Source organism: Pseudophryne corroboree, chromosome 7 (genome assembly GCF_028390025.1).
Source record: "Pseudophryne corroboree isolate aPseCor3 chromosome 7, aPseCor3.hap2, whole genome shotgun sequence".
Classification (NCBI taxonomy): domain Eukaryota; kingdom Metazoa; phylum Chordata; class Amphibia; order Anura; family Myobatrachidae; genus Pseudophryne; species Pseudophryne corroboree.
The window spans coordinates 142,856,057-142,917,004 of NC_086450.1; the positions used below are offsets into that span (position 1 = coordinate 142,856,057).

Genomic DNA, 60,948 nt, shown 5'->3' on the forward strand with positions numbered 1-60,948 from the left:
TGTGACCGTCCATACCAAGATGGTGGTGGAGGAAGGGAAGGAGGCGTCCGTGTGGCTTGTGATGGCGGATGTGGTGATTCACCAGCGTGTTGATGAGCTGGCTCTGGGAGCTAATCATACATCATCTGCAGTGTGGTTGCGATGATCTGGTTGCTGGATGCCGAAAGTCGTTTGGCTCTCTGACATGTGTCAACGCTGTGTGCCAGGCATGATGTGTTCTCCACCAGCCGGTTGATGGATGTGGCCAGAACGTGAAGGATGTCCATAGTCTCCCTGTGATCTTCTCGTCTGGTCTTTTGCGTTTCTGCCGTGCTGTCGGCATGAGCCTTTTGCATTTCAACCAGACCGTTTGCAATCTTCTCCATTATCTTCTCAATGGCGTCCAGTCTGGTTTCAACGACATTCGTGTAGGTATCCTGGCGGGCAGTCATCTCTGCTGCCAGGGTGTGTACCCTCTGAACATTTGAGGGATCCTGCCCTTCCTGTACGTCTGCCACCAATTGCATTTGTGCAGCTGAAAAGAAAATTAGAAATTAGTTTGCACATTCATACATTTGTTTGAAGGCTCACAATTTGATAATTACTCACACAGGGATGTAGAAACAGCGCGCTGCTTCACTTCCACCTCGTCGTCCGACGAATCCTGTAGGAGTTCCGGCCTGAAGAAGGAACCAATCCCCGACGCAAGTCCGCTGCTGGTCCGTGGCACCTCTGTTTGCAAAATAAAATAAAAAAATAAAGTTAATAAACTATACAAAAATGGCGACCCCCCCACACACACACACAAAAAATAAATAAAAACCTTCTCCATCCGGTGGTGCCGCTGCTCCAGGAGCTTCACTTGTCCTCAATTCTGGAGACTTTCAAGGGTATGGCTGGATACGTCTGCACGGCTGTCTTCAAACCCAAAAAAAGTCTCGTCCGTTAACCCTGTTGACTCAAACAGTTCGGGTCATGGGTCCACAAGGGTAGTGTCTTGTTGAGGCTCTTCGGTCACAGACCCAGAGCTCCTGGAGAGATGACGAGCTGGTGATGGCCTGCGCGCAGGAGATGTAGTTTGGTGCCCAGCTGGTGGTGTGGTCGCCGACGGTGTCTGGCGCGCAGGTGACGTTCTGCGCGCTGATGTCTGGCGCGCAGGTGATAGTCTGCGCGCTGACGATGTCTGGTGCGCAGGTGACTTTCTGTGCGCTGACGATGTCTGGCGCGCAGGTGATGATCTGCGCGCTGCTGATGCTTGCTGCGCAGGTGATGGTCCGCGCGCTGCTGCCGATGCCTGCTGTGCAGGTGATGGTCCGTGCGCTGGCGATGTCCTGCGCGCAGGTGATGTCCTCTGGGCAGGCGTGTCTGGGGAAAAAGAACAAACACATTAGCAAATAAAAAAAAAAAGATTAGTGCAGCTCATCTGAATGTATTCTTACCATCAGGCCTCCTTTTGGACTGCTTGTCTTTCGCCATCTTCCGTCTTCTGGGCAGTTCTTCCTCCTCGGGAAAGCCAGCAGGACGGCTAGAGTCCACACCTCCGCGAACTCCTTGGACCATGACAGGGTTCATGCGCCTTTTAATAATGTTCTCCCAGGGTAGCCACTTCAGATTGAGAGCCGGACCACCTCCCGTAGCTGTCTCATGTCGGCGCTGAATCCCCATATTCTTCTTGGTCTGTCTGCGGCAATCACTGTACCGCTTCATGCAGTTTCTGGTGCTCCGGCGGTTTCCAGATACTGCAGTGACTTGTCTCGCGATGGCATCCCAGATGTTTCGCTTGGTCTTAGCTGCTGTGGTCTGTGCCCTTGGTCCATACAGAACGTCGTAGGACCTGTCGACACCATCCACTAGGGCACAGTTTTCCACCTCAGTGTATCTGGGTCCACGCAGCTTCTTCTGTCCTGCGTCTTCACCAGAGGCTTCCTCCTCCGACTGATCCTTTGGCTGGCTTCTTGCCTTTAGGGATAAAAAAAGAAAAAAACATGCATTTAATAAGATCGGTATGTACCTGTGAATGTGTCAGTATCCCTGGCAGTGCACAAAGATACCTGTAGGTGTGAATGGCAGTGCGCAAACTAGGGTGTGTCAAGTTGGATGCTATTGTGTCTGCAGGTGTTGTCAGTATTTACCTTTGTAGGCCTTTTCTTTTTCTTTTTTGGTTCTGTCTTTGGTCCCTTGATGACCGCGGCTGGTCACTGGATGCCTGTTCGGTCGTATCCTCCTCCTGGGTCGGCTCCCACTCCTCATTGCGGTGCAGGAAAAATTCTTCTGAGGGGTGGGTGGAAGGGGGGGTTCGGGGCCGCTTGTCCTTGGACATCTCTGTTGTAAAAAGAAAAAAAAATATTTTTACAAATTTAACACACATTACATAATTACATGCAACCACACGTCATGCTGCTGGGACCCCAGTGCTCAAGCAGGCCCAAACACAACAAAAAAAATTGAAACATTGAAAAAAACCTCAGCCAAACAAGCCAAAACCCCCGTACAAGCATCCCTGCATATGCTGGAGGTCAACCAAAGTTAAAAAAGGAGCAAAAAAACATGTTTTGGAAACAAACAACAGCACGTCGGCCACATGGCAGATACCGACACGGTGAATGTCAGCCAAACAAGCCAAAAAGTACCTCCAGCATGTGCAGGGATGCACCAGTGCTAAAATAGGAGCAAAAAAACATGTTTTGGGAACAAACAACGACACATGTCGGCCACATGGCAGATACTGACACACTCTAAAATCACCCCAAACAAGCCAAAAAGCATCCCTGCACATGCTGGAGTTCAACCAGTGCTAAAGTAGGAGCAAAAAACATGTTTTGGAAACAAACGACATCACATGTCGACCACATGGCTGATACAAACACGATGAAAATCACCCCAAACAAGCCAAAAAGTACCTCCAGCATGTGCAGGGATGCACCAGTGCTAAAATAGGAGCAAAAAAACATGTTTTGGAAACAAACTACATCACCTGTCGACCACATGGTGGATACCGACACGGTCTAAAATCACCCCAAACAAGCCAAAAAGCATCCCTGCACATGCTGGAGGTAAACCAATCCAAAAGCATGACCCAAAAAATATTTTATGGGGAAAAAAACGTGAAAAACTACCCCCAAACACAAAACTCCAAAAAAAACATGCAGCAATACAAGCAGGAGCTATATACACGTACCTGCACACATATACATACCTCAAACACCCCAAAGCAACGCCACATGTACACCTCATGTCACCCCCCCACTACACAAACACATACATGCAACGCCAGACCACATGTGGTACTTACCTACAAATGTAGAAATCGCTCAAAAAACGACTCTCCTCTGGGGTAACAGGTATCCTCCTGTCCGTCCTGGATTAAAGCCTGCTGGGTGTCCAAATGATACCACAGCAAACAACCAATTTGCTAGCTCTGCAGCACCTCCACTCCACTCTGCAGGTTCACAAAATGGCTGCTGAGCACGCAGCAAACAAGCCCTATAAAGGGCTCCAAACGGCGGGAAGTCGAATCCAGGACGCCCACTACTCGACGATTGATCCGTTATTCGACAAGGGGACTGTCAAATGCGTTTTGTATTGAATATGTCGAATTCATGGTCCCGGGTGGAGGGTTTCGGCTGTCAAGTACAGTCGAATCCTCAAACGGTCGAAAAAAAAGACGCAATTCGGCCAGAATTGCATATACCCCAAAATCCCTACACCAATCATGCATTATGCTTACTCTTTGTGCTCTACAGTAGGTTTTCCTTTTTATGTCTGTGTGGCTTGTCTATTGCTGAATTACTTAAATCTTCTGTATTATGGGGGTAATTCCAAGTTGATCGCAGCAGGATTTTTGATAGCAATTGGGCAAAACCATGTGCACTGCAGGGAACCCAGATATAACATGTGCAGAAAGAGTTAGATTTGGGTGGGTTATTTTGTTTCTGTGCAGGGTAAATACTGACTGCTTTATTTTTACACTGCAAATTACATTGCAGATTGAACATACCACACCCAAATCTAACTCTCTCTGCACATGTTATATCTGCCTCCCCTGCAGTGCACATGGTTTTGCCCAATTGCTAACAAAAATCCTGCTGCGATCAACTTGGAATTACCCCCTATGTGCATTGTTTTTGATGTCTGTAAAGCATCTTGAGACCTGTTGGAGAAAGATCGCTATATAAATAAAATTATTATTATTATTATTATTATATTTTAACAGATTGAACACATTTAAATGGTGAGCTGACAACAGCATTTATTGTGATATTTTTGGCAGTGCAAAGCCCATGTTGGAAGTACAGTATATAGTAATGTTTAATAGCCATTCCCCTTTTTTGTAGCCATCAGTTACTGTATCTATATTTTCAGATCTTCAGCCATCTGCTTACAGAGCCCATGGTTGGCTGCTGAGAGTAGGCACAACATCCCGACAGGTTACAAGGATCATAGTCATTATCTAGAATTGTCTTTCAGGATAATTCAGGAAGGATCTCTGCTGCGATCCTCAGCGCTGTTTCCTGATAATCGGGAAACTGCGCATGAGCATGCCATGTTCACAATATTGCAAATGCCTCTGCCTGATTGACAGGCAGAGGTGTTCGGGGGGAGGGACAGGGGCAGGGGCAGCCAGCGTTTTCAGAAATGGGGATGTAACACTCCCTTTTACAGGAGTGGCGAAGCCAAGGACTGCATCCCAGGATGCAGTTTCCTTCTCTTCGATCGGGATGTTGATCCCAGGCTGTGACGCAGTCGCAGCACTGGGATTGCAAATGCAACAAGGAGGTGTGTAACACCTACTGCATTTGAATTGCTAAGGATCGCATTTGCAAAGCTGCCTGTGAGCAGCTTTACAAATGCAATCCATGCAGCATTAGCCCCTCTGTCTGGGTTTGGAGGCTGTCATGAATTGTGCTCTTAGCCCAACATACCGCACCCTGTGCTATCATATCATTGCTGTTCGCAAATCCCCGGGTCAACAACAGCATCCCCATTCTTTCCCTGTGTGACTCTCTAAACCAATCTCTGCACTGCAGCTAAACTCACATGATTTCAACAGCCTATGGACTTCCACTGCTTCCTATTTAAACCTGCTCCCGTCTGCTGCACATTTCCAGAACAATGCCTTCCTTCTGGGATAGTTCCTAGTCCCCAGGACTCAGTTACTCCTGTACCTGCTACCTGTTCCTGTATACTCGCTGCTGGTATTCTGTAAACCATCTCCTGCTGCTTATCTTCAGATATGCATTCCTGTGTTCCTGTTGGCTTATCCGATTCACCATTCACTAGTGTACCTGTTAACCAGACCAAGTGCCTGCTGTTCATTATATGCTCACTACCAGACTCACAGCATCCATTCAATTGGTGACAATACTCTGCCTTCAGCTGTACCTGCACTCCATCTTCTATTGCAGTTATCTACTGGTGTGCTCACCCGCTGTCTACCATCTACTACAGATAACTGTGACTCCTGCAGCTTACATTGACTACCGCTTTGTTCATCTGGCTAACTCCACTGTATAGTGCTAAGGTTGACTCCCCTTTTTTGAATTCTATACTAAGGGCTGTTCCTGAGTTTTAGGGATATTATTCCAGGGTTGTGGGGGTCTTTGGTTTTTGGGTCTTTCTAGCTGTGTCTGCCAGATATCCTGGCTATCGTATCCCCTCTCTCAGCTCTGAGTCTCTGATTCTGAATATAGTTCTACGCTAGTTGCTGTGGTGTGGGTTTCAGTGCGATACAGCTCCTGTGATTGGTTACCCTGTGATTCTCATTCCTAATGTTTGTTGTGAGTTCTGGGTTCTCTATTCCAGGTAAGATACTATGCATCTCGAAGATGCCTAGCAGCTTTATCTAAAATCCCAGTAGTATGTTCCAGCTTTGAGCACCTAAGGCCTGGAGCTGGAGTTGAGTTGCTTACAATCAGTTCCAACTAATCACACTAGGATTCCAGTCTGGAATCCTGGTTCTGAGTTCACTCTGGGTTGTCACTCGGCATTGCCAGTATTACCTAGGATATACCCAAGCACCTGAACTTCTACCTTATCCACTCATGAGCAGAAAACTCATCAGATCTCCTAGCTTCACTAACACTCCTACTTCAGCTGTCTCCATGGGTCCCGACACGGATCTCTAACATTCCAAACCTGTGAAAATGCCTTATAAGTCTATCAACTTTCAAGGCTTAAAAAAATTAAAATTAATTGATCAAATGAGTATTAATAAACAAAACTTTTATGCATGCATGGAAATGTATTGTTTACATTTGTACAGTGTAGCATTTGTGTTAATTTTTTTCACTAAAAGATTCAGTGAAACATGCAGATTGACCACATGGGCCCAAATTCATGCATACTATGTATGGGTTGGGCACAGGATACCGGCGTTCCGACTGCCATAATCCTGACAGGGGTGAGCAACTAAATTAACCCTAATCCTAACATACCGCTAACCCTCCAAGCCTGACTCTCCACTCCCGCAACCTGACCCTCACTCCAGCAGCCTAACCCTCCCCCAGTGCCTAACCCTACGTACATTCAGGATTCCGGCTGTCGGGATTCCGGCTATCAGGATCTCATGGGCGGCATTCTGACAGATGTCGGGACTCCGGCGCCTGTCTTCTTACCACTGGCATCCAGTCCATCAGGATGCCAACTACATCCCCTATGTATATGTCATATCTGTTTACCTATTGTTAATTTATTTTTTGTTAATTGACTTCATTACACTCTCCGAGTAATCATGTGACTGGTGTAAGGTATATGTTGACACTGATTTTATCATCATGCCCCTACCCATTCAGCATTCACTGAGGACAGTGCAGTTTGATGACGCCATGTGAGTCATCAAGTGGGTGGGATAAACTGTATGAAGCCTCTAATTTTATCATCATGAACCTACCCAGGGTTCTCAGAGGTGGGTGGGGCCCGAAGACAAAACTTTTGTCTATTAAAGAACATCCCCACCTACATCTCCACCCACGAGTAAGCCCTTCTAGAAGAATTACCTATAAGATCTCACCCTTTTCTAGAAGTCTCCTGAACATTCGGTAAAATTAGATAGCTCTTGTTATTAATAATAATAATATTTAGAGATGAGCGGGTTCGGTTTTACTCGGATTTACCCGGATCTCCTTATTGGCTCTCAGACGTCACGTGTTTTGGTTAGCCAATAAGGAAAATCAAGAAAATCTGAACTTGCGTTAATTCTGGCAATAAGAACCAAGTAAATCTGAACCCGCTCATCTCTAATAATATTGTAATGGGGTGGTCTTCAGTTTGCCAGCTGTCGGGATCCTGGCACACAGTATATACCGGCGCCGGAATCCCGACAGCCGGCATACCGACAGTTTATCTCCCACTTGGGGGTCCACAACCCTCCTGGAGGGAGAATAAATAGCGTGGCGCGCCACCGTGCCCGCAGTGTGGCGAGCATAGCGAGCCCACAAGGGGCTCATTTACGCTCGCCACGCTGTCGGTATGCCAACGGTAGGGATTCTGGCGCCGGTATGCTGGTCGCCGGGATCCCGGCCGCCGGCATACAATACTACACCCATTGTAATGTTATATACTTCCCTCATTCCTTATCCACTTCATACTGATCTTTGAAGTTTAACAGAAGTAATGACAGAGACCCAGTGGATTTGTTTTGCATGGAAACCTGTAGCTGCACCATTTCCTGGAAGAGCTGTGTGCTATATACAATACATCATATTGGTAGCGATCACATACCTGTCAAATATGCTACATACTATAAGATTTGTGCAGTAGTTAATGCCTGCCATGCTTAGCTGAAAACATATTACCACATTAAAACATTAGGCAGTTACCATAAGGGAAATAAAAGAAAGAAATTAAACATTTATATCAGCTACTTAAAAAAAACAAAAAACGGATTATTTAAAGGGGGGAAAAAAAGAGAAGTTTGAATGACACTAATTCTCTGTACAAGACACTCTAGAAACTCTGGTTTATCTCATAAAATTGTAACAGACAGGGTTTGTGATGTCCCCTCTGCCGGATTCTTTATTCTTGTCAGATTATAGCATTTGAAATGACGGAAAGAGATGCTTTCCTTTCATATGCCAGCCAGGAGTACAGAACCTGTCACCGACAGTGTAACACGCTATGTATTATCACTTTGACTGATTCACAGGCAAGAAGACTGTCATCTTTTTAGACTGTACAAGTCAACACAAATATAGCTGAGGAGGCAAATGATAATGGCTGAGATAAATCCACGCTCATTCTCACCATAACATTTTTATTCAAACCTTAGGGATGACATGATTTGAAAAATGAGCCCGTGTCTAGTTCAGCGCCCATTAATGTGCAAGCCCATTATCTTCCACTTTACCTATAACGCTGCTTTGTGTACACTGTGGCAGTTATATGCATGAAGAGAACAAGGAGGTATACCTAGTGTTATTAGTATACATATCTGTATATGTTCTTGCGACTAAATGACAGTATTGTCAATTCAATGTTGGCAGTTTAAAGTGATATACAGTTAAGTTCCAAAAATGTAAATAAAATAAAAAGCAAAATAAAATAAAATTAATATATGTTTTACTCTAAAATATAAGATTAGATGTCTTGGAGATTTTTGGACATATAGTTTATACAGGTCACAAAACGTCAGGTGACATCTAATATCCATCCTATTTACAGGTACAGTATTTACCATACGTTTCTTTGTGAAGTAGAGCACAGTGTCATACGGCATTCAGGGGCAGAAGCATAAATAGAAATTCCTACATGGTGGTTTCCCATAGGGAAGGCTATTTAACAAATATCACTATTGTACTTGTAATGCTGCAATACCTGCACTGTTATTGCCATATTCATTTCATTAAAAATTAGTGATGTGCACCGGAAATTTTTCGGGTTTTGTGTTTTGGTTTTGTATTCGGTTCCGCGGCCGTGTTTTGGATTCGGACGCGTTTTGGCAAAACCTCACCGAAAATTTTTTGTCGGATTCGGGTGTGTTTTGGATACGGGTGTTTTTTACAAAAAACCCTCAAAAACAGCTTAAATCATAGAATTTGGGGGTCATTTTAAACCCATAGTATTATTAACCTCAATAACCATACTTTTCACTCATTTTCAGTCTATTCTGAACACCTCACACCTCACAATATTATTTTTAGTCCTAAAATTTGCACCGAGGTCGCTGGATGGCTAAGCTAAGCGACACAAGTGGCCGACACAAACACCTGGCCCATCTAGGAGTGGCACTGCAGTGTCAGGCAGGATGGCACTTCAAAAAAATTGTCCCCAAACAGCACATGATGCAAAGAAAAAAAGAGGCGCACCAAGGTCGCTGTGTGACTAAGCTAAGCGACCCAAGTGGCCGACACAAACACCTGGCCCATCTAGGAGTGGCACTGCACTGTCAGGCAGGATGGCACTTCAAAAAAATAGTCCCCAAACAGCACATGAGGCAAAGAAAAAAAGAGGCGCAATGAGGTAGCTGTGTGACTAAGCTAAGCGACCCAAGTGGCTGACACAAAGACCCAAGTGGCCGACACAAACACCAGGCCCATCTAGGAGTGGCACTGCAGTGTCAGACAGGATGGCACTTCAAAAAAATAGTCCCCAAACAGCACATGATGCAAAGAAAAAAAGAGGCGCACCAAGGTCGCTGTGTGACTAAGCTAAGCGACACAAGTGGCCGACACAAACACCTGGCCCATCTAGGAGTGGCACTGCAGTGTCAGACAGGATGGCACTTAAAAAAAATAGTCCCCAAACTGCACATGATGCAAAGAAAAAAAGAGGCGCACCAAGGTCGCTCTGTGACTAAGCTAAGCGACACAAGTGGCCGACACAAACACCTGGCCCATCTAGGAGTGGCACTGCAGTTTTCTAGCGAGAGGATGAGTGCTTCCATCCTCATGTGAAGCTGTACCACTAGCCATGAACATAGGCCAGGGCCTCAGCCGTTCCTTGCCACTCCGTGTCGTAAATGGCATATTGGCAAGTTTACGCTTCTCCTCAGACGCTTTTAATTTTGATTTTTGGGTCATTTTACTGAACTTTTGTTTTTTGGATTTTACATGCTCTCTACTATGACATTGGGCATCGGCCTTGGCAGACGACCTTGATGGCATTTCATCATCTCGGACATGACTAGTGGCAGCAGCTTCAGCACGAGGTGGAAGTGGGTCTTGATCTTTCCCTATTTTACCCTCCACATTTTTGTTCTCCATTTTTTAATGTGTGGAATTATATGCCAGTATCAATAGCAATGGCCTACTACTATATATACTGAAATGCACCACAGGTATGGATGGATAGTATACTTAATGACGACACAGAGGTAGGTAGAGCAGTGGCCTTCCGTACCGTACTGCTATATATACTGATGGTCACTGTTAGCAAACTGCAAAACTAAAATGCACCACAGGTATAGAATCTAGATGGATAGTATACTTGACGACACAGAGGTAGGTAGAGCAGTGACCTTCCGTACCGTACTGCTATATATACTGGTGGTCACTGTCAGCAAACTGCAAAACTAATATGCACCACAGGTATAGAATCTAGATGGATAGTATACTTGACGACACAGAGGTAGGTTGAGCAGTGGCCTTCCGTACCGTACTGCTATATATACTGGTGGTCACTGGTCAGCAAAACTCTGCACTGTACTCCTCCTATATAATATACTGGTGGTCCCCAGTCCCCACAATAAAGCAGTGTGAGCACAGATATATGCAGCACACTGAGCACAGATATGGAGTGTTTTTCAGGCAGACAACGTATACTGGTGGTCACTGTCAGCAAAACTCTGCACTGTACTCCTCCTATATAATATACTGGTGGTCCCCAGTCCCCACAATAAAGCAGTGTGAGCACAGATATATGCAGCACACTGAGCACAGATATTGAGTGTTTTTCAGGAAGACAACGTATACTGGTGGTCACTGTCAGCAAAACTCTGCACTGTACTCCTCCTATATAATACAGCTGCTCCCCAGTCCCCACAATTAAGCAGTGTGAGCACACATATATGCAGCACACTGAGCACAGATATGGAGTGTTTTTCAGGCAGACAACGTATACTGGTGGTCACTGGTCAGCAAAACTCTGCACTGTACTCCTCCTATATAATACAGCTGCTCTCCAGTCCCCACAATTAAGCAGTGTGAGCACAGATATATGCAGCACACTGAGCACAGATATGGAGTGTTTTTCAGGCAGACAACGTATACTGGTGGTCACTGGTCAGCAAAACTCTGCACTGTACTCCTCCTATATAATACAGCTGCTCCCCAGTCCCCACAATTAAGCAATAAGCAGCACAAATATTATTAATAAACGGAGAGGACGCCAGCCACGTTCTCTCCCTAACATTTCCAATGCACGAGTGAAAATGGCGGCGACGCACGGCTGCTTATATAGAATCCGAATCTCGCGAGAATCCGACAGCGGGATGATGACGTTCGGGCGCGCTCGGATTAACCGAGCCATACGGGAGAATCCGAGTATGCCTCGGACCCCTGTAAAATGGGTGAAGTTCGGGGGGGTTCGGTTTCCGAGGAACCGAACCCTCTCATCACTATTAAAAATATGTTTGTTTTCTTAAAGTATTCTTTTCAAAATATTTTCACATACAGTTTGAGTGTCCCATATCCGAGAACCCGATAAAATATTCCGATGTCCAAAATATTTTGAGCTTGACTGAGAAAGTGACACTTTGGTTTTTTGATGGTTCAATGTACATAAAGTTTATTTCATGCACAGTATTACTAAATACTGTATGTTTATAAAATTACCTTCAGGCTATGTGTTTAAGGTGTATACTGTATGAAACATAAATTAATTTTGTGCTTTGACTTGGGTCCCATCCCAGAGACGGTATGCAAATATTCCAAAATACAGAAAAATACCAAATACTTCTGGTCCCAAATATTTTGTATGTGGGAGGTTCAAAATTAATATAATCTGCGTCTGCACAATTGCTTTTATCAGGAAGGGGTTCTGGGCAACTGGAAGACCCCCACAAGTTTGTGAAAAAGGTCTTATAACTAAGTGCATTTTGTTGACAGTTATATACACCCAGTTATACTTTGCACTGCTGACCATCCATCCTGATCGCCTTTGTCTGAAACAAATGATATTACTAAACTTCAAATATAAATGATTTATTTCAGTTAGGGGTATATTCAGTTGAAGTCGGATCCCCGTCTCTCTGCCTCTCCCCGTCCCTCCTCTCCCCATCCCTGCATCATAGCCACCGCTCACGGCAGCGTCCACCTGGCTCCAGCAAGCAAGGTCTCGCTTGCTGGAGCCGGTTGGACGCTGCTGTGAGCGGCGGCTGTGACATCCTCCGGAGCTGCTCTCCCAGTCCCCAGTGCGGATCTCCCCATCTCCGGCACTGCTCTCCCCATCTCACTTTGACTTTTTTTACAGTCGAATTAAGATGGTAGAAAAGGGGGCCAAAACCGTTTTCAACACAAGCATGCGGATCAGCAGCTATTCCGCCGATCCACGTGCTTTTTGACAAGTCAAATTCCTCGACTTGTCGAAAAATTTGGGGTTAGATTGAATAGGTCAGAACCCTTAAAAAAGTAAAAAACTGCCGTCTTTTCAACAGACGGCAGCTTTTGACTTCAATTGAATATACTCCTTAGAGTTAGATGCCAATCATTACATCCTGAGATATGTCCACTGAACCATACATACATAAGTACACTTTCTGCATATGTCTTTTTTTGTACGTGTTTGGGACACAAATTAAATCCTAGATTTTACATGAGTGACAATGCTAATTTTTACTACTCAAGTCAATATATATACAGCTATATTTTTCTACATATTTTTACACATGTACATTCTTTTCATTTGCATATTATAAAGGATAAATTGCTTTTAGGATACATATGGTTTTTCTACTGAAAATCCAAAATATTTTGAGGCAGATTTCAACAAACATATAGTATTTACCCTGCATGCAAAATAATAAATGTAACTGCATCCCTGGGTTGCAACATGGGGCAGGAGCGGGATGCGGTTAAGATGCCGGCTATCGGGATCCCAGCAGTCGGAGTACTGACGCCGTAATCCCGACATCTGTCAGAATGCTGATGCAGGAATCCCAACAGGGTCAGGAGGCTGAAGCCAGAATCCCGACAGGCGTCATCCCTACCGTAAGTATAGTGGGCGTAGAGTTAGGCTGCAGGGAGGAGGGTTAGGCTCCACGGGGGAAGGGGGTGATAGGATTAGGCACTAAGGGGGAGGGTGAAGCTGCATGGAAGGGGATGGTTAGGTTTAGGCACCACCGGGGGAGGTTAGGGTTAGCCTGCGGGAAGTCAGGGTTAGGGGGTAGGGGAGAGGGAGGAACATGCTTGCCTTGCCCCTGTCGGGATTTCACAAATCGGTATACCAGCGTCGGTATTGTGACCACCTGCATCCTGTTGAGCGGTCAATCATACTGAACCCACAGGAGCAATGTTGCTCATTTTTATTTGCTTTGCTTCCAATTCTAAGTCCCTAAGCTGCTTACCTCTGCAGCATCCTTAATGATCTCCATACAGTCTGAACCACCAACACTGACAGGGCTTTGATCCCCCAGAATGCTGTGCAAGTGAAGTAACAATCTAGACTTCACATGCACATAAATTCAATTCCTCTCAGAAAGGAGTGGAATTCGCATTCCTACAGTACTCTTTCTGAGCAAGAAGCGCAGAACGGGCACAATAACAGATAAAGAAGATATTAGACGTTATAGTAACTGAAGGACTGAGATAAGTTTCCTATAAACCTTCAAGGATACATTAAAATTTTGTTATGAAACACCCTAAACTTCAAGTGAACTGAATGGTTCTATTCCTTCTCGGTCATTTGGCTAAGATCAAGTTTAGATGTCAATGTATGCTGTTGGGACTGGTCACCCCACTGGTACGATATGGTTCGTCCACTTGATCCTATGGCCAAGAGGCCGGCAGCCTGAAGCCTGAGGTGCTACAGTATGTGCCCGCTGCTTCCTACAGAGCCAGGGGTGCCTGAAAATGCAAAGATGATAGTGGAAGGTACATCACCTAAAAGCACTAGCACATGTACTAGATGACACTTTGTACTAATCACTTTATTTTTCAAGATACACTAATTTCTTTTGCCCTGGCCTGCTGGCTATTTACTACTACTAAATTTTCCTGTTTGCTTGTACTTTTTTTGCACAATTCACCTCACCTTTTTATGGTTTTCATGAGTGTGTCACGTTTTTATAGGGGTTAAGGTGAGACCCTTATGGACCACCTGGCCACCTTTTCCCCTGGTTTGTTGAGGCTCTCTCCTTTTGGGGAAAGCTGATGATTCCATTTCCCAGGGGGAAGCTTTGGCCATTGTTGAGGAAAAAGGGGCGACCCCCGAGCCATGAGGTGGAGGGAAGCCTAAAGACCCTTGCCCCCTAAGATGTCCTTTGGCGCTGGGTTTCTGTGATTCAAGGGGTCTCTTTGAGCTCTGGCAAGGGAGGACCTGAAGGTCTTTTGAGGGGATGGGGAGTAACGGGGCCCTTCTGCATTTTGAGAGGGTCCAAAGTTCTATGCCCCCAGCACAGTTTTGACACTGTTCACTGGGTGATGAAGCCATGCACCTCGGGTTTCTTCTTGTGTAACATAACAGAAAGTATGTCTATGAATATAAAAATATTAGTATTCAAGAACATCTGAATGAATATTGAGAGAGCTGGAAAAGATGGTCAATTCTTTCTGCTGTGTGGTTTGGTTGTGGCTGACTGGAGACACTTAACATCAATTTCTGTGGCGAAACCTGTAATATTTTAAAACCGTATGCAGAATGAGGCAAATAATCCATTAAACAATTTATTAAATTTTGCTCATCTTTCTTAAAGGAATCTCACTGTGTAAATGTCAAGTCACATGCCTTCGTAAACCATGCAGGTTATTGCCTCCAGTAATGGCTACTCAACAACTTTTACTTCTAAACCTAATATCTACAAGTCATGATATACAAACCCTGTATCTCAATTTTCTATGGTCACTCGGAATATTCTGTCGGACATAAACTCATGTACTGGAATAGGTTGGGATTGAAATGCCGGCGGTCTGAATACCAACCGCAGCATCCAGATGTTGAGAATCCTGACAGAGGGAAGGTAAGTATACCCAATGGACCCCCAACCCTAACCCTTGCTTGTAGCAGTCTAGCCCTCCCTGGTGATGCCTAGACCTAACCCCCCTCTGTGCAAACTTAAACCTACCCCCTTCCCCATAACCTAAACTTTAGGGTTAGGCTGCGGGGGAAAGGGTTAGGTTTAGGCTGCGGGGAGAGAGGGGTAGGTTTAGGCACTACCAGCGAGAGTTAGGCTGCATTTTAGGATACAGCATCGGATCACTACGACATCATTGGGCAGCTTGCAGAACTCATGTGGATGCGCAAGCTGTCGCAGAGTCCAGAAAATCTCCATGCAACCATTGAGATCCCTGGCCTCTTTCCTCCCCCTAAACGGGAAATGGAGGTCGTCGCCACCCCCTCTCCACCTCCCAAACAGCAGCAGACTATCAATAACTAACAGTTTGCTGCCATCCTGCGATAACCAGTACTTTACGGCACAGGATGCCACTCCAACCACATCGGAATAACCCCCTATATGCACTATATGATTTTTGGCAATGTCAAACACTTCCACCCTAACAGATGTCATCACCTGCCTATCTCTTGAAAAGGTGACATGAGGACAATTTATTGAGAAGAAGATAGCCAGAAAAAAAAATAGTCCATATGAATGAATAATTAATTTAAGAAAACATTTTTCATAGCGTCTAGCTGTCACAATTCACAGTGTGGTGGAATTGAAATTCCAGTTTCTTTTGGCTGTGAGGAAATCAATTAGTTTGTCAGATCACTCTGGAAGTGTGACATTATTTTGTCCATCGACGGCAAAAACAAATAATAAGAATTTACTCACCGGTAATTCTATTTCTCGTAGTCCGTAGAGGATGCTGGGAACTCCGTAAGGACCATGGGGAATAGACGGGCTCCGCAGGAGACTGGGCACTCTAAAAGAAAGATTAGGTACTATCTGGTGTGCACTGGCTCCTCCCTCTATGCCCCTCCTCCAGACCTCAGTTAGGGAAACTGTGCCGAGAAGAGCTGACATAACAAGGAAAGGATTTGGAATCCAGGGTAAGACTCATACCAGCCACACCAATCACACTGTACAACTTGTGATAACCATACCCAGTTAACAGTATGAACAATAACTGAGCCTCATTCAACGGATGGCTCATAACAATAACCCTTTAGTTAAGCAATAACTATTTACATGTATTGCAGAGAGTCCGCACTTGGGACGGGCGCCCAGCATCCACTGCGGACTACGAGAAATAGAATTACCGGTGAGTAAATTCTTATTTTCTCTGACGTCCTAGTGGATGCTGGGAACTCCGTAAGGACCATGGGGATTATACCAAAGCTCCCAAACGGGCGGGAGAGTGCGGATGACTCTGCAGCACCTCATGAGCAAACTCAAGGTCCTCCTCAGCCAGGGTATCAAACTTGTAGAACTTAGCAAACGTGTTTGACCCCGACCAAGCAGCCGCTCGGCAAAGCTGTAAAGCCGAGACCCCTCGGGCAGCCGCCCAAGAAGAGCCCACCTTCCTTGTGGAATGGGCTTTCACCGATTTTTGATGCGGCAATCCAGCCGCAGAGTGAACCAGCTGAATCATGCTATAGATCCAGCGAACAATAGTCTGCTTCGAAGCAGGAGCGCCAACCTTGTTGGCTGCATACAGAATAAACAGCGAGTCAGACTTTCTGACTCCCGCCGTTCTGGAAACATAAATTTTCAAAGCCCGGACTACGTCCAGCAACTTGGAATCCTCCAAGTCCCTAGTAGCCGCAGGCACCACAATAGGCCGGTTCAAATGAAACAATGATACCACCCTAGGAAGAAATTGGGGACGAGTCCTCAATTCTGCCCTGTCCATATGGAAGATCAGATAAGGGTTTTTACATGACAAAACTGCCAATTCTGACACACGCCTAGCCGAAGCTAAGGCCAATAGCATGACCACTTTCCACGTGAGATACTTTAGCTCCACGGTCTTAAGTGGCTCAAACCAGTGGGATTTCAGGAAATCCAACACAACGTTAAGATCCCAAGGTGCCACCGGTGGCACAAAAGTAGGCTGAATATGCAGCACCCCCGGAACAACGTCTGAACTTCAGGCAGTGAAGCCAATTCTTTTTGAGAGAAAATGTATAGGGCCGAAATCTTGACCTTTATGGATCCTAATTTTAGGCCCATAGTCACTCCTGACTGTAGGAAGTGCAGGAATCGACCCCGCTGGAATTCCTCTGTAGGGCCTTCCCGGCCTCACACCAAGCAACCTATTTTCGCCATATACAGTGAAAAAGTATTGCTGTCACGTCTTTCCTAGCCTTTATCAGCGTAGGAATAACTGCCTCCGGAATGCCCTTTTCCGCTAGGATCCGGCGTTCAACCGCCCTGCCGCCAAATGCAGCCGCGGTAAGTCTTGGAACAGACAGGGCCCCTGTTGCAACATGTCCTGTCTGAGAGGCAGAAGCCATGGGTCCTCTGAGAGCATATCTTGCAGCTCCGGGTACCGAGTTCTTCTTGGCCAATTTGGAGCAAAGAATATTGTTCTCACTCCTCCTTTTATTACAATTCTCAGCCCTTGGGTATGAGAGGAAGAGGAGGGAATACATAGACCGACTGGAACACCCACTGTGTTACTAGTGCGACCACAGCTATCACCTGAGGGTCCCTTGACCCGGCGTAAAACCTTTTTTAGCTTTTTATTGAGGTGGGACGCCATCTAGCCCACCTGAGGCAGTTCCCATCAATTTGCAAACTGCGTGAAGACTTCCTGATGAAGTCCCCACTTTCCCGGGTGGAGGTCGTGCCTGCTAAGGAAGTCTGCTTCCCAGATGTCCACTCCCAGAATGAACACTGCTGACAGTGCGCTTACTTGATTCTCCGCCCAGCGAAGAATTCTGGTGGCTTCTACTCTCGCCACCCTGCTTCTTGTGCCGCCTTGGCGGTTTACATGAGCCCCTGCGGTCTGACTGGATCAGAACCGGTTGGTCGCGAAGCAGGATCTCCGCTTGACTTAGGGCGTTGTATATGGCCCTTAGTTCCAGGATATTGATGTGAAGGCAAGTCTGTTGACTTGACCACAGATCTTGGAAATTTCTTCCCTGTGTAACTGCCCCCCACCCTCGGAGGCTTGCATCCGTGGTCACCAGGATCCAGTCCTGAATGCCGAATCTGCGGCCCTCGAGAAGGTGAGCACTCTGCAGCCACCACAGGAGAGACACCCTGGCCCTGGGGGATAGGGTGATTAACCGATGCATCTGAAGAGGTGATCCGGACCACTTGTCCAGTAAGTCCCATTGGAAGGTCCTCGCATGGAACCTGCCTAAGGGGATGGCCTCGTATGATGCCACCATCCTTCCCAGGACTCGAGTGCAGTGATGCACTGACACCTGTTTTGGTTTTAATAGATTCCTGACCAGTGTCATGAGCTCCTGAGCTCTCTCTATCGGGAGATAAACCCTTTTCTGGTCTGTGTCTAGGATCGTGCCTAGGAGAGGCAGATGAGCTGTAGGAACCAACTGCGACTTTGGAATATATAGAATCCAGCCGTGTTGCTGTTACACTTCCAGAGAAAGAGATACGCTGTTCAGCAACTGCTCTCTTGATCTCGCTTTTATGAGGAGATCGTCCAAGTACGTGATAATAGTGACACCTTGCTTCCGCAGGAGCACAATCATATCCGCCATTACCATGGTGAATATTCTCGGGGCCGTGGAGAGACCAAACGGCAACATCTGAAATTGGTAATGACAATCCCGTACCGCAATTCTGAGGTACGCCTAATGAGGTGGATAAATGGGGACATGAAGGTATGCATCCCTTATGTCCCGATTCACAATAAAGTCTCCCCCTTTTTAGGCTTGCACTGACCGCTCTTAGCGATTCCATCTTGAACTTGAACCTTCTCAGGTATATGTTCAGGGATTTTTAATTCAATATGGGTCTGACCGAACCGTCTGGTTTCGGGATTACAACATGGTCGAATAATAACACCCTCTTGTTGAAGGAGGGGACCCTTGACCACCACCTGTTAAAGATACAATTTGTGAATTGCAGTTAACACTGGCTCCCTCTCTTGGGGGGAAGCCCGCAGGGCCGTCGGTGAGGGGGCATCTTCTCACAGTCCAGCTTGTATCCCTGAGACACAATATCTATTGCCCAGGGTTCGAACAGGGAGTGAACCCACTTGTGGCTGAACTTACGAAGGCGTGTCCCCACCGGGCCTAGCTCCGCCTGTGGAGCCCCAGCGACATTGGTGGATTTTTGTAGGGGCCGGGGAGGACTTCTGTTCCTGGGAACTAGCTGCCCGTCTCTGACAAGAAAGGACGCACCTCAGACTTTCTTGTTTCTTTATTCGAAAGGCTGCATTTAATAATGTCGTGCTTTCTTAGGCTGTGCAGGAATATAAGGCAAACTAGCAGAATTACCAGCTATAGCTGTGGAGACCAGGCCCGAGAACCCTTCTCCACACAATCCTCAGCCTTCCATATGCCTCTTAAGTCGGCATTATCTGTCCAATGCATATTCTACAGGACACGTCAAGCAGAGATCAACATAGCTTTGACTCTAGGACCCAGTATACTCATGTCTCTTTGGGCATGCTTTATAACTATATATCTATCACTTAAGACAGCATCTTTAATATATTTATATTGCATACTAGGGTCTCAATCTCTGCTGATAAGGTACCTGTCCACGCTGCCACAGCGCTATAAACCCATGCCGACACAATTGCCGGTCTGTGTAGTATACTAGAATGTGCACGCTATATCTGCAGGATCCCTGAGAATAGCAAGTGCTACCGTCTGTGCAAACAGGACACCCCAGGGGAAGATTCTCAACATATCCTGGCCCTAGTGGGGAAAGGATACAGCCTGAGAATTCTCTTGTGGGAAGCTGCCGTCTCTTGTCTGGAGATTCCCGCTCTTTTTCCTCATGAGAGGAGGGAAATTTACCTCAGCATTCTTTCCCTTAAACATGTGTACTCTTGTGTCAGGGACAGATGAGTCATCAGTGATATGCAAATCATCTTTTATTTCAATAATCATATATTGAATACCTTCTAGCCATCTTGGCTGTAACTTTGCATTATCGTAGTCGACAGTGGAGTTAAACTCCGTGTCGATACCAGTGTTTGTTATTTTGGATAGTGAGCATTGCGAGACTCTGAAGGTCTCTGTGACATAGGGACAGACATGGGTAGATTTCCTGTCTGTTCCCTAACCATTTGTGCAATAAATTCACCTTAGCACTTACACATATCCAAACAGGTGTCGGCGTTGTCGACGGAGACACCCTCTCACACACATATCCGCTCTATCACCTCCTTAGAGGAGCCTTTTACCTCAGACATGTCGACACACGCGTACCGACACACCACACACACGATGGATGCTCTATTTGAGGACAGTTCCCCCACAAGGCCCTTTGGAGAGACAGAGAGAGAGTATGCCAGCACACACCCCAGCGCTATATAACCCAGGGATTACACTACAACTCAGTGTTTACCCAGTAGCTGCTGTATATACAAATTTTGCGCCTAAATTTATGTGCCCCCCCTCTCTTTTCACCCTTTGTGTACCAGAATACTGCAGGGGAGAGCCTGGGGAGCTTCCTTCCAGCGGAGCTGTGAAGAGAAAATGGCGCTGGTGTGCTGAGGAAGAAGGCCCCGCCCCCTCAGCAGCGGGCTTCTGTCCTGTTTCTGACTAAAAATGGTGGGGGTTTTACACATATACAGTCACAGACTGTATTATGTGTATTTTTATGCCAAAGGTATTTTTATTGCTGCCCAGGGCGCCCCCCCCCCCCCAGCGCCCTGCACCCTACAGTGACCGGAGTGTGTGGTGTGCTGTGGGAGCAATGGCGCACAGCTGCGGTGCTGTGCGCTACCTTAATGAAGACAGGAGTCTTCTGCCGCCAATTTCATCGCTTCTCTTCTGGCTCTGCAAGGGGGACGGCGGCGCGGCTCCGGAATGGACGATCGAGGTCAGGCCCTGTGTTCGAACCCTCTGGAGCTAATGGTGTCCAGTAGCCTAAGAAGCACAAGCTAGCTGCACGCAGGTAGGTTTGCTTCTCTCCCCTCAGCTCCACGTAGCAGTGAGTCTGTTGCCAGCAGATCTCACTGAAAATAAAAAACCTAACAAATACTTTCTTTCTAGCAAGCTCAGGAGAGCCCACTAGGAGCACCCAGCTCTGACCGGGCACAGATTCTAACTGAGGTCTGGAGGAGGGGCATAGAGGGAGGAGCCAGTGCACACCAGATATAGTACCTAATCTTTCTTTTAGAGTGCCCAGTCTCCTGCGGAGCCCGTCTATTCCCCATGGTCCTTACGGAGTTCCCAGCATCCACTAGGACGTCAGAGAAATGGTGTTTTTTAACAGGAAGACAGCATACCCAAAGTGACATAATTCACTACTTACAGATGCAGTTTGCCGATGACGGTTTTTAAAGCTTGCTAGAAGAAACATGGCTTGGTTTCCTGAGGAAATTTTAGCACCGTCACTAACACTATTAAATATCCGGGCAGAAAGTATACTACTCTTCTGTATAACATTTAATTACCCCCACCACCCAAAAAATATCCCTCAATTAGCTTAGGGCCAGATTTATTCATACATTTAAAGTCCTCCTGAGGATATAACACTAAGCATTGGGTTATCACGGTTCAGTGCTTCATATTACCATGTTCTTAATTAGAACATAGTAAATGCTTTTTCCTGTACTGCATTACACCAATCGTCTTTTCTGCCCATTATAATCCACATTTAGTTACACGTTGTCTATACTTATACCTAGATCAAGGCTACTGCATATATTTGGACTAGTATCTTAATTCAGCTGCCTGTGGTCAATTATACTGGTGATAATCACATTGAGAAATAAATAAAGACCTATTAAACTTAAGATGATATATGAGTGAAGTTGCAAGGAAATTTCAAACAAATAGAATTTTGGAACAGAAACTTGCATTTTACAGAACTGCAAAGTTCAGGCAATAAAATCTCTGCATTTGCTTTGCCATTGTATTTAATGCCCATTTTGCTTTGTATTTGTGAATGTTGTATTCCACAATTGGGTATGTTAAAGCCTTTTATAATCTATAATACGGATGAGACAACAACAGTGACTATTGATGTATTTATGTGACTATTGATGTATTTATGTGGTGTGGTTGCAGTAGAACTAAGAAATCTTATAACCTATAATAATCTGTAATATTTCTTACTATGCTTGCCACAAGCATACTTTGTGGCTGATTTATCAACGCATTTTATCATATGCAATGAGTTTTAAAACTCGTTGTGTATGATAAATGGTGCTTCAGCCAATCAGCTCTCAAACAGTGGCGGCTCCAGAATAGTTCAAATTTCAAATAGGGGAGCCACACCAACTGTCACCGGGATCAGTATGTAAACCCGACGGCGTCAGTATACCGAAAGCGGGTTTTCGGCCACTGGTATGCCAGCAGGGGGGTGGGTGCTTGCAAGCCCCTTGCGGGCTCGCTGTGCTCGCCACACTGCAGACATGGTGACTTGCTGCGCTCGCCACTGGATTAATTCTCCCTCTATAGGTGTCGTGGACACCCGTAGAGGGAGAAAAGCCTATGGCGCCGGGATTCTGGTGACGGCATTTCACTGCTAGTCAGGATTCCGATGTCGGGATGGTAACATCCGGGATCTCGACTAGCAGTATGGTAACTACTTTCCCTGTCACCAACGGCATTTCAAACTGACTCACTGGCAGTTGGTGTGCGTCCCTTATTTGAATTTTGAACTGACCCGCAGCCCCACCTCTGGAGCTGCCCCCGTTACCAAATGTCATATATCAAACACATATGATAATTGGTGCTCCAGCCAATCAGCTCCCAACTATCATGTGTTTGAAATATGACTGATTGGCTGGAGCACCATTTATCATACGCAACGAGTTTTAAAACTTGTTGACTGTGATAAAACTCATTGATAAATCTGTCCCTTAGTGTACACAAAGATCTTATAAGAAATCACTACAGTTTTTAATAATGGTCACTCTCAACAATACAAACCATAAAAGGCCTAAATTCTGAGTGACACACAACCAACGCGCAATGACGATGTTCACATACTGTAGTTGAGCAATTTTTCCATACTGTACATGAGCAAAACGTTCTGGAAACCACTACAACCCATATTGCATAGAGTGTGCGCACAAAGGTGCTGTTTCAAACAAATCAGACTGTATCAGAAAGGAGGTAGGAAAGTGACAGGTGTTCCTGGGCAGTGAATAACTGGGTAGTGGCTACTAGTGCAGGCCAAAATGACCAGTGGGCGTATTATGGGAGTGTCATGGTTGTGTCAATGCAAGCAGCTGCATTCACAGTCACACAGAAGCAGGCGTAGGTGGTCTTGGTCAGATTACAAACTGCACCTACCATAGGGCAGCTGCAAATTTCAATGTTGAAACCGATGGTTGGTGCATTGGGATGCACCAATCGGTATAGAGTGTGCACGTCCACTAGAAGTGGGTGCCTTAGTCCTTGCACATTTGGCCGCACATGTACATGAGGGAATCAGTTATATGCCATTTAAATAAAGTTACAGATGAGCGACCACTAGTACACTCTGCTGCATTTGCTTTTGTGGGCAACTCAGGATCAGGCCAAGTTATTTACTGTGTGTAAAAGATCCTATTTGTCCAACACGCGCATACACAGCTGACTTTACGATATTCCAGTTATGGAAACTGTCTCTAAAAAAACAGTTAGTGTCTATGACACACAACCCAGTACAGAAGAATATCCCTGGACCCAGCTCATATCAGTAACCTCATCAAATTTGTCGAAGAAACATCTTTAGCTTAAACAGACCCCTATTAGGGGGTGAAATTCACTAAAGAGTGAACTGATACAAGAAGGAGAAACAGTGATCAGTTGCCTATTGTAAGCATTAACTGATACTAAGAAAGTTCTCAGTCCTCTTAAGACAAAGACCCAACTGTATCAAGCCTTAAAAAGTGATAAAGAGTGAAAAAGAGAGATAAAGTGGCAACAAATCAGCTGCTGTCATTTTTCACACATTCTGTAACATGGCAGTTAGGAAGCTGGTTGGCTGGCACTTTATCACTCTTTATCCCTCTCCACTTTATCGCTTTCTAATGCTTAATACATTTGGGTCAAAGTCATGCAGAGACTGACCGCTGAAGTGACAAAACATAACAAACAGCCCATCCTTTCTCATAGTTTCTGAGGTTGAAAAAAATACAATTTGTCCATCAAGTTCAACCTGTTAGCGGTCTCCTACACTGAAATATTATTAAGACTAATTTTAACTGTTGTGAATTTTTAGCAGTAAACTAAAATACTCAGTTTTTTATTACTATAGTACGTGATTTACCCATCATAACCCTGTATATCCTTATCCATTAGGAATTTATCAAGCCCATTCTTAAAAGTAATGACTGAGTCCGCCATTACTACTCTCTCAGGCAGGGAATTCCAAATACATACTGTCCGTACTGTGAAGAAACCTTTCCGTCTCTGTGTGCGAAATCTCCTCTCCTCTAACCTAAGCGGGTGTCCACGTGTACTTTTTGATGATCTTACCAAAAACAGATCCCCCGCTTGCTCTGATTATTGACCCCTTATATATTTGTAAATGTTAATCATGTCCCCTCTTAATCTCCTTTTTTTCCAGTGTAAACATGCCCAGCCTAGCAAGCCTTTTCTCATATTCTAGAGTCTCCATCCCCTTTATCAATTTGGTCGCCCGTCTCTGAACCTTTTCTAGTTCCAGGATATCCTTTTTGTAGTATGGTGCCCATAATTGTGCTCAGTATTTGAGATGTGGCCTCACTAGTTATTTATATAATGGGAGTATAACACTCTCATCTCTTGCATCAATTCCCTGCTTAATGCATGCTAATACCTGGTTTTCCTTTTTTACTGCAATCCTACTTTGGGTACTACTGTTAAGTTTGTTATCTCTGTGAACACCAAAATCTTTTTTCAGTACAGAATCCCCTAGTTTTTCCCCATTTAGTATGTAGGTAGTGTTCTTGTTCTTGATACCGAAGTGCATTACCTTACATTTGTCTATATTGAACCTCATTCTCCATTTTGAAGCCTATGCTTCCAGTTTAAATAAGTCATTCTGAAGTGACTCAACATCCTTATACAATTTGGCATTGTCTGCAAAACTTGACACTATGCTTTCTAGACCTACTTCTAGATCATTTATGAAAATGTTGAACAATAGTGGTCTAAGTACAGACCCCGGTGGCACACCACTGAGTACCTCAGTCCATTTTGAAAAAGTTCCATTTACCACAACTCGCTGCTCCTTTTTATCCAACCAATTACTCACCCAAGTGCATAATGTTTTCCCTAACCCAAGTTCTCTTTACTTGTAGATTAGTCTCATGTGAGGAACTTTATCAAAAGCTTTAGCAAAGTCTAAAAAGATTACATTCACGTTTTTACCCTGATCTAGGTTTGCACTAACTGTTTCATAAACGCCTATTAAGTTAGTTTGACATGATGTATCCTTTACAAATCCATGTTGGTTCCTATTAATAACCTTATTGGTTTCAAGGAACTCCTGTATTCTATCCCTTAAAATACCTTCCAGTACTTTCCCCACTTTAGATGTAAGACTTACTCGGTTCAGATTTACTTCCCTTTTTAAATATTGGCACTACTTCTGCTAAAAGCCAGTCATTGGGAACCATGCCTGATGTAAGTGAGACCATGAAAATCAAACATAGGGGTCTTGCTAATTCGGAGTGTAGCTCCATGAGAACCCTTAAGTGAATTCCATCGGGACCAGGTGATTTATTAATCTTAATTTTTTTTATAATCTGTCACAGACTTCTTCTTCACTTAAATAAGCACTTTGCTGTGGGACATTCTCATTGCTGATCTTATAAATCAATCCCACCATCTGGTCCTCTCTTGTGAATATTGATGAGAAAAACTTGTTTAATTCTTCCGCTACGTCAATGCTGTCTTTGATTAGGATGCCCAACTTGCCTTTTAAGGGACCAATACTCTCTTTCTTTAATCTTTTGCTGTTGTTGTCTTTAAAAAAACGTTTTGGGGTTTCATTTACTTTCCTTTGTTATTAGCTTTTCCGTTTCTATTTTAGACGCTCTGATTTCTTTTTTGCATATTTTGTTACAATCCTTATAGTACTGGAATGACTCTGCCTTTCCGTCTGATTTATACTTTTTGAATGGTAGCATCTTTTGAACACTGATCCTCTTTACTGCAGCTGTGACAATTATGACACTCAAAAAAAGAAAAGAGCGATTGATTTGTGTATCAAGGCAGTAGATAATAGTTATTCAAAGCTCTATAATAAAGTTTTAGGAACTGAGCTGCTAGAGAAAGGGACATTATAGTTTTATGTTATATATTGATCCTCAAATTGGGTCTCAAATTCTCAAATCTTGGATAATAAGCCATTAAACATATTAAGATTTTTATGGACATGGAATCCTGTAACGATCTTTTGATGATCTAGAAAAGTGCACCAACGTATAGTAAAGATAATGTAAAGACAGTAACTCATTAAACTATTTTGTAGATACAGTTGTGCTTAGGAGGAAATGGTGTCTATTGATATATTATCAGTATCATTGTTATGGTAATTAAATAATTTACAGAAGAATTTTATAGGAGATTCAGATACATTTTGCCTTCTTAAAGTTAGTGAATTTATCACATAACCGAGCTGTTGGTAGCCTATATATTGCTTATTACTAATATTGTATGATATGTTCTTTTTGACTATCATTCTAAATCAAGATTTGGAGAAATTATTTACCCTGACCCATGGTGAATGCAACATATTCCTAGCAAACATCAGCAGAAGACTCCGGTGGAGGCTCCAAAAAATTAAGAGATCAAATCTGAAATAAGAATACTCCTGTTTAGAGTGACCCCTCATCTACACCCAAAGCATGCAAGTAGGTGTTACATAAATATATATTTCGGGTTTGTTACTTACCTACAAATAACTTCATTTAAATTGTTGACGTTTTTGGTAAAGTAGTTACATTTTTGGGTCATTAGTATGAAATAACATTTTAATTAGAATACCTATTTTTATTTATTTTTTAATAAAATCACCACCCTTACTGGGTTGTTGTTTTTTTATCCATGTCATTGTGTTTTACTTTATTACTGGAGGTAGGGAAGGGTGAAAGGATCATTAGGGTAATCCCTGCGCTGACCCCTGGTGTTCCCCTTTCAATTGAATTAAGTAGATGGAGACAATGCTAAAAACAGAGTTCTCAAGGTACGCCCATAGTTAGTGTATTGTGACCCTATCACCTGTCATCCAGAGACAAAAGCCAGTGAGCAGGTGTTAACAATGCTTCCTCCTGTTTAACAGGGATACCAGAGAGAAATCACAGATTTTTGGTCCCATAACGCATACCCACCATGTCTCCATAGCCTGCTATCGTCGCCTGTGGTAAAGTTCAATTCAACATCTTCAGATGGCATTAGCTGACAGGTGCATGTGTAATAACACATGTTACTATCACAAATTCAATATGAACCACAGTGGCAGAGATATGTAACTGCACATTAAATATTTATTGCTTCCCTTTCAGAGGACTGTATAGCGATTCTTGTGGTTAGATAATCTGGGTCTGTTACACAGGAAGATAGAAGACAATCAATAAAGACTAGGCCACAGGAAGTCCAGTTAGTAATCCAAAATTAGGCACATATGTCATCAGGTTGAGCAAGTCCAGAATACAAGCCGGTCTACTACATAGGTTATCAAGAAGAGGAATTCCTTGACCATGTGTGATCACCAATGAACACCCCTGCACTGCAGGAGTGTAGGGCTACCCAACCCTGGCTTCAATCACCTGTGATGACCGGATAAGATAAACCCATACTGCAGGATTACTAGTAGAGTCCTGGAAGGAAGAGAAGTGCAGATTTCATTATGGAAAACTACATGTAGAATCTGACTTTTTGCCATATTGTAAAAGTGGAGAAATGTAGAAGCTGGGGGGAATTTCTTAATGGTAGTTAGAAAAACAAATACACACATTTTCTTTTAGTTCTTTTCTTGCAATTTCATGAAAAAAAACATTTTTTGGGCTGTATTAATAATTGTGTGGTGTGTCACGTGAGAAGAAATAAGGAAACATGCTATTTTGGGGGGGGGGGAACACAAGGGTTAAATGTGTACTGTATAAATAAATAGGGATGTTGATGTTGGAGCCAAAAGAGGCTCAGCAGCGAAGGGTTTAACTTAAGCTGGGTACACACTGGTAGATATATCAACTGTTTGAGCCAACGGCCAATATATTGTGGGCCTGTCGTACATGAGAGCTGAAATGCTACTTTACTCAGCTGTCCTCTTGTCATACAAGAGCAATTCAGCTGCACCATGCATGCAGGTCTATGAGGCCAGTGTGTTACATTATTAACAGATTATTCTCACATGATATTGACTCCCAGTCACATGTAAGGGATTACTGGCTGAGGTCACCTGTGTGGCTCTAGCCCAAAGAGGTGAGGCCGCCAATTACCTCATAATATGGGACTTCTGTGATAAGCAGTGACATTTTCCTTCACACATTTCCTATACTATTTCTCAGGCATGCTGTCTATTGACAAGACACGATGAGGAGGCGGGCCTAACTGCTGACAGGTTTATTAAGTTGAGTGTGAGAGGAAACAGATAGTAAATCAATATGTGGGGTGTGAATGTGAGGAAGCAATGTGCAGATGATATGCAATACACACAATTTTGAAGGCCCTGTACCTCTAATGAGACCTCTTATGTGGGAAGTAAGTTTACAATCAGGTGCAGGTCTTCAGTGCTGACAGCTTTTGCCAGAAAAAGTACTGAGGTGTGTTTTTAGTAGGCTTACCATACTATACCTTACAACCAGGGCACCCTTGAATTATACATGTTCTGTGGCTGGTTAAAATCATATGAAATGCAAGCTTGAAGTCAGCCAGCCACAGAACCTGTGTAATTCCATGATCTATAGAATAATGCTATTGCAATAGCATTAATTCCTTGCAGTCACTATACACTATATTCATAAGTGTGCCCATACTTGCCCACCCTCCCTCAATATCATGTGCCTCCCCCCCCGGAAAGGTAGGCAAGTCTCTCGGCTCCAGCCTCACCCCCAAACACACCCCAAAGCCCCCCGCAGCCCTCCTTCATAGTGGGAGGCTGGGGAGGCCGATGACGCAATTCACGCTGAATTGCGTCATCGTAGTGTTGCTCCCCGCTATTCAATGGCGGTAATTAAGGCATAGAATAGTGGGGGGAAGGGTCACGAAGACACAATTGCATGTCCACGCACCCATACTGTCCTACTGCACCAAGGCCACACCCTCTGTAATGCCGATCCATCTGTCCCCTCCTGCATGGGGCAGCCGGAAAGCCGGTAAGCCTAGGTGTGTTTATTATCACACAATCTGAGGCAGAACTATCAGTCAGAGCATTTTAGAGGCAACAAAATGAAGGAAATTAGTTTTTTTTTAAACAGTTGTAAACCAAAAGTCTTATGCTGCTTACAAATCGCAGTCATTTCTTTTAAAGTGCTCCCATCCCATATACCTATGTATTTGGTCATCTGTTATAAGGCACAAAAGTGTGGCATTTTAGTTGCTAAATGACCAGGCACACTCCTGCTATTGTCACCACATTAGTATATAGTACAGTCCTACGTACGTCAGCATTCACTATAATTTTCATACATTGTATTATATTGTCAGAGCTGACACCCCACTCCCACTCCACACACTCTTTATGTGGTGTTCGGACTGGTGTTATTTTCTCCACTTGGGAGTGTTGCGCTAACTTGTGACATCATAGCTGAATGCCAAACTCGCAGAATGTTACCAACATGGAGGAGCAGCAGTTGTCAGCTTCATACGTAGGTAAAAATGAGCTTATTCCACCCCAAGTGTAAGCAGCTGGCATGTAGAGTAGTTAGAGGGCGCTGCAATGAGAAAAAAAACTGAATGAGTGAGCATAAGTCACTCATTAAGGGGCTTATTCTGAGTCATACGAAGCTGCGTCCATGTAGGCAGATTTATAAAAACTTGAGAGATAAAGTACTAACCAATCAGCTTTTAACTGTTGCTTTACAGGCTGTGTTTGAAAAATTACAGGAACTGGTTCATTGGCCCTTTATCTCTCTCCACTTTATCTCTCCCTCCAAGCTTTGAAGAAACTTCACCTGTGTCTTTTGCTGGGGTTGCTCCTGCGATTATATGCAAATACTGCTACAAGCCCTTCCCTGATGTACAAGTGTGCGTCTGAATGTGTAAGGACTGAGACAGCCACTTTGAGTGTTTTGAGACGATGGAACACCACTTGGTACATCTTTAGATGCTCTATCAGACACACCTTCAAAACTTGCACAAGCCTTATGCCAGGGGCAAAGTATCCATCTGAACACAGCCCCCTTATGTGTCTGTTCGCAACCACTATCATCAAAACGCCTGAGACACTACCATAACACGTCACTTAAGATGGACTGTTTCCGTGCGTCCCCTTCGCTATCTCCCTCCACCCAGGAATGCAAGAGCCAGTTTAAAGGGGGTAAGTACACCAGGCCCCCCTTTCCAAATGGGCCCCCCGCAACACCACAGATCGAATCTCTCTAATGATCCGATCTGCGGTGCTGCGCTCCCGTCTCCTGACCCCAGTACCGCCGGCGGCTGCGGGCAGCAGCAGACAGCAGAGAAAGGGCAGCTAATGTCCAATGTATGAATGAAATTGCAGCCTGCGGCTCGGTCATTGGCCCTCATTCCGAGTTGCTCGCTCGCTAGCTACTTTTAGCAGAGATGCAAACAAAGCCGCCGCCCTCTGGGAGTGTATTTTAGCATAGCAGAATTGCTAACGAAAGATTAGCAATTCTGCTAATATTAGCAGAATTGCTAACGAAAGCAATTTCCTTGCAGTTTCTGAGTAGCTCCAGACCTACTCCTAGATTGCGATTACCTCAGTCCGTTTAGCTCCTGGTTTGACGTCACAAACACGCCCAGCGTCCGAACAGCCACTCCTCCGTTTCTCCAGACACTCCTGCATTTTTACCTGGCACGCCTGCGTTTTTTAGCACACTCCCTGAAAACGGCCAGTTTCCGCCCAGAAACTCCCACTTTCTGTCAATTAGCAGAGCGATTGAAAAGCTTTGTTCGCCTGTGAGTAAAATAGCATCGTTTTGTGTAAATTTGCTTAGCGCGTGCGCCCTGAGATGCATACGCATGCGCAGAACTGCCGGATTTTAGCCTATTAGCAATTCTGCTAAAATTAGCAGCGAGCGAACAACTCAGAATGAGGGCCTTTGGCTGGACGCGCAGGCTGCAAGGAAGGAGGGATCCCTAGCAGCAATGTGGACTTGGAGACCCGGAGGTTATATGGCATGTGCTGCTTAGAGGCTCTCCTATGGTATTGCCAGTGTAAAAAAAACAAGGTAAGGCTGGCTAAATATGTGTGTTGTGTTTATGGGTAGATATATATATATACACATATATAGATAAATATGTATATATATATATATATATATATATATACACATTATATATATATATATATATACATATAGATAGATAAATATATGTATATATATATCTATATTAGATAAATATAGTAAGTAACGGCACTCAGAGTCGGCAATCTCAGAGTGACCAAAATACAGTTCTATCTTTGCTAAGATTGCCGACTCTGAGTGCCGTTACTTACATGGAGCTGTGAATTTGTCTACGCTGCACCAGGGCAAGCTGTACCGTACAAGTGAGTGCCGGCAGTATATGGATTTATATATATATATATATATATATATATATATATATATATAGTTGCAGGATGACGGCGGCACTCATCAGACTTAAGCAAGTTCCTTGATGCAGTGTGGATTTATTTGACCAACAGGCCAACATGTTTCGGGGATATACCCAGTCCTCAGGGCCAAACAGCTGTTTGGCCCTGAGCAGGGCCGGTGCTAGGGTGTTCGGCGCCCCCCTGCAAACTATAAATTTGCGCCCTCCCATATCCCACAAAGGGGCAGCGCGCGCCAAAGGGAAGGGGCATTGCCACACAATAGTACCCCCAGTACCACAATCTTATTCAACTTATATGTAATGCCCCACCCATAGTAGTAGCGTCCTTATATGTAATGCACCCCAGTAGTGGTAGCGTCCTTATACGTAATCCCCCCCCAGTAGTAGAAGCGTCCATATACGTAAAGCATTCTATACTTCAGAGTGGTAAGGTTAAGTGCAGCTTTTGCGAAATGTCTCGCGACAGGCTGATCATTCTTTCCTGTAGATAATGCAGCTTTAATGGCGGAACGATGTGCTGCCATCCGTTCCTTAAAGGGACGTTCCGTCTTGCCTATATAAGATAGGCCGCACGGACAAATGATTTGATAGACAGTAAAAATTGAATTACATGTAAGTCTATGTTTAATATGTAACACTTTACCATTGTGCGGATGGTAAAATGTGTCACCTGGGATCAAATACTTGCAGGTTACACAAGTGCATCTAATGCAGCCTGTTTTGCCACGATAAATACCAGGAATGGGCTCAGTTATGTCTGCTTTAACAAGGACATCACGGATATTACGTCCCCGCTTGTAGCAAGACAACAATTGTGTGTCTGAATGGCCACAATCTTGGTCGGACCTGATAATTGGCCATAAACTTTTGGCTATTTTATTAATGCCAGGGCTGGCTGATGTATATTGAGTGACCCAGGGCAAGATGGTTTTTTTTGGGTTTAGGGTTGGATTGCAAAAAAGACATTCTGTCAATATTTAAAACCTTAAATTTGGTTTGTTGTAGCTGAGCAAAATCATACCCACGTTTCAAAAACTTCTCTAATAATGCATCAATCTGGATCTCTGCTTGCTTAATATCAGAAGTTATACGCCTTACTCGAATGAACTGCGAGTAAGGTAGCCCTTTAATTAAAGATACAGGGTGACAGCTGTTGGCTAAAAGCAAATTGTTGCGGTCAGTAGGCTTAGAATAAACCAGAGGCGGAACTACCGCCAGTGCAACCAGTGTGTTGCACTGGGGCCCGCCTCTGTCCAGGGGCCCAAAGCATGTAATGAGTCAAACTGACTCACTACATGCCGCTGCGTGCAACCGCTGCCCGCAGCGCACAGCCGCCCGGACAGAGAGGATCGCAGCAGTACGGGGGGAAGGAGGAGGAGGGAGCCGCAGCAGCGTTTTGTTACTGGTTGAGGCGCTGCTGCCCCTCTGCTTCACTATAGGCTGTCTTCCGAGAACAGCCTATAGTGAAGCAGAGGGGCAGCAGCAGCAGCGCCTCCACCAATAACACAGCACTGCTGCGGCTCCCTTCTCCACCTCCCTCCTCCTCCTTCTCTACTGCCCGGGAATGGTCAAGCTGCACCGAGGAGCCTGAACCAGCGGAGAGGGTAAGTATAATTCTTCTTTCTTTCTGTATCTTTCTTTCTTTCTTTCTTTCTTTGTTGGGACTGCCTGCCGCAATGTGTAAAAATGGTGAATCTGCCGCAATGTGTAAAAAGGGGGAATCTGCCTGCCGCAATGTGTAAAAAGGGGGAATCTGCCTGCCGCAATGTGTAAAAAGGGGGAATTTGCCTGCCACAATGTGTAAAAATGGGGAATCTGCCTGCCGCAATGTGTAAAAATGGGGAATCTGCCTGCCGCAACGTGTAAAAATGGGGAATCTGCCTGCTGCTATGTGTAAAAATGGGGAATCTGCCTGCCACAATGTGTAAAAATGGGGAATCTGCCTGCCGTGATGTGTAAAAAGGGGGACGTTGTCTGCCGTAATGTGTAACAAGGGCACGCTGTCTGCCGTTATGTGTAAAAAGGGGACGCTGTCTGACGTTATGTGTAAAAAGTGTACGCTGTCTGCCGTAATGTGTAAAAAGGGGGACGCTGTCTGCCGTTATGTGTAAAAAGTATACGCTGTCTGCCGCTATGTTTAACAAGAGCACTCTGTCTGCCGTTGTGTAAAAAGTGTACGCTGTCTGCCGCTATGTGTAACAAGGGTACGCTGTCTGCCGTTATGTGTAAAAAGGGGACACTGTCTGGCGTTATGTGTAAAAAGTGCACGCTGTCTGCCGTAATGTGTAAAAAGGGGGACGCTGTCTGCCGTTATGTGTAAAAAGGGGACGCTGTCTGCGTAATGTGTAAAAAGAGGACTCTGTCCGCTGTAAGGTGTAAAAGTGTCTCTACCTGGTGTAGTGGTGCTACTGTGCGGCGTAATTTGAATAATGGAGACTACTGTGCACCGTTTTATGAATTAGTATTAATTTGTGACCACACCCCTTCCCCACGAAGCCACGCCACTATGTATTTTTGCGCATGCCTACAGGCGCACTGCCCCTGTTTTGCATGCAGGGGTGGGGCTCCGATGCCGTTTCTTGCACACAGTGCTAAAATGTCTAGTTACAGCACTGTTGCTAGGTATCCATTTATCTGGCCCTGAGCAGGTCCCCCTCACCAGATTCTCTCCAGGGGTGAGGGGGTGGACTTGGATGGGTTTGGGGGCCCAAAGCATTTTGCCGCACCTGGGCCCACCGCTCGCTATTTCCGCCACTGGAATAAAGGTTAGTTGAAATATGGCCGTCTACAATGGAGATGGCCACGTCCAAGAAGTGAATATCTGTTGTACTAAAGGAAAAAGTAAACTTAACTGGACTGGTACTAGAATTATGTGATTCAAGATGTCTAACCAAATCGCAACTGTCCCCACGCCAAAAAATGAGCAGGTCATCTATATAGCGGCAAAAGAAGAGGATTCTATCTGCAATTGAGGGTCTGAAAAAATTGTTGCCTGTTCAACGTCAAACATGAAGATGTTAGCATATGAGGGGGCTACCGCCGCCCCCATAGCACACCCAATCAATTGCAGATAGAATGCCCCATTGTAAAGAAAAAATATTTTTGTCAAAATGAATTGAAGTATATCCACTAGGAAAGAGACATCAGGGCCATCATAAGTCATCTGGTCATTCAAAAACCGTCCTATCGCCGTTAGACCCATATCATGAGGAATGATGGTATATAGGCTGACTACATCAATTGAAAACATGGTAACATCAGAAGATAATTCTGGAAGAGCTAATAATTTCACTAAAAGTGATGTTGTATCGAGCAAATATCTCAGATGTTTCCTTATGTATGGTTGTAGTATCGCATCTAAATATACTGACAAGGGTTGTGTGAGACTACCGCGGGCAGCAATTATGGGTCTGCCCGGGGGGTCAGTGAGCGACTTATGTATCTTAGGTATGGAATAAAACAGGGGGACCAACGGGAACGCAGGTAATAGGGCTTTACTCAATTGATCTGAAATAATCCCCTTGTCCACCACCTGTTTAAGGATAGTTGATAATTCCCCTTTAAATAATTTAGTAGGATCTTCTGGGAGTCGTCGATAAGTCTTAGAGTCCTCCAAATGAAGAGCAACCTGTTTCTTATAGTTCATCAAGTCCTGGATCACCAAGGCACCCCCCTTGTCAGCTGGACGGAAGATCAGATCTTTATTACTAGCCAGGTCTGCTAGAGCTGCTTGTTCTAGAGAAGATAAATTATGCCGATGAGGAGGCTGGTTTGGGCCGGCAAATCAGAAGTAGCAGGAGTAAGTTGATCCTGGATTTGTACGGTGGTAGGTATACTGCGTTTGCCATAAAACTCACTCAACTTCAACTGCCTTTTGTTTTGGCCCCCATGCCTTGTGTATTTGCGCTGCCGCGGGTATAATGTGGTCACTCCTAAAGGGTCCTTCTATCCGCGGGAAGCTGTGTCGGAACCACCTCTGTCAGTATCACTGGCAGATGAATTAAATTCAGTTGAAGAGTCTGACTATGAACTCAATACAGTATATCAATGGACCTATCCTGCCAGAGGGTCCGACTTCAGAAAACCATTCTTTAGACGTAACAGGAGACCAGGAGGGAGACAAATGGACTCTTCAACTGAATTTAATTCATCTGCCAGTGATACTGACAGAGGTGGTTCCAACACAGCTTCCCGCGGACAGATGGACCCTTTAGGAGTGACCACGCGGGTACATTATACCCGCGGCAGCGCAAATACACAAGGCGTGGGGGCCAAAACAAAAGGCAGGGGACGTGGAAACAAACAGACAACGTAGAAACTCTAATCGGAAATTTATCATCTTATGAATTATCCCCTGCAGAGACTGCTGTTTTATCCAAGGGGTTATCTTTCGTACCTACCACCAGATTTAATCCACTTGAGTGGAGTGTAGAACAACATAGACTACACAGACAGTTGAAGTTGAGTGAGTTTTATGGCAAACGCAGTATACCTACCACCGTACAAATCCAGGATCAACTTACTCCTGCTACTTCTGATTTGCCGGCCCAGCTGATGAAATTGGCTCCCAAATCATCGTTTGAACCACAATCATTCAACCCTTCAATAAAAACATATATGCGTTTATTACACGATGATGTTCATACGATTATCTCAAACCAGCCTCCTCATCGGCATAATTTATCTTCTATAGAACAAGCAGCTCTAGCAGACCTGGCTAGTAATAAAGATCTGATCTTCTGTCCAGCTGACAAGGGGGGTGTCTTGGTGATCCAGAACTTGACGAACTATAAGAAACAGGTTGCTCTTCATTTGGAGGACTCTAAGACTTATCGACGACTCCCAGAAGATCCTACTAAATTATTTAAAGGGGAATTATCAACTATCCTTAAACAGGCGGTGGACAATGGGATTATTTCAGATCAATTGAGTAAAGCCCTATTAACTGCATTCCCGTTGGTCCCCCTGTTTTATTCCATACCTAAGATACATAAGTCGCTCACTGACCCCCCGGGCAGACCCATAATTGCTGCCCGCGGTAGTCTCACACAACCCTTGTCAGTATATTTAGATGCGATACTACAACCATACATAAGGAAACATCCGAGATATTTGCTCGATACAACATCACTTTTAGTGAAATTATTAGCTCTTCCAGAATTATCTTCTGATGTTACCATGTTTTCAATTAATGTAGTCAGCCTATATACCGTCCTCCCTCATGATATGGGTCTGACGGCGATAGGACAGTTTTTGAATGACCAGACGACTTATGATGGCCCTGATGTCTCTTTCCTAGTGGATATACTTCAATTCATTTTGACAAAAAAAAAATTCTTTACAATGGGGCATTCTATCTGCAATTGATTGGGTGTGCTATGGGGGCGGCGGTAGCCCCCTCATATGCTAACATCTTCATGTTTGACGTTGAACAGGCAACATGTTTTTCAGACCCCTCAATTGCAGATAGAATCCTCTTCTTTTGCCGCTATATAGATGACCTGCTCATTTTTTGGCGTGGGGACAGTTGCGATTTGGTTAGACATCTTGAATCACATAATTCTAGTACCAGTCCAGTTAAGTTTACTTTTTCCTTTAGTACAACAGATATTCACTTCTTGGACGTGGCCATCTCCATTGTAGACGGCCATATTTCAACTAACCTTTATTCTAAGCCTACTGACCGCAACAATTTGCTTTTGGCCAACAGCTGTCACCCTGTATCTTTAATTAAAGGGCTACCTTACTCGCAGTTCATTCGAGTAAGGCGTATACCTTCTGATATTAAGCAAGCAGAGATCCAGATTGATGCATTATTAGAGAAGTTTTTGAAACGTGGGTATGATTTTGCTCAGCTACAACAAACCAAATTTAAGGTTTTAAATATTGACAGAATGCCTTTATTGCAATCCAACCCTAAACCCAAAAAAAAACATCTTGCCCTGGGTCACTCAATATACATCAGCCAGCCCTGGCATTAATAAAATAGCCAAAAGTTTATGGCCAATTATCAGGTCCGACCAAGATTGTGGCCTTTCAGACACACAATTGTTGTCTTGCTACAAGCGGGGACGTAATATCCGTGATGTCCTTGTTAAAGCAGACATAACTGAGCCCATTCCTGGTATTTATCGTGGCAAAACAGGCTGCATTAGATGCACTTGTGTAACCTGCAAGTATTTGATCCCAGGTGACACATTTTACCATCCGCACAATGGTAAAGTGTTACATATTAAACATGGACTTACATGTAATTAAATTTTTACTGTCTATCAAATCATTTGCCCGTGCGGCCTATCTTATATAGGCAAGACGGAACGTCCCTTTAAGGAACGGATGGCAGCACATCGTTCCGCCATTAAAGCTGCATTGTCAACAGGAAAGAATGATCAGCCTGTCGTGAGACATTTTGCAAAAGCTGCACATAACCTTACCACTCTGAAGTATAGAATGATCGATCACGTCCCACATTCTATACGCGGGGGTAACCGTGGTCTCAAACTATTACAATGCGAGGTCCGCTGGATTTTCCGCCTGGGGACTTTGGCCCCCAAGGGCTTAAATGAGCATTCAGGTATTAGTATATTGGCCTCACATAGCTGATTTATATCTGCGTTTTCGTTATTTAATTTTTAAGGACAAACCCATTGCTTAAATTAATTTTTTATTTTTCATATTTTTGCTCTGTATGCGCTGTGATAAGGCACCTATATATATTTATATATCTATATATTTTTATATATATATTGCTGGCCCTTACATTTCTGATCCAATTACTGTATTGTTCATTACTATCTAGAAGTGAGTAGATGCGCTGTATTACTGTTAATGTATTTCCGTTTGTCAGGTGTACTATTACAGCACCTTGTTGGTGCTATATTATGTCCTTATTATGATCTTAGGAATCAGTCTCACTTTAGGTGCAACGGCAAGCTTTGTCTTTTTATTGTGTTGGTTTGTTGTATGTTTCAATGGTTACGGGTTCATTTGTCACACGTCATTCGACGCTGCCCTTTGGCGCGTCATGACGTCATAGGCTATGCGCGGCCGCCGGGTGTGCAGTCCCGCTGCAGTGTTTGGCGCCACACGTGGTGGTACGGGTATTTAAGGTAAGATTTTTGTACTGTATGTTACCTGACGAAAATGCCACTATGAATAAAAGGCATTGAAACGTTGTTATCCATTCACTGTCAGCGTGAAAATCCTTGGAGTGCCGCACCACCTGCCTGTTATCCATTCTTCTTCTGTGAGGGCACCCAGGTTACTATTACATTATGTGGCTGTGCCGGATCACCACCTCTGTCTATATATATATATATATATATATATATATAAAAATATTATTCATCTACCTGAATCTTTATTAGGGGCCACGCTGTCTGAAGTGCCCCGGGCCCCCCATAGACTTAATCCAGCTCTGAGGAATGCCCAATACAATTTCAAAATATTTCTGAGACAGTGCATCTCACGCACACATTGCTTGCCTGATTCAGAGATGGGCCGTAAATTCAATGTCGCTTGCAAGTCCAATGTGAAGGAGGGACATGCAAGAGACATCTCAGTAGAAGAGATGCAACATTGGTCGCGATGTTCCACGCAGATCGCCAGCTGAGTAAGCCTCAGCTTGTGCAGCTGGCCAATGGAAGTGAGGGCTGCGAAGCCAGGAAGTGGTGACACGCAGACCCTTGGCTTTCCCTTCCCAGAAAACTGGGGTGACATGTTCCCATTTTCAGGAATCCAGGCCTCCCCCGCCTTCTTTCCACCTTTCCTGCTGCCTGTCAATCAGGGAGAGGAGAACTCCATGTAACATCACAAGGTCCGTTCTAGGAATGCTTTACGCACAGGCTCTGGTTGGATGCTCAGTTCATAGGCAAACATGGAGGGGGGGTTCCAGTTGCCCAGGAAACTCCTTTTCCCACAGCCTGGCCAGCAGTCACTACATGCAGTATAAAGGGTGGAGTTGAGCTGCTGCACATGCTCATGATCAGCAGATTTTCCTACCAAGTCTGCTATGTGTATGTGTCTGTGGATCTGAGTTATAAATCATCGCACCAGAGAGAGAATCTGGTAAATGGCTTACCATGATCATTGGCCCATCACCTATCTGATGCAGCAGTGGCTGCCGCTATCCCATGTCCAAAGAGGAGAGGAGACAGCCAGTCCCCTTGTCCCGGCACCTAACCCCTGGTTTCTATGAACTGCACTGACTGCAGCCCATAGAAGCTGCATTGGGATGTGCAAAAGGCAGGCAGTAGCTTCCTACAGGAAGCCAGCTCTTTGCTTATTGCAGCCCGGTCTGTCAGTCCCAGAGGGAGGAAATACCTCCCAATGGTACTGCATGTAGTGTCTGTGACTGACAGGTAGGACTTCCAATGGGAAGACATTGCTAGTCACAGTAAGGCCAGTGTAGTCACAGGTAAAATCTGCCACTAGTCTGAGGTACTGTATTACAAAAACTGTGCTTTGTTTACCTTGTTAAATGCTAATAATGCATTCTTCAAGGGCTGGCGACAGTCATTCTAAAATCAAACATTTGGAAACCCCCTCCAGAAATCCTGCCCCTCAGTTTGACTTAGACACAATCACAGAAGAAAAAAAACTGTGTCCGACATCAGTAGTGCATCCAACTCAGAATCAATCCCTCAGTGTATTGGGTGCAATTTAAATTGTGTTCTACACAGTACAGTAGTTTATAATTTCTGTGTCTTCTGTGGGGATGCAGTCAAAGTACTGGCAGTCCGAATCCCGACAGTCAGGAGACCGACAGCAGGATCCTGACTGATAGGTTCCTGACACAAAGGTTAGGCTGCAGGGAAGGGGGATGGGGGGGGGGGGGGGGGTTAGGCTGGGGGTAGATTAGGGGTAAAGAGAAAATACTTACTTGGATCGGTCGGGATTCAGACCTTTGGGATCCTGCTGTCCATCTCTTGACTTTCGAGATGCCAACTGCTTGGATTTCATACCCAACCCCTTCTGCATTCTCTAAACCACAGATAACTTCCTTTTTCTGCATCTGTGTAAGTGTCTAGTTTGACTGTTACAATTATTAGTTATCAGTAGATTTTCGTAAATGTATACATATTTACAAATATTGGCAACCTAGTTCATTAAATTGTATACAGTATACTGTAAAAAATATATTATTTTAATTCTGTTTCAGTATCCATTCTGAAATTAGAAAATAAAACAATGACAACAGAAACATAAGTACAAATAAATGTTACATTGACATTAAAACAAAAACAATGCTCGTGTAGATGGGACTTTCTGCAATAATGACATCTGATTAAGCCCATGTCCCACAAAACATATTTATTTCACTTGTACATCATTTGTCTTAACACCAAAGATGCATTCATTACAAGTACCTGGCTCATTTAAATATACATGAGTCTGACCATCGTGATTTGTCGTTGAAAAATGGGGAGTGTTGGAATGATAAATCCCATTTGTTTTTCCCATTTTTCACAGCAAAAAAAATGTTGGGTAATTTTACAAAATGCTAAATGTTCCTGGCAATGACTAATCACCCCCTAGCATATGCAGACTCCTCTCTGTTTGCAGCTTATACAGAAATAAATAGAGATTTTTTTATACTATTACACAGTGAACGGGAACAGTAATCACATTAAGTTACATCATGTTACGTGTAGTGGTGTGTTTGGCTATCTGTGAACATGCATAAAAGAAGCAAATATCCACGTAACTAGAAAGTAAGAGAACAATGTAGCAAAAATATATCTAACCTTTAATGCAACATTATAAAGTGGACAGGGCGCACTGTCATGTGATTTTCTAGATAAAGTTGCTGTTGCTTGTGGAGTATTTGCCTTTAAAAGCTGTGACCTTATAAGATTAAGGTTAATCTACAAAGGGGTAGTTCCGCAACAGGTTTGTTTGTACAGGTATTGACCAATGTCAGGTCTTTATCTGTGACCGACTTAGGAGTAATTATGTGCACTATGAGTGCAGATCACTTGTCGGTGGTGCTCCCAGAGTCAATAAATTGAAGTGGTAGGAAAAAAGGGGAGAGAGACTCTTTGTTGGGGCACTCTTAGTCCAAAATGTTAGACACTAAAACATAACTTTTAATAGATAGAATAAAATCTAGTGACTTAATAAATAAAAGTTAGGAATTGTGAACAAATATACTCATGCGTATTATTCATGCATATAGCTCAATGCTTCTAATATAGGAATAAATATAGGAAATGTCTAGGTGAAAATTATTTGTAGTTAATATTTTAATTGGGACAGGTCTGTCTATAATTTAAGACAGAGTATAGTTATGGTCCCACAGGATTATTACCTATGTTCAGTTTCTAAATGTTGTACAATTTCTTAAGAGGAAAAGATTCAAGACAGTATGATCTTTAAATGTTGCCTTGGAAGGTCCTTAAAAGGTCCTTGAACACCTACTGCGCAAGATCTGGGCAGTGGTGTTGCTGGGAAGGCTTATTACTCGATTAAACGGTGTATTATTCGACTCTATGCAGTCAATAGAAGTCTGAAAACACGATGTAAGGATAAAGATATTTACATACACATTAAATAATGAGCAGTGTATTATTAGACTCTGTGCAGTCAGTTAAGGTCTGAAAACACGATGTTAGAACAAAGGTATTTACGTACTCGGTAGTAATACAATATTGTGAATAATAAGGATATGCAAAAAACAGTATTATGGTTTATACATGGAAATATGTTGAAAACAAAAGGATTTTATTGTATATGGTATATTTTGTAATAATACAGTGAGATACTCACAGTTAAATCAACAGTAAAAGAAAGTAATTGAAGAAAGAAAAAAGAGAGGGGTATGTCTTACTTCTGCTGTTCAGCTGGGTTGTTTACTGCACCTGGTGTTCGCTGTTGGTCCCCCACACAGCTACTGATCAGGCCTACCACAGATTAGCTTCCAAGATCGGACGAGATCAGGCGTATCCTGTGGAGTATGGCCGTAATCTGCTGAATGAGAGAGTATGACTGCCAAAGTGCTTCTGCTGTCCAAATTAATGGATGAGAGAGCATGAAAGAAATATATATACAATGGGCTCTAAAATAATGCCAAATTTGGTAGTGTGCCCAGATAGAGTTCTACATGAAGTTATTAGAAAGAAAAAAGGAGAATCCCTAAAGGATACTAACAAACTGTGGTCATTAGATTCTTGTATCAATAGTACATATAATCACTTCCAATCGATAACCATAAATGCCTTAACGTTCATTTGTGTGTAGTTACACTGCATATAGCATGAGTCTCAGAGAATGCCCTAACATTCCATCAGTTAAGGAGTAAGAAAACTGTCAAGGATATTGACTAAAAAGCAAAAACTTGATTCTTGTGCAAATATTGCATGTGGTCACACTCAAATAATGCTGTGGGCAATTTAGTTCTTGTGCAGATTTTACGTGTAATCACACTGCATAAATATAATATAATATAAATGTCAGAAGATATTCTAAGTTCAGAGGTATTGAAGAACTGCAGACATTTGATTACTATGCAGATGTTTCCATGCGGTACCACTGCTGTGTGATATGAGTGACACAGATATTCAAAAAAAAAAAAAAAAAAAAATTAAATTTTTTAGTAAGTTACAAATGCTTAGAATATTGCATGTAGTCACATTTCATAGGTTGTAGCAAATTGCTATATCACTATAAGCAAAAATTAATAAGAATTACATATAGATAAAAAAATAGTACATAATAAATTTTGGGGACCCTAAAAAGGGTTAGGATAGGTGAAACGGGCCGTTTGGTTAAATGGGACACTGTGGGACTGCGCAACCCACCCCCGCATTCAGGGATCTACCGGTTCAGTAAGGACCCTTTTTAGGGTCCCCAAAATTTATTATGTACTATTTTTTTATCTATATGTAATTCTTATTAATTTTTGCTTATAGTGATATAGCAATTTGCTACAACCTATGAAATGTGACTACATGCAATATTCTAAGCATTTGTAACTTACTAAAAAATTTAATTTTTTTTTTTTTTTTTTTTTTTTGAATATCTGTGTCACTCATATCACACAGCAGTGGTACCGCATGGAAACATCTGCATAGTAATCAAATGTCTGCAGTTCTTCAATACCTCTGAACTTAGAATATCTTCTGACATTTATATTATATTATATTTATGCAGTGTGATTACACGTAAAATCTGCACAAGAACTAAATTGCCCACAGCATTATTTGAGTGTGACCACATGCAATATTTGCACAAGAATCAAGTTTTTGCTTTTTAGTCAATATCCTTGACAGTTTTCTTACTCCTTAACTGATGGAATGTTAGGGCATTCTCTGAGACTCATGCTATATGCAGTGTAACTACACACAAATGAACGTTAAGGCATTTATGGTTATCGATTGGAAGTGATTATATGTACTATTGATACAAGAATCTAATGACCACAGTTTGTTAGTATCCTTTAGGGATTCTCCTTTTTTCTTTCTAATAACTTCATGTAGAACTCTATCTGGGCACACTACCAAATTTGGCATTATTTTAGAGCCCATTGTATATATATTTCTTTCATGCTCTCTCATCCATTAATTTGGACAGCAGAAGCACTTTGGCAGTCATACTCTCTCATTCAGCAGATTACGGCCATACTCCACAGGATACGCCTGATCTCGTCCGATCTTGGAAGCTAATCTGTGGTAGGCCTGATCAGTAGCTGTGTGGGGGACCAACAGCGAACACCAGGTGCAGTAAACAACCCAGCTGAACAGCAGAAGTAAGACATACCCCTCTCTTTTTTCTTTCTTCAATTACTTTCTTTTACTGTTGATTTAACTGTGAGTATCTCACTGTATTATTACAAAATATACCATATACAATAAAATCCTTTTGTTTTCAACATATTTCCATGTATAAACCATAATACTGTTTTTTGCATATCCTTATTATTCACAATATTGTATTACTACCGAGTACGTAAATACCTTTGTTCTAACATCGTGTTTTCAGACCTTAACTGACTGCACAGAGTCTAATAATACACTGCTCATTATTTAATGTGTATGTAAATATCTTTATCCTTACATCGTGTTTTCAGACTTCTATTGACTGCATAGAGTCGAATAATACACCGTTTAATCGAGTAATAAGCCTTCCCAGCAACACCACTGCCCAGATCTTGCGCAGTAGGTGTTCAAGGACCTTTTAAGGACCTTCCAAGGCAACATTTAAAGATCATACTGTCTTGAATCTTTTCCTCTTAAGAAATTGTACAACATTTAGAAACTGAACATAGGTAATAATCCTGTGGGACCATAACTATACTCTGTCTTAAATTATAGACAGACCTGTCCCAATTAAAATATTAACTACAAATAATTTTCACCTAGACATTTCCTATATTTATTCCTATATTAGAAGCATTGAGCTATATGCATGAATAATACGCATGAGTATATTTGTTCACAATTCCTAACTTTTATTTATTAAGTCACTAGATTTTATTCTATCTATTAAAAGTTATGTTTTAGTGTCTAACATTTTGGACTAAGAGTGCCCCAACAAAGAGTCTCTCTCCCCTTTTTTCCTACCACCTTATAAGATTAAACCTAGATAAAAAAGCATAGCAATAATCATTCATTTAACGTATGACTGCCCAGAAGGGAATGACCTTAGTATGGGCGTAACTAAAAGGGGGTACACACGTAGCGATGTGTGCTGTCAAAGTCAGAAAAATATCTCTATGCACACTACCATATTTGCACCTCACACAGGTCCGTGCTGCGCATGCGTGCGCTCTCCCGTACGTGCGCATACTCACAGTCGCGGGCACCCGCAGGCGCACGGTATGCGTATTTACGGTAGAGTTTATGTGATCGTAGCGTGCGACTCAATCGTTACATATTTTCACTATATAATGTATTTTGTAGATCATGGTCCCTTTGATAGATTCTGAAAGTTTAGTTAACATAGCATGTTCCTGAACAGAGAGATCCCTCTTTGTATTGTACGAAGGGTCTAACAGGGGTCATACAGTGGTGTTTGGTACCCATCGGAAGAGTATTTAAATAGCAATATTCCGGTGTTGGTTTGGAGCGGATTAATCGCTCGTGCGAATAGTTATGGACATAAGAAGTTTATGTCCATTTACTATTATTTGTTCTTATTTAGTCATGCGGCGGGAAACCCAGTATCCCACCCACCTGAACAGTTGGAAGCAGTCACAGCCCACCTGTATGAATCAACCTATGACCTTTTGTTATAATGCGAAGCCGAATTCCTGTGTCCAATGAACAATGAGATTGTAGGGACCATTGAATTGCATTGTGTGTGGGGCATAAATAGGCAGGCCGACCATATCCAGTGCACTCTCTTCAACGGTTCTCATTGCTGATAATCGGGAGCTGGATATCGAGGCGCATGCGATCGTTTCCCCTTGTGCGTAAGTGTTTCTCCGCAACTATATTGATCTTCTTGTTATTGTGGGCCAATTTCTCTCTCTCTCTCTCTCCTCCTCTTTTTCTCTTATTTTCCCTTAAATAGTAATGTATTATATTTCCTGTGTAGTTATCTGGTTAGGTAGTCTATGTTATATTGTAGTGTATGATTTGTATTTGTATTAATTCTTTTGCAAGTATATCATTCAAAATATATATATATTAGGCGTTGGACCCTAAGCCCAGGTATCTGTGTATTTCTTATAGTGTCTAGTATTCTCAGAGCGTCGGTGACGCTCAAACAGCTTTTAAGTTAATAAGGTTACACTAGGTTGCATCTACACCCTATCTCTACACAAAGGTTTTACAGCATATTACATTGTTTATGGTTTAGATACAAAGGTTTAACATTGTGAGCGTCAGCGCCGCTGGTGATCTCCTCGTGGTCCCGAGCGTCCGCTACGCTATAGCGAATCATTACGTTAGTCAGCAGCCAATAGCGTGCCTGCCAGTGATCTCTTGGCCGTGAGCGAACGTGACGCTTGAGCGTCTCGACTACGGCTAAGCGATTGTTACGCAACGTGCGTACCCTTACGGTACTTCATACGTAGATAGCGTACAGTGTTCTTAGACCTCATAAAGGGTATTATACAAGATAAATATTTAGCTTTATCAATTGGCGGCTCGTCCTGTCCTTCACATATCTGCACTAGGTAATTTCAGCAGACATTATCCAGCAGCAAAGGGCGGGAGATCATATTCCTCGTAGTGCTGTTTGGATAAGCGTCTGCTTCTCTTAGTAAAGGGTGCTGAAGGAATCCGGGAACCGGAGGTAAGAACAACACGCTAGTCTCTTTTAAAACTATTTATTTTTCTGTCTTGCGTACACACGCACGCACACATATATATCTGCATTTCTTTTTTTCATTTGTGTATTTTCGTATATCACTCTCCTGTTTGCCAGCTTTATAGTTGATAAACGTGCTAAGAGAGATTTGCCGCTATTTTATAGTTTAAGAGTAAAGGTAATATAGTTAAAGTATAGACAAACACAGCTGTGCCTGAGAGACAAGGCGAAGTCAGTGTGGTGCGCGGTAGATGATAAAGGATCATCTACATTTATAAACGTATAAATTGTGTTACTGTGGATCTTTGCTTTGCGTACACGTGTCTCTAACAAAGGACTGAGACTTGTGTACGCAATCCAAGGGCCGACGCACGCAGCGTATATTACGCAACGGAGCGTACGGGTACGCCCACGTAACTCAAATCACAAGCGTTAATTTTTTTTTCAACGCGATAAATAGCGCAACGCGGTAAATAACGCAAGGCGATAAATCGCGCAAATCTATTTTAACATTCGAAATTTAAATTAACAGATCCTTCTCCTAATTTGTAACACATCTGGTCTAAAGAGAAATTTCTGCGCAGAAATAGAAATAGAAACAAAAGTGTATATGTGGTGAGTGAGTGTTTGTTTTTACAATTTTTGAGGTTGAACCACAAGAAAAGTCGAGTTCTCGTGAGGTACATGCGTGTAAGTGACGTACATGGTGGCTAGGGAGGCATCCCTGGTTAAAACATACAATTTGAGCATTAGAGTGTAGCAGACCAGGAGGTCATACTGTAACAGACCAGGAGGTCATAACAGACCAGCAGGTTCAGGTACAGCAGACAAGGAAGTCCGCTATACAGTCCACAGGCACAACACCAAGAAAGGGTTGGTGCAACACCCATATAGGCCATACAAGCTCTGGCTGAAGGAATTCGCAGCCGCAATTTTCGATTCCACTGGTCGCTCCGTACATAAGATTAGTTGCTTATGTGCTGAACGATTGTACCGCACGTAATTGTGTGCATTAGTAAACCTGACCGGTACTATTTGTGTACGAAGGTCATAAACGCTATTTGTACATTCTAACGTGATTTGTGTAATTTTTTTTTATTTTAAGGGAGGTTCGCTGCTCACTCAGGAACTATCCAACAACCAATAGTTACTGGAAAGAGTAAGTGTTCTTCGGATCACCCTCACAGGTTCCAGTAAATAGAGGTTCAGGTCGCAGGGGCCCTGGGTCGAGTACGCCAGCACCATATCGGTGTGATCAGGTCGTATTGGTCGGCGTGGGCGAGTGAGTGGGGTACTCGGTAAACCGCCACCGTCAGCCTATTTTGAACATTTTGGTTTGCGTAAGGGTTGGTTGAATAAAGCAACACCTTCGAACTATGGGGGCCACTTGTTCAGGTAGGGGGCGATCAACCTCGGTTCGGGTTGATTCAGTGAACCGACCAGTCGGGTCGGCAAGATACGTAATGTGTGAGAAATACGGAAGTCACACAGAAGCTTTATGTGATGAATGGGAGAGAATGACGGTACATGACGGGGAGAAATTCCCAAGAGTAGGTAGCTTCAGCACAGAAGTGTTAACGAATTTAAGGAGAAGGATATGTCTCATTAAATCAGCCAAGAGACGAATCAAACATTATGATTATTTACAGTTGTGGCAACAGGAGGGTGACATACAGAGAGGATTGGCTCAGGCGGCGGGATCTGGCTCGATCAGAAAACTGATAGTCACGGCCCCACCGCCACCATATATATCGGGAGAAAAATTGGTTGCGGAGAATGACGCATTAAGGTGTAACAAACAAACACTTAGCAACTGTGTAAATGTTAAAGATAATGTTAACCAATTAACCAATGCAAGTATTAACCCGTGCAAGTTGTACCCTGTTTTGAACTTTCCTCAGGAGTGTGATCAAGAGGACGAATCGGCAACAATTTCAGCGCTCTCTCTAGCAGCCACCATAGCAGAGACCACTGTAGGCACAGCTCAACCCCCGAGATTAGTAACGAAAGCCCCTAGCGGAGGGATAGGTGAGGTCGTATCAACGGGTAAGTACGGCACCATACACTATGCTGAAACTATTTCACCACAGCCTGTAGAATCTACACAGAATGAGGTTGTTAGAGTTAATCCTGTTAAGGTAATAGTAGTTCCAAATGGGAAAACAGACACTTCAGGAGTCACTCCTGTTAGGAACATTGCCATGTACAGCCCATTTTCCCGAATGGAATTAAGGACCATAGTGTCTGAATTCCCTGACCCTAGAAAAGACTTAGTTGCCAGCCAAAAATACATCAGAGACCTAGGTAACACTGTAGAGCCCAACAATAAAGACTGGCAGATATTGCTGAGAGCATGTTTACCCTCCAATGTCGACGCAGCTCAATTTCTAGCTGACTGTGGATTAGATCAGGATGTACCTCTTACCAAAGTGTACAACAAAGACAATGTAAAAAGAATAAGTTTACAGTTAAAGGAGTATTTCCCAGCCGTAGTTAAATGGAACAAAATATTCTCCATTAAACAGAAGGAGTCAGAAACAGCTGCAGAGTATTTTCACAGAGCATTATCAGAAATGGCAAAATACACAGGCATAGAGGACATTAAAACAAACATAAACCATCGAGAAGTAGCAGTATCGGTACTGATGGATGGTTTAAAAGAATCATTAAAGACTAGGGTACAGACCACACAACCATGTTGGCGAGGTCTGTCTGTGGCTACTTTGAGAGAGGCTGCTATTGATCACGATAGGAACATCACCAGACACAGGGAACAACAAGGTGATAAGTTAATGGCAGTAAGTATACAGGCCCTGACCACAAGGCAGCCTTTGTTTATATCACCAAACCCTGTGGGTAAGTCAAATGTGGTTACTTGTTATTCTTGTCATAAACAGGGACACATGGCACGAGATTGTAGAATGAAGAATTCACGAAACTCATACCAACCCCCTAGACAACGACACGACACACGACATTGGGAGCAAGGTCCGCAGAAACGGAGTTATGAGCCACATACAGGGGAAACAAAAAGATACCCCCCGAACAGAGACTGGCAAGCCTCTGGTAGCTCCCAATTAACTCCATCACAAGTAGTTGCTGCCAGCGGGATTCAGGGAGGTCACCATACCCAATAGGGGTGTGGCCATACCTGTAATCTGCAGCCAGTAAAATTGATTGCAAGCCTTGGAAGTGAACCAGAAATTGCAATCAATGTAGCTGGTAAATCATTAAACTTTCTTGTAGACACAGGGGCGGCCAAATCAGTGATAAATTCGACAGTGGGCATGAGAACCACTGGTAAGACAATTCCAGCCATAGGGGTAACGGGAGTAGTCCAGCACTACCCTGTTAGCAAACCAGCCGAGATTACAGTAGGGCCTTTACATACCAAGCATTCCTTTTTGCTGGCTGCATCGGCACCGACTAATCTCCTGGGAAGAGACTTACTGTGTAAAATGGGGTGCGTCATTTATTGTACTCCTGAAGGTGTATTCTTGGACATACCTGAGAATCACGCTCAGGAAGTGCGAGACATGTTAGACTCCCCGTCAAAATTAATGTCACATACCATTATGACAAATAGGACTCCCTCCCAAGTAGAAGAAATGACATCTCAGATACCAGTTAGGAGTGTATCCCGTAATAGAGCGCTTGCTACAACAGGGCATTCTGGTAAGAACGTCCAGCACTGCCAATAGTCCCATCTTCCCTGTTAAAAAGAGTGGGGGGAGGGGTTACCGGCTAGTGCAGGATCTAAGGGGGATTAACAAAATAGTTGAGAGTCAGTTCCCCGTAGTGCCAAATCCAGCTGTCATCCTAATGCAAATCCCTCCCACTGCGAAATTCTTCACTGTTATTGACCTCTGCTCCGCTTTCTTTTCGGTACCTCTGCACCCTGACAGTCAATATTTGTTTGCATTTACATACAGAGGAGTCCAATACACATGGACTCGATTACCACAAGGATTCATAGATAGCCCAAGTATATTTTCTCAGGCTTTGCATGATTGTTTACAGTCTTTCCAACCAGTGAGTGGATCAGTATTAATACAGTACGTGGATGATCTACTACTGTGTTCTGATTCATTGGAAGCATCCCTGAAGGATACGAAACAGCTCCTGTTTCATCTTTCAGACACAGGACACAAGGTTTCCAAAGACAAGTTGCAATTATGCCAAACTAAGGTAAAATATTTGGGACACTGTTTAACACAAGGACTGAGACACCTGACCGCTGATAGAATTCAAGCAATTAGAGACATGACTCTGCCACAAACCCAGCAGCAGATCAGAACATTTTTAGGAATGTGTGGGTATTGCCGTAACTGGATCCCAGGGTTTTCCATCCTAGCGTTACCCTTGCAGGAGATGGTCTCCTCAAACAAACCTGATCGGATTTCGCATACAGACGAGTCTGAGACAGCATTTGAGAGACTTAAACAGTGCCTAACGCAGGCACCAGCATTAGGTATGCCGGACTATGGGAAACCCTTTGAACTATACGGAACAGAAAGTGCTGGTTGCGCGGCAGGCGTACTAACCCAAAAGCACGGTGATGCCAGCAGGCCGGTAGCATATTACAGCGCTCAGCTAGATACGGTAGCGCGATCCCTCCCCACATGCTTGCAAAGCGTTGCTGCGATAGCATTGCTAGTAACGAAAAGCGAAGACGTCGTGCTAGGTCACAACCTCACAATTCATACACCACATGCAGTGTCAGCCTTGTTAAATTCTGCCCAAACCAGGCACGTCTCATCAGCGCGGTTTACAAGATGGGAATTGGCACTAATAGCCCCCGTAAACATCACCATAAGGAGATGCAGTGCATTAAATCCTGCAACATATCTCCCAGGTGTGCCTGGACAGGCACAAAGGGTGGAGGATGAGAGTGGTGGGGAAGGAGGATTTAATACAAAGGAAGACACTCATGATTGTATGGAATATTTGACCCAAAATTTTACCGCAAGGCCTGACATCAGTGACAACCCACTGGAAGATGTAGAACTTACGTTCTACACGGACGGTAGTTGTCATAGACAGTCAGACTCGGGAGACTTGTGTACTGGATACGCAGTCGTAGATGACCAAGGCACCATAGAAGCGGAACCGCTAGGCCCACCTCACTCAGCCCAGGTTGCTGAACTGGTCGCCCTAACCAGAGCATGTGAATTGGCTAAGGGCAAATCAGCCAATATCTACACCGATTCCAGATACGCATTCGGGGTAGTCCATGATTTCGGAGCCCTATGGCGCCTCAGAAATTTCATGACGGCAGCTGGTACACCGGTAGCGCATGCAGCTCACATAAAAAGGCTTCTAACAGCGATACAGGAACCCGACAGAGTGGCTGTTATCAAATGTAAAGCACATACATATAGCCAAGACCCAGTATCACTTGGTAACAGCCGAGCAGACCAAGCTGCTAAATTAGCAGCTGCTACCCCCAGACAGACAGACACCACACAACTGATGGTATTTAATACCATCAACACACAGAAGTTGTGTGAGATGCAAAATTTGTGTTCCACACAGGAAAAGGCAGTCTGGAAGGCAAAGGGATATGGTCAGGAGTCCTCAGGACTCTGGACGGATGGACACGGTAAACCAGTGGCCCCCAAAGCATACCTTCCATGCTTAGCTGAGGCAGCTCACGGGCTGACTCATCTGGGCAAGAAAGGGATGTGCAAGTTGGTAAGAGCATATTGGTGTGCCCCAGGATTTTCATCTCATGCGAGTAAAAGGGCAATGTCATGCCTTACCTGTCTGAGAAAGAACATCGGAAAGGCAATACCTACAGAACCATCTCATATCCCACCTGCCGGCGGCCCTTTCCAGGTAATACAGATTGACTTTATTCAATTACCCCCTTGTCGAAATTTGAAATATGTACTTGTTTGTATAGATGTTTTTTCAAATTGGGTCGAAGCATTTCCGGCGGCCACAAATACCGCTATGTTTACTGCTAAGAAAATTGTGCAGGAATTTGTATGTAGATACGGTATCCCTAGAATTATCGAAAGTGATAGGGGTACCCATTTTACAGGTGATGTCTTTCAAGGAATGTGTAAATTGATGGGAATTGATAGCAAGCTGCACACTCCATACCGTCCACAGGCGAGTGCGAAAGTGGAAAGAGTGAACAGCACTATTAAAAATAAACTGAGTAAAGTGATGGCAGAGACAGGATTGACATGGCCAGAAGCTTTACCCATTGTACTGTACAGCATCAGAACCACTCCCAGGTCCCCTCTTAATCTATCTCCCTTTGAAATCTTGTTTGGTCGACAACCGCATGTTATGATTAACCCTCAGGATGATTTGAAGTGTAACAATGAAGTGACTGTAAAATACTTGATTAACATGAGTAAACAGTTGAGGAATCAAAATGATAATCTGAAGTTAGTGATTCCTGATTTACCAGATAGTAATTGTCATGACATTGAACCTGGGGATTATGTAATGATACGGAATTTTCTACGCTCAGGTTGCCTTATTGACAGATGGGAAGGACCATACCAGGTCTTATTGACTAGCACTACAGCATTGAAGGTTGCTGAGAGAGAGACTTGGGTTCATTCGTCCCACTGTAAAAAGGTTGCTGATCCAGAGAGGCCCCGTGATAAGGAACAGACGGTAGAGGTTGTATCACTGGAGTGTCTGTTCCAGGAGGACTGAGGCGGCACCTGAGCATTGAAAATCACAAGACCAAAAGCAGTTGTCGATCCCCTGTTCCCTTTTATTGTTTTTCTCCAACTTCCCATCCCCTCTCCCTCAAATTATTTTTTTCCCCCTTCTCATTCTTCTCCGTTTCCTCCTACAAGATGGACTTGCCCCAAGAGACTGTGATCCGGATTTTCCTGTTGACCATGATGTTGACCAGAGCAGTCTGTTCCGGCGAGAGTACCATGGAGGTCGAGAGAGGTTCTGGAATGGGTTCTGATGACAGAGATGGAGGCGTAGTTTTCCAAGAACAACATAATCAACAAGCAAAGGCGAGTATCAGAAAACAATCCGATAGCATTGACCATAGAAGGAATTGTGAAGGATTGTTAGCTGAAGAAAACTGTATCTGTCGGCTCTGTAACAATGTCATTGAGGATGGGTGCATAAAGAAATGCCAATCCAGTTTTAATATCCATATGGACCGGCATCCATTGAGTGACTATCACTCCTTAGTGGGTAGTGTGTTAAATAAAACAGATTGTTGGGTATGCTCTCAAGTACCTCAAGGTCATAGCAAATCAGGGCTAGTACCATTTCCTTTAACGTTAGGGGAGGTACTTGAGTTAAGTGGTGGGAGACCGGTGGACAGGAGGTTTAATATCTCCAGCCCTCCTAGTTTGAAGCTCCACCAATACCATGTGGATAGGTCCCTATTATGTTTTAACATCTCCAATCCCCGAAAGCCGGGAAATTGGGAAGTGTCATGGAGTAATCAAACCATGACCTTTTCGCATAGAGCAGATAGAATGCCTACAGATACAGAGCTTATACGCCACATAGCCAGTAGAGGAAAATCTTTCCGGTATAGGTATACCTTAGGAAATAGGATTACGAGAGTTGGAGAGGTATCACCAGGATACTGTGCACATATCGTACAACCTGATACGTGTACTAAGCAGATGGAAGAATTAGGGTTAGGAGATTTCACATGGAAGGTGTGTAATATGGTTATGTCCTACTCCGTCCCATATGTTCTCCCCGATGATGCATATTTCATATGCGGGAGAAAGGCGTATAAGTGGCTTGCCCCAAACTCTGAAGGATTGTGTTATATTGGAAAAGTACTGCCTGAAGTAATGACTGTATCACATGACAAAATGAAAGACATACACCGTGTTGCCCAAACTCCTTATACTCACACCCATTACGAGCACGTAGTTAAACGGCACCTGATAGAAAGAACAGAGCATCCGGCCTCTGACATGATCCATGAATCCACCGGGATTCAGTTTCTAATCGCGTTAGACATCACTCGCACCGCCAGAGGAGTGTTGAATTATAAATACATATCTGCGCTCGCCAATTTGTTAGATAATATCACTGAAATGTATGATGACACGTTTAGGTATACTGGAAGAGAACTTCAGGCTTATAAAACAGAACTGGTACAGCATAGAATGGTTCTTAATTACCTCACAGCAGTGACAGGCGGATATTGTGTCACACTGGCAACACAATACGGCGTGAAATGTTGCACATATATTACGAATAGCACCGAGGACCCGGTCGAGGTCATAGACCAAAAGATGGACGATATTCTCCAACTGAAGTGGGAATTTCGCAGGAGACACAATCTCACTCTTGCTGCTGTAGGTAATGAGCTGACTGGTTGGGTGTCATGGTTGAACCCGCGAAATTGGTTCTCTGGTTTAGGAGACTGGGCTCAAGGAGTCATAATGGATGTTGGGAAGTTTCTCCTATGTATCTTAGGTGTTATCATAACGATTGGTTTGATATTTAGATGCGGTCAGGCTTTAATGAGGTGCAATCGTCGTACTAGGGTAATGAGTTTAAGGAGTGAGGAAACTGTAATTCCAATGGACTTGATTTATGACCCAAATGTAGAAACAATGATGTGATGAAAATGCGATTTCTACGGTCCGTTTCTTTCACCTGTTTTTCCGTTTCCTCCAAGGTAAAAAGACCCACTTGGACGAGGAATTTGATGAGCCGATATACAGACAACAGAGGGATTAAAGAAGAAGTTTTGACAACCTGATACACAGATTTTTGATGAACTATGCCATGGATCCCCAGTTTCCCTAGAAATTTTAAAATTACGCTAGCCCAACACTTTTGTAAATCTATGGACATTGACAGCTTTTGCTCGCACCTTATGGGCAAAAGCACAAAGAAGACTGCATTCAACAGACACCAAACAAGACCTCAATCGACGAATGTACATTTACCTGACATAGAATACCACCGCATTTACCGTAATTATGTCTTTTCTTCATTTCTACAACCCTCAGGTAATGACACACATAGTCGATAGGGAATACAGGCACAGATATCAGCAATCACATATCTCCCCCATTCATGTATCATCAACTAAAATGTGCTCCCCCATTTTGTTACAACCAAAGCCGAAAAGAGCTCGGTAAAGTTTGACAGCCCATCCACAGACCCGTACCACGGGATAAGAAGGAATTCAAATGTATACTTCGCAATACCTCGAAGCTTGATGTACCACACGTACGGCACGATGATACATGACCCCCCAAACATGGACTCATACACACATGCTTCTGCTATCTCACTAGGTCATACCCTTTTCCTACCTTCTCCTCTCCTCCCCTACCCAACCATGTAAATGTATTAACCCCTGACATATATTTTTCTCTTTTTGAAATGTTTTAGAAGGTGGCAGTTATTATTGACTGCCAAAGGGTGGACTGTCAAAGTCAGAAAAATATCTCTATGCACACTACCATATTTGCACCTCACACAGGTCCGTGCTGCGCATGCGTGCGCTCTCCCGTACGTGCGCATACTCACAGTCGCGGGCACCCGCAGGCGCACGGTATGCGTATTTACGGTAGAGTTTATGTGATCGTAGCGTGCGACTCAATCGTTACATATTTTCACTATATAATGTATTTTGTAGATCATGGTCCCTTTGATAGATTCTGAAAGTTTAGTTAACATAGCATGTTCCTGAACAGAGAGATCCCTCTTTGTATTGTACGAAGGGTCTAACAGGGGTCATACAGTGGTGTTTGGTACCCATCGGAAGAGTATTTAAATAGCAATATTCCGGTGTTGGTTTGGAGCGGATTAATCGCTCGTGCGAATAGTTATGGACATAAGAAGTTTATGTCCATTTACTATTATTTGTTCTTATTTAGTCATGCGGCGGGAAACCCAGTATCCCACCCACCTGAACAGTTGGAAGCAGTCACAGCCCACCTGTATGAATCAACCTATGACCTTTTGTTATAATGCGAAGCCGAATTCCTGTGTCCAATGAACAATGAGATTGTAGGGACCATTGAATTGCATTGTGTGTGGGGCATAAATAGGCAGGCCGACCATATCCAGTGCACTCTCTTCAACGGTTCTCATTGCTGATAATCGGGAGCTGGATATCGAGGCGCATGCGATCGTTTCCCCTTGTGCGTAAGTGTTTCTCCGCAACTATATTGATCTTCTTGTTATTGTGGGCCAATTTCTCTCTCTCTCTCTCTCCTCCTCTTTTTCTCTTATTTTCCCTTAAATAGTAATTGTATATTTCCTGTGTAGTTATCTGGTTAGGTAGTCTATGTTATATTGTAGTGTATGATTTGTATTTGTATTAATTCTTTTGCAAGTATATCATTCAAAATATATATATATTAGGCGTTGGACCCTAAGCCCAGGTATCTGTGTATTTCTTATAGTGTCTAGTATTCTCAGAGCGTCGGTGACGCTCAAACAGCTTTTAAGTTAATAAGGTTACACTAGGTTGCATCTACACCCTATCTCTACACAAAGGTTTTACAGCATATTACATTGTTTATGGTTTAGATACAAAGGTTTAACATTGTGAGCGTCAGCGCCGCTGGTGATCTCCTCGTGGTCCCGAGCGTCCGCTACGCTATAGCGAATCATTACGTTAGTCAGCAGCCAATAGCGTGCCTGCCAGTGATCTCTTGGCCGTGAGCGAACGTGACGCTTGAGCGTCTCGACTACGGCTAAGCGATTGTTACGCAACGTGCGTACCCTTACGGTACTTCATACGTAGATAGCGTACAGTGTTCTTAGACCTCATAAAGGGTATTATACAAGATAAATATTTAGCTTTATCAGTGCTGAGTGAGGTGGGGGGATGGGACGCTCACTCCACCCAGCGGTGAAGTGAGCGATCTAACTAGATTTGGCTTACATGCAGGCCAATCTAGAACCGGCGATAGCGAAGCGCAGGGCCGCTCATCGCTATCGCTATTGGGCATACACACGGAGAGATGTGTACTTCATCTCTATGCAATCTAGTCAGATTGCTTAGAACTTAAGCACACATCGCTATGTGTGTATGCCCCTTTAGACTTTGGGGGTAATTCAGACAGCATAGCTGTAGCGATCGCAGTCTGAATTACTTTGTGGAGTGCGAACGCACAGCGGCCGCACTGTGCATTTGCACCCCGGGAGCAAAGTGAGATGCTATCAGCATCTCAGGGCTGCGCTTGCCTCTGCCTGATTGACAGGCAGAGGAGGTCGAGGGGTGGGAGGGGGCGTTCCAGTGGCATTAGAACGCCGTCGGCAGGGCGCGGTTTGGACAGCGGAGGCGTGTCCTGACCATTGGGGGAGCGCGGCAGCTGCGTGATGTCACACGCAGCTGCTGCAACCCAAGTTGTGGTGAGTAGCGGCCTGCCAGCACGCAGGAGTTGCACTGGCAGGGAGATACTCGTCGGGTACAAAAGCATCGACGCCGTGCAATGCTTTTGTTCCTGTGGGGGGGGGGAGGGGGGGGAGGGCCTGGCATGCGGGGCGGACTAGCCCTGTGCTGGACGTTTTCCCGGCATGCCTGTGAAACTGATTGTAGATGTGCTAAATTTAGCACATCTATGATCAGATCTGAATTAGGCCCCTTGTGGCCCCATACCAAAATTTTGAAAGGGCTGCCACTGCTTTTAAAGAGAAAGAAAATTGTGCCATCAATGGGCGATATTCAATTGTTTTGCGCCCATTTAAAGTGACAGAAGATTGCAGGACGCAATTCAATTGTTTGGGGTTTTTGTACTGATCGTGCCCATAAAGGTGCTAGGTGCAATTGCTCAGGGGGTGCGATCTGAAATACAGATGTCGGCAGCCATTGTACCTGAATGGAGCTACAATTAAATAGCTCCATTTAGCTTTATGCCCCATTTCATGTCCTAGCCGGCTCTTCACTCTTCAAAGATGCATTACTGTGACATCCCCGCCTCCTCCCTGTAATGCATCTGTGAAGTGCCGGCTAGGACAGGACATGGGGCAGCACGCTGTGGTACCAGACTTTTTAAAGTAGGAGTCTCCGTGGGGATCCGAAGGTAAGTGCTCCCCCTCCCCAGCACCTGCGCTTCTGACATGTTTTGTGGGGGCATGGTGCCCCCTTGCCCCTTCCCCCTACTCCAACACCTCTGTACAGAGGCACACATGGGGTGGAGAGTCAGCAGCACTGATGGAGAGGTATGGCAGTGGCACACTTTGGTGTGGGGGGGTCAGATGCACACATGAGTAAGCGGATTAGTGGCACAGTATGGCAGGGGGCTAAGAGGATCACTATGGGAGGGGGTCAGACGCATACTAGGGGAGGGATAAGGGCAGAGGCACACATGTTAAGGTTCTAAGTGCTTCTATAACGGCGGAAGGAGAGAACAAAAGAGTAGAGTTGGGGAGGGATCACATGTCCAGCAGTAGGGGTGATCTCTAAAGTAAAGCCTCCAATGAGAAGGAGGCCAGGGGAGAATCATTTCCGTGCCCCAATATCAAAATGGTTCTGTAGTCTCTACTGAACACAGTGACAGTATCAATTCTGACCCAACTATAAAGTCCAATGGTACCCAGTGTACAGTATCTCCGCCTCCACCTGTGTAGCTCCACCCCCTGGTGGCATAGATCATCTGTATTAAGTTCTAACAGCACTGCGTCAACTTCCTTACAGCTTGCAGACTAACAAAAGTGATCAATGGCTGCACAATTTTTTGAGTAAAGTGATCTGTGCTCAGGGGGTCAGGCCCTGTAGGCTCTCTGGGCCCATAGCAACTGCACCCCATGCACTCACAGCGGCTATGCCCATGGATCTTGGCATGATTTGGTCATCTTAACATACTTTGCAGTATGTGCTGAAGTATGTAAAGCCTGAAACAGGGGCATAACTATAAGCACTCTAGGGGTTGCTGTTGCTATGGGGTCCGAACACGTAGGAGATCAGACTGATATCAGAGGCTGGATCTGGGAGCTATGGGCCCATAAGACAGAGGCAAATCCCGGTGTAAAGTACAGATCAGTCCCAGAATGGAGGCTTGTTTGGAGTAATGGTGCCCATACACCTGTGAGATATTAGGTACTATCCTTCGATTTCGACCGCATCTGTGAGATAAATCAAAGGATTGTATGCACATTTTAGGTACCTTGCGACGCGATGCACAGGCACGCCGGTCGAATCTCGCATCTCAAGATAGTATGTGCTGCACTTAATATTTATCGCATTGCAGTGCGATCGCATGTGTTTTTAAATACAAATGCAATATTTTGCACTGCGATGCGCGATGGGTACCCGCCGGGAGCGGCCAGATGCCGCTCCCACTCGGCAGTGACGTGCCCATCACGTGATTACCATGTGATCTATTGCATGATCACATGGTAATGACTTTGGCAGTACAGGTGTGATTTCATCGCACCTGAACTGCCGGTGCGATGCCCCGCGATGTCGCATCGCGGGGCATCGCACAAGTGTATGGGCACCATAAGCGTCTCTTATGAAATGGTCTGGTGCATTGAATGTGGAGTCTCCTGGTAGCAGGGATGTAGCGGATGTTTGTGACAGTAAACAGGTTTGGGTTTGACTCACTGCATGTAGTGGAAGTGATTGGCCGGCCGGATCATTGCTAATCTTGAATATCTGTCCTGCCGTTATCAAAGGCAGTGCACCAAACTTAAACCTGTTTCTGTTGTTGCTGATGAATTTCAGCTGCTGATGTGCCCCTTTCAATGCAAAAATCAGATCACACTTAAACTTGTGAGAGATCTTGTTACCTTACTTATTGAACCACTCTCATATATACTGTATATATATATATATATATAGAAATGTTTGAATTGCACACTCACCATTTGATGAATAAAAAGTTCTTTATTGATTGGCAA

At 44.0% G+C, this 60,948-nt stretch overlaps 2 pseudogenes; one reads left to right on the forward strand and one right to left on the reverse strand.

Moving 5' to 3' along the window:
• Window positions 1–42,713: 42,713 nt before the first annotated feature.
• LOC134946315 (5S ribosomal RNA) lies at window positions 42,714–42,832 on the reverse strand (annotated as a pseudogene).
• Window positions 42,833–44,473: 1,641 nt separating this feature from the next.
• On the forward strand, window positions 44,474–44,592 carry LOC134946317 (5S ribosomal RNA; annotated as a pseudogene).
• The last annotated feature ends 16,356 nt before the right edge of the window (window positions 44,593–60,948 follow it).